General features: G+C 44.6%; 2 protein-coding genes, 1 non-coding gene and 1 pseudogene across 3 annotated transcripts; 3 read left to right on the plus strand and 1 right to left on the minus strand.

Moving 5' to 3' along the window:
* Positions 1–9,656: 9,656 nt before the first annotated feature.
* On the plus strand, positions 9,657–14,184 carry LOC123053493 (sugar transport protein MST1). Its single transcript, XM_044476966.1, has 4 exons — positions 9,657–9,869; positions 9,966–10,285; positions 12,788–13,420; positions 13,501–14,184. The coding sequence occupies exons 1-4, from the start codon at positions 9,734–9,736 to the stop codon at positions 13,951–13,953; spliced, it is 1,542 nt and encodes a 513-aa protein (XP_044332901.1). The 5' UTR covers positions 9,657–9,733; the 3' UTR covers positions 13,954–14,184.
* A 197-nt stretch (positions 14,185–14,381) lies between these two features.
* On the plus strand, positions 14,382–18,721 carry LOC123055810 (protein FAR1-RELATED SEQUENCE 11-like; annotated as a pseudogene).
* An 11,944-nt stretch (positions 18,722–30,665) lies between these two features.
* On the plus strand, positions 30,666–30,738 carry TRNAR-ACG (transfer RNA arginine (anticodon ACG)). The gene has a single exon. It is a non-coding gene; the product is annotated as a tRNA-Arg (tRNA).
* Positions 30,739–31,376: 638 nt separating this feature from the next.
* On the minus strand, positions 31,377–35,970 carry LOC123053494 (uncharacterized). Its single transcript, XM_044476967.1, has 5 exons — positions 35,685–35,970; positions 35,488–35,561; positions 33,914–34,043; positions 32,598–32,909; positions 31,377–31,952 (listed from the first exon to the last, which is right to left on the minus strand). Exons 1-5 carry the CDS (start codon positions 35,937–35,939, stop codon positions 31,680–31,682), a joined length of 1,044 nt encoding a protein of 347 aa, XP_044332902.1. The 5' UTR covers positions 35,940–35,970; the 3' UTR covers positions 31,377–31,679.
* Between the last annotated feature and the right edge of the window lie 36,119 nt (positions 35,971–72,089).

Here is a 72,089-nt window from a genome sequence, read left to right on the forward strand (position 1 = left end):
TGGATGCTCATATTGGTTCCCACATATTCTACAAAGATCTTTATCGGTCATACCGTAATGACGACATACGTTATTCCCTTTGTCATCGGTATGTTACTTGCCCGAGATTCGATCATGGTATCTTCATACCTAGTTCAATCTCGTTACCGGCAAGTCTCTTTACTCGTTTTGTAATGCATCATCCCGCAACTAACTCATTAGTCACATTGCTTGCAAGGCTTATTATGATGTGCATTACCGAGAGGGCCCAGAGATACCTCTCCGATACTCGGAGTGACAAATCCTAATCTCGATCTATGCCAACCCAGCAAACACCTTCGGAGATACCTGTAGAGCATCTTTATAATCACCCAGTTACGTTGTGATGTTTGATAGCACACAAGGTATTCCTCCGGTATCCGGGAGTTGCATAATCTCATAGTCGAATGAATATGTATATGACATGAAGAAAGCAATAGCAATAAAACTTAACGATCATTATGCTAAGTTAACGGATGGGTCATTTCCATCACATCATTCTCCTAATGGTGTGATCCCGTTCATCAAATGACAACACATGTCTATGGTTAGGAAACTTAACCATCTTTGATTAACGAGCTAGTCTAGTAGAGGCTTACTAGGGACACTGTGTTTTGTCTGTGTATCCACACATGTATCAAGTTTCCGGTTAATACAATTCTAGCATGAATAATAAACATTTATCATGATATAAGGAAATATAAATAACAACTTTATTATTGCCTCTAGGGCATATTTCCTTCATGCTTTTCCCTGGTCAAAAAGATCCTATGATATGAAGCTAAAATTTAGTATGAAGGGGCGTCCATAAGTTTGAAATCTCAAGTAGAAGCTCAAATATTATGTATGGTTTTTACCTTGTTCCGAAATTTGGTCAAATTGCTATATTTATGTTGTTGAGCACTTTTCTGCACAATACCAATGCAAAATTCTTCGCAAATTCATTCCTTAAGTCAATATCGAGTTGTCCCTGAAGAAACCATGTGTCCGTGAATGTTACGACATATGCGGTGCACAGTTTAATGAATGTGTTATGGTGGATTGCATTATAGAGATGCATTTTAAATCAGTAAAGAAAATTTACCGTGTAAATAGTTGGGGTCATCCTATTATTTTTTGCAAATAAATATGAAGGCACATATTCATCCATCTCAATACCGTAGACATCAGATGTCTCTCTGAATCCTTATGTAACTCGTCATCTATTGCGCACCACACTGCAAAAAAGAATGTGCTATACAGGTGAAATTTGATGGACAAATGTTACCAGCACAATGTTTCTTCATGTGTGCAAATATTCGAGTAGCATTGTCCTTCATGATTTCTGCCAGTACCTGCTCGTATACTTGTGTTGATTTCACTACTAGCGAAACCCTACTAGTAGCGACCCACGCTACTGCTAGGGCACTACAGCTAACTTTTAGCAGTAGCGCTTGTCTGTCCCCACGCTACTGCTAATTCAATTAGCAGTAGCGTGGGTCTAGATAGGCACTTCTGCTAAGTACTGGTAGCGTGTGTTGTGTTGTAACCCCACGCTACTAGTATTCATTTGTATTTCATTTCTTTTGCTTTATACTATATTTGTACACCCGTTATACAAATTTTGATACAGTAGCAATTAAGAGATTGTTATATCATTATGATCATGATGAGTTATTATATTAGTGGGTGAAATAATTCTACTAGTCCAACTTGGTCACTTTGTATCCATCCACTTGAATCTAATCCATTTTCTTCCACCCAATGATATAATAATAATAATAATAATAATAATAATAATAACTCATCATCGTCATCATGATAGTCATATAAGAACTCATCATCATAATAACAACTCATCATCATCTATGAGTCATGCATACAACAACTCATCATTCTAACACATTCTAGCACATAAGTCGTCATCATCACAATAACAACTCCTCATCATCATCATAGTCATAACCAACACTAGCTAATTGTTCTTAGCACATGATGAGTAGGACCTACTCCTCTCTCTTAGGTAAAATAGCATAAAACAGGTAAACCGGTCTATCTCCAAAATGGAGAATGGAGATCCACGCGTCTCCAACTTGTGGCTTGTGCACACATTCATGTTGTCTTCAATTGGTTTCCTGCGCGCATTCATTACTTTGCTCCATTATTTGATATTGAGCCTTTCATCTTTTAAAGAAAAGAGTACGCACTGTTGTAAGCCATCGGCGGAGTTGGTTGTAAGCTAACCATATGCATATGACCTTCGGGAGCTTCTGTTGAACAACATAATAGTAACATATATAGTTAGCAATGTAGTTTACTTAAGAAGAATGTATGCAACCACAGTTAACAAAATCATACCACGTTTTTTGCAATGAAGTTACCATCATGCAACTAGTGGACTAGTGGCACGTATCCACTAAAATTTGGGCCGATTTGATAATTGGTCTTAAAAGTCTCAACATCATTTATAAATGAGACAAGAGATCCTTTCTCCTCACAAGTTAGCTCAGAGCCATAAGTGTAGTACGTCTTGTCTATAGCCTTCCGCGTATTGTTTGGAGAAAAGAAATAAGCCGTCAATCATAAATAAACAAGTTTAGTAGGGATGAACACCAACTATTTTTGAATAAAAAATATAAATTACTTAAGAAATTTGTTTGACAAACTCACATAGAGGTAGAACTAGAAGCATATCCACATCCACCCAAATGTCGATATGATCTTCACTATCATCTTCAGGACGAATATCGAAGGTTCTTTGCATATCCTCCTGAAATCCATAGGCCTTGCATGGAGCTCCCCAATTTGAGCAACCAAAATGTGAGTGATTAATTGCATTGTAGAGCTTAACCCGAAAAGCGTAACCATGTTTAGTCCTAAGGTGAGCTCTCCTCATCTCCATATTCTCACTCCCTTGGAAACCGAGCTTCTCCAAGACATGCGGTCTTGCATGGCAGGGGATGCACTAGTCAAATTGAAAAAAACGAAAATTACACATTGAAGCAAAGAAGCACAAGTCATGATTAATTACAAAAAAATACGTGTCGTCGTTGCGTGCGGTAAAAACATCGAAGGTCTCGTCTAGCTTGACGGTGAAGAACCTACCATTTTGTAGGTGAGGCCTGTCGCACATACCCTGGTCGTCACCGCAGTAATCGCACTCGGGGTCCTATCATCGTCTGATATTTCATGTGTTCAAAATTCAAAGATTATAAATCGATGACAATTACCACGAACTCAACACACAGATCACTATTCAGCACGGGTTGACTTTCGGTGTATATGGTGGGCACTCCCTCTCTGATACATTCAACCATCAGTGATGGTCACTCCTCCCTTCGTTCCCGGGTGCATTACACCAAAATGTCTAGCACGCGGGAACGAAGGAGAAGGGACCCCCACGATAATAGTCGGGATTCTTCCTCTCTGATATTTGCGACCGTCGGTGATTGCCGCTCCTCCTTTCATTCGAAAGTGCATTACACCAAAATGTCTAGCACCTGCAAATGAAGAAGAATCGACCCCCATGACAACAGTCGGGATTCTACCTCTCTGATATTTCGACCATATATGGTGGACACTCCCTCACTGATTTTTCGACCGTCGGTGATGGTCGCTCCTCTCTTCCTTCCCGTGCATTACCAAAAAGGTCTATCACGAGAAAGAAGAGGAAAAGCGACCCCCATGACAACAGTCGGCATTCTTATTCTCTCATATATGGTGGACACTCTCACTCGCTGATGTTTTTACCGTCATGTATATGGAGTCCCGACAGACTTAAAGTCAACCTAAAATGTCGTTTAATTATATTTCCGGCAAATCCAGGGCACTCGATATTTCCTTTATATTCTAGCACAAGTCATGTTAAAATTCACGAAAAATTCCGGCATGATCTTTTCTAAAATAGGACATATCAAGCGCCTGAAATTTGTTGGAACGGAAGTGAATCAACACTCCGGCAAAACATAGCCCACTCGGAGGTGTTCCTACAAACATAGGCCACTAGGGTAAGCACATATCCTTCATTTTCGTATTTAAGCAACCACATAGACCATGTTTACTCACTATAGACGCTGGTTGTCAACAATGCGGGTGTCATCAGTGATCTTTTGGGCATCGTCGACCAGCTCGTAGGTGATGTACCCTGCGCTATGCATGAGCATTCACACATGAGCATTTATATAGAAAATTTCAAACTTGGTGCTCATTGCATTTCAATGATTCAATATTGACAAAAACATTTCAATATATCTTATAACTCTAACATTTCATTTGGACAAGCATAACTAAATACCCTAGTTCTTCAAGAAAGTAGGTCTCTCTCTCTCTCTAAATTTGGCAATCTGAGTATGACATAAAAATAATTCGCGATACAATTGGCAACAACATTTTTATATTTTATTTGATGCCTAAAATACTTCAACATGTTTGGTTCAAAAGACCTACATTTAGTGAAAATTTTCTATTCCATTCAAATAATCTACATTCTATTGTATTCAAAAAACATTGCTAAACCTACATCTAGAAGAACGGAGGGAGGAGGTCAGGATGGAGGGACGGAGGAGGGCATCTAGAGGAGGACGACGGACGACGAGAGGAGGGACGAGAGAGGAGGGAGGCGAGAGAGGAGGAGGGAGGAGGGCGGCGAGATGAGGAGGAAGGGAGGTATCTCAGGAGCGACAACGGACGACAGCTCTCTCCGACGTCGTGGTAGTCGATGGTGGTGTGCTCTGCCATCGGTGTTGGTCCTTATGGCGACCACGCCGGCCTGCGGCGACGTACTCATTATTGATTGCGGTGGCCATCGAAAGGTTTTCATGGGGGACCTGGTAGTTGACTACGGTGGGGAGATGCAAACTATATGGTCATTGATATAGTTTGTCGATCGCAGATCTGGTCGCTTTGGATTTTTCTTTTACCTCACCTACGCATGTGTTTGGTCTTATATGACTTTGTTATTTGCCGGCGTGTTTTTTATGTGTGTGCGTTGGTGTTGGTTGTGTGCACTCTAACTATGCAGAGGCCGGGTGTGTGGTCTTTGTGTTTGTATCCTCTAGATGCTTAATTTTGAGCCAATAAAATCCACCCTCTATCGAAAAAATCTTTGTGCCACCCCTTTCCTCCATATCTTTGTCCATGAAATATAATTCAAATGTAACATTCAGGAAACTATGTGACGTCCGGTCGGGGCTATACATACTATTTGGACTCGCATGTTTACATAGTGCATCCCATGATGACCCGTTTGTTTAGTGCATGTTTACATACGGATATGTTTGGTCTTATATGACTTTTTGTTATTTGCCGGCGTGTTGGTGTTGGTTGTGTGCACTCTAACTATGTAGAGGCCGTATATGACTTTGTTATTTGTCGTATCCTCCAGATGCTTAATTTTGAGTCAATAGAATCCTCCCTCTATCGAAAAAATCTTTGTGCCACCCCTTTCCTCCATATCTTTGTCCATGAAATATAATTCAAATGTAACATTCAGCAAACTATGTGACGTCCGATCGGGGCTATACATACTATTTCGACCCGCATGTTTACATACTGCATCTATGATGCTCCGTTTGTTTACATAGTGCATGTTTACATACGCGTACGTTTGGTCTTATATGACTTTGTTATTTGCCAGCGTGTTTTTTATATGTGTTGGTTATGTGCACTCTAATTATGCAGAGGCCGGGTGTGTGATCTTTGTGTTTGTATCTTGTAGATGCTTAATTTTGAGCCAATAAAATCCACCCTCTATCGGAAAAAAATCTTTGCGCCACCCCTTTCCTCCGTATCTTTGTCGGTGAAATATAATTCAAATGTAACATTCAGGAAACTATGTGACGTCCAGTCGGGGCTATACATACTACTTCGACCCGCATGTTTACATACTGCATCTATGATGCTCCGTTTGTTTACATAGTGCATGTTTACATACGCGTACGTTTGGTCTTATATAACTTTATTATTTGCCGGCGTGTTTTCTATATGTGTTGGTGTTGGTTGTGTGCACTCTAACCATGCAGAGGCCGGGTGTGTGGTCTTTGTGTTTGTATCCTCTAGATGCTTAATTTTGAGCCACTAAAATCCACCCTCTATCGAAAAAATCTTTGTGCCACCCCTTTCCTCCATACCCTTCGGCGAAATATAATTCAAATGTACATTCAGGAAACTATGTGACGTCCGGTCGGGGCTATACATCTTCGACCCGCATGTTTACATAGTGCATCATATGATGAACCAATTGTCTGCAAGCCTACGAGCACGAATCTACCTAAGCAAGTGCTCTGAGGGACGAGTTAATTGCACAGAAGTACCACAATTGGGGCATCACATGCAGATTGATATCACGATTCTTAGCTTTTACTCCCTCTGTTCCTAAATACTTGTCTTTCTAGGCATTTCAACAAGTGACTACATACGGAGTAAAATGAGTGAATCTACACTCTAAAATATGTCTACATACATCCGTATGTGATAGTCATTTAAAATGCCTAGAAAGACAAGTATTTAGGAATGGAGGGAGTACGTGTCAGTACCAACATTGTTTCAGACTTTTGCAAATAAGGCTAAAACTCTGTTTTATACGTATTGACGGTGTATCTGACCAACGGGGCCCGCCCGTCAGGTGCCGACATGGCATGTTTTTTATAGAAAACCCCCTTAAGTTGTATGTAATCACAAAAATGCCCAAATATTTTGCGGGAAAAAGGCTTTTTTTGTTCGCAATTTCCACCACCGAATTTGGACTGGTTTGAAATTTTCCGCCACTTGAACAAATAAGTAAAGTGACTACATACTTAGCTTTTACTCCCTCTGTTCCTAAATACTTGTCTTTCTAGGCATTTCAACAAGTGACTACATACGGAGTAAAATGAGTGAATCTACACTCTAAAATATGTCTACATACATCCGTATGTGATAGTCATTTAAAATGCCTAGAAAGACAAGTATTTAGGAATGGAGGGAGTACGTGTCAGTACCAACATTGTTTCAGACTTTTGCAAATAAGGCTAAAACTCTGTTTTATACGTATTGACGGTGTATCTGACCAACGGGGCCCGCCCGTCAGGTGCCGACATGGCATGTTTTTTACAGAAAACCCCCTTAAGTTGTATGTAATCACAAAAATGCCCAAATATTTTGCGGGAAAAAGGCTTTTTTTGTTCGCAATTTCCACCACCGAATTTGGACTGGTTTGAAATTTTCCGCCACTTGAACAAATAAGTAAAGTGACTACATACTTAGCTTTTACTCCCTCTGTTCCTAAATACTTGTCTTTCTAGGCATTTCAACAAGTGACTACATACGGAGTAAAATGAGTGAATCTACACTCTAAAATATGTCTACATACATCCGTATGTGATAGTCATTTAAAATGCCTAGAAAGACAAGTATTTAGGAATGGAGGGAGTACGTGTCAGTACCAACATTGTTTCAGACTTTTGCAAATAAGGCTAAAACTCTGTTTTATACGTATTGACGGTGTATCTGACCAACGGGGCCCGCCCGTCAGGTGCCGACATGGCATGTTTTTTACAGAAAACCCCCTTAAGTTGTATGTAATCACAAAAATGCCCAAATATTTTGCGGGAAAAAGGCTTTTTTTTGTTCGCAATTTCCACCACCGAATTTGGACTGGTTTGAAATTTTCCGCCACTTGAACAAATAAGTAAAGTGAAAGAAAAATCAGGCAAATAAGTAAGGTGAAAGAAGAATCAGGCGCCGGCAGGGATCGATCTTGCGACGTGCAGTCCACAGGCGCCACGCGCTAACCAAAACGCCACAACGAAGCACACGTTGCAATACAGGCGTTCCTTTTCTTATACTATGTCTGAAGCGCTGGGCCGGCCCACCGAGGCCTGCATTTTTTTTTCGTTTCGCACTTAACTGGCGCGCGTGTTGGCCTCGTTCGTTGCCCCAGTTACTATTCGTTTCATTTCTCTTATGCTTTCAGAATGCGCGGTGAACATTTTTTTAATATACGCTGAACACTTTTTCTGCTTATAGTGAACATTTTTCAATGCACGATGAACTTTTCTTTACAAACGGTGAACATTTTCTTAATATAATAAACTTTGGTAATATCCGTTGAACATAGTTGAAATGCAAATTGAACATTTTTGTACTATAGGTTGTTCAATTTTCTTATGGCAAGGAACATTTTACTTAATTCGTGGTAATTTTTTTAATTTATGGTGACATTTTATTAATACACGGTGAGTTTCAAGATTATTATGGTGAATATTTTCTTAATACATGGTGAAATTTTTGTATTTCACAAAATGTTCAGTATACATTAAAACTTATTGTGTAAAATCAATTTGCATTTCCAAAAACACTTGATTATTTTAATAAAAGTTGAAAAGTTTTAATGCATTTCTAAAATTTATTATGATTACACAATTACTTTTAATACATGTTCTACGCCATGTTTCTAAAATTTAATGCATTTAAAATTATATGTTCAACTTTTAACGCATTGATTGCAAGAATGATTAAGAAACCGGGGCAAAAAGTTCTTGAAACTCATCGTGTATCAAGAAAATGTTCACCTTAAATTACAAAAAGTTCACCGCGCATTATGTAAAATGTTCATCATATCTTAAGAAAAAGTTCAAGATATATTAGAAAAATGTTCGATTTGCATTTAAAATATGTTCAACATTTATTATAATGGGGAAAATGTTAATCTTTTGTAAAGAAAAAGTTGACAACCTGTATTAAAAATAATTGTGTAATCTTAATAAATTTTAGAAATGCATTAAAACTGTTCAACTTTTATAAGAAAAATCAACGTGTTTCTGGAAACGCAAGAATGATTTTTACACAATAAAGTTTTTAATACATGCTGAACATTTTTTGAAATGCAAAAATTTCACCATGTATTAAGAAAATATTCACTATAAAAAAAATTGTGTAATCATAATATTCTTGAAACTCATCATGTATTAAGAAAATGTTCACCATAAATTACAAAAAGTTCACCGCGTATTCTAGAAGCATAAGAGAAATGAAACGAATAGTTACCGGGGCAACGAACGAGCCCAACAACGCGCGCCAGTTAAGTGCGAACCAAAAAAAAATGCAGGCCTCGGTGGGCCGGCCCAGCGCTTCAGACATAGTATAAGAAAAGGAACGCCTGTATTTGACCGCTAGCTGCGCTGTGGCGTGGTCGTCAGCGCGTGGCGCCTCTGGACTACAGGTCGCAGGTTCGATTTCCACTGCCGTCTGAATTTTGTTTCCTTTCATTTATTTGTTTAAGTGGCGGAAAATTTCAAACCACTCCAGATTCGGTGGTGGAAATTGCGATAAAAAAAGGCCTCTCACGGAGCCTTTTTTCGTAAAATTTTTGGGCATTTTTGTGATTACATACAATGTAAGGGGGTTTTCTGCAAAAAATATGTCATGTCGGCACCTGACAGGCGGGCCCGTTGGTCAAATACACCGTCAATACGTATAAAACAAAGTTTTAACCTTATTTGCAAAAGTCTGGAACAATGTTGGTACTGACACCAAAAATTAAGAATCGTGGTACCAATCTGCATGTGATGCCCCAATTGTGGTACTTCTGTGCAATTAACTCCTGTGGGACACATCCCTGCCACTCACCGGTCACCACCCCTATACAATACCACACCGATCGGGATTAGCTACCACGCGGTGCCCTGTGTAGTTGTTATAGCTAGTGATCAAGTCCGCGCGTGCGTGCAAGTGAGACTAACCCGGTGGCAGGCTTGCGATGGCTGGTGGAGGGTTCGCCGTGGCCGATGCCCCGTCGGGCGACTACGGCGGCGGCATAACCTTCTCCGTCGTGGTCACCTGCCTCATGGCAGCCTCCGGTGGCCTCATCTTCGGCTATGACATCGGCATCTCAGGTACCGGCCTCACGCGTGTATGCAATTCTGCCGAGATGTGTGTTTCTCTAATCTCTATGCATGTACGTACATCGGTGATAATGTTTGGTCGACCAGGCGGCGTGACGGCGATGGAGTCATTCCTGGAGGAATTCTTCCCGGGCGTGCTCAGACGGATGGCGGCGGCGCGGCGGGACCAGTACTGCGTCTACGACAGCCACGTGCTCACGGCGTTCACGTCGTCGCTGTACCTGGCGGGGCTGGTCGCGTCGCTCGCGGCTGGCCGGGTCACCAGGGCGGTCGGGAGACAGGCAGTCATGCTAGCTGGCGGCGCGTTCTTCTTCGCCGGCGCCGCCGTGAACGCCGCAGCAGTGAACATTGCCATGCTCATCGTCGGCCGTATGCTGCTCGGCTTCGGCATCGGCTTCACCAACCAGGTATGTTTGGTATTCATGACAGCTGATCTGTATCTGGAACCACCGCTGAATTTTTGAAACTGTACAAGTAGAAACAAGGAGCTGGTTACTGAGTTTCAAGAATTTCACAATCTGTTCGGCCCTTTAAACTGTATAAATTCGACCAAATTGTTTACTCTATTGAAGATTTGGTCTAATTTAAATGTTTTTTTGAACAAGCAACAGTTTATTAGGTGGCTAACTCGGTGCCTAAGTATAGTGTTTCTACTCCATTCGATCCAAATTAATTGTCGCATCTTTAGTAAACTTAACAGTTTGTCTAATTCACATCTAGATGTTTTTTAAGGATGTCACATCTAACCTCCCACAAATAAGGCAGCAACAAAGAACAAAAAAGAAGTTGGGACAAAAAAAATAGACCACAAACATAGTGAAGATCAGGTTAGATGTGACATAACTATCTCACATCTAGATGTGTCCTAGACAAACCCTAAACTTATTTTGATGTGTGGCGAGTGAGACACCCAATAAACTGAAAGAAAACATGGACCTGAAAAACCTGAATGTGACAACAATCTACGCAACGGAAGTGATACATCTCTATATATCGCCGTGGCTCCTGATTTTGATGTGTGGCGAATGATCTACATAGAGTGATAAATAAAGCTTACTCACCCACCTATCAGATAATAAAGCTCCCAATGAGACAATAATAGTTCTCCGTGTATTAATTGCCCTCACTTTCAATGTAATTTCACTGAAGTTTCAGTAATTTCAACAATATTTCAGTCCAAATATTTCAACAGTTTCAGCAGTACACATAATTTCTGAAACTGAAATTCAGAACATACTACGTCCCTAAACAAGCATCCACAATTGCATAGAAAAAAAGGTTTCATAAAGGGGGTGACTATGGTCCCTCAAAAAGAGAAGGGTGGGTTGGCTATGGCTTGGTGGGAATTATCTTGGTAGGAGGCATGATTCCACACGTCGTCTATATCTATATCTATACTTTTATATCTATATCTCTATCTATCTATACTCCCGGTGTATCTCATTAGGTACATCATAAGATGTATTTTTATATTATACACATACTTGGTATGGTAGGTATAAATAGTTTTTCCTCTAAACTTTATCAATGTTTGTAAAGTTTGACTTAAAAAAAATAGATGCACCACATTATGGAACGAAAGGAGTACTTGCAATTTACTTCTACCACCCTTACATAGAATCGCTGCCTAACAATCCCGGATGGAGGGAGTAATACTGTAATAGTCCGTCATTTCATCTATATAAACTCGAAGCAAATACAAAAGGTTGACTGAAATTCACTCGGATCCTCTAGCAACTACCGCCGGATTGTATTCTTTTTGTGTTGAACTCAGACCTTGCCGAGATGAATGAATAAAACACAGCCCATTCTAAGACAAAACGAAAAAGATTGAAATTCAAGGAATTTTCTGGATGATTGTGCTGTAGCTATGCAGGCATTTAAAGTTGTAAACCCCTTAAATTAAGAGGTCAACATTTTGGATGGTCCAAGGAGAAACCACGTACCATCAAGTCCTACAGCCGTTCACATGTCATGCAGATTAGAAAGGTGGTAGCTGGCTTGGGCCCTTGCTTCGTTTGTCCGCTGCCTCCCCTGGTTAGCTAGGGCGAGTGGCTAGTTTTGACTCAACCCATCGCTCTCGTGTTACTCAAATTGAATAGTGGATAGGGTGCCGCGTTTCATCTTTTGTTCAGTGGTTAGCTGCAACATGCTGCTCGTGCGGGCACGCATGAGTGAGTCAAGCATCTCACTTTCCTTCGTTGGGCGGGCGTTGTGGTAGGTTGGTGATAGCTCCTCCTATGTTCTTGTCGTCCGTGCAGCGCTACCTATGACCTATCCATCGCACGAATGGTCGATCCAATCGTCAACTAGTCGATTACCATCAGGACGCATTGATTAATCATCACGTACCGATCGCCTCTTGTTTAGGTCATGATTAATACTTCCTCCGTACGAAAATACTTGTCATCAAAATGGATAAAAGGGGATGTATCTAAATGTATTTTAGTTATAGATACATCTCTTTTTATCCATTTTAATGACAAGTATTTTTAGACGGAGGGAGTAACTACGTGTACTACCTCCGTCTTTGTTTATTAGTTTTTTTTAATCTATGCCAAATTTTAACCAAAAGATTTAGCTAACAAAATATTAATGCATGTCAACAAAGATTATATTGTTAGATTCGTATTTGAATATAATTTTTAATGATATAATTTTTTGTGACATACGTGAACATTTTGTTAGTTAAATTTATGATTAAAATTTGACACGAAATACAATACTAAAGACCAATAAACCAGGACGGAGCTAGTATGAAGTACTCTTTCCGTTCTGAAATAGATGACTAACTTTAAGTTTAAGTTAGTATAAAGTTGAGTTATCTAATTTTGGACGGAGGGAGTACGTAAGAAATGCACCATGTGATGGCTCTGAGTCTTGTGACCCACCGTGCCGACTGATGACAGGCGGCGCCGGTGTACCTGGCGGAGACGGCGCCGGCCAAGTGGAGGGGCGCCTTCACGACGGGGTTCCAGCTCTTCCTTGGCATCGGCAACCTCGCGGCCAACCTGACGAACTACGGCGCCGCGCGCATACCGCGGTGGGGCTGGCGGCTCTCCCTCGGCCTGGCGGCGGTGCCGGCGGCCGTCATCTTCGTGGGCGCCCTGCTCATCCCGGACACTCCCAGCAGCCTCATCGTGCGCGGGCGGGTGGAGCAGGCGCGCGCCGCGCTCCGGCGTGTCCGCGGCCCCAAGGCCGACGTGGACGCCGAGCTGGAGGACGTGGCCCGCGCGGTCGGGGTGGCGCGGTCCAACGAGCAGGGCGCGTTCCGGAGGATCCTCGGGAGGGAGTACCGCCCGCACCTGGTGATGGCCGTGGCGGTGCCGCTCTTCCAGCAGCTCACCGGGGTCATCGTCATCGCCTTCTTCTCGCCGGTGCTGTTCCAGACGGCCGGGTTCGGGAGCAACGCCGCGCTGATGGGCGCCGTCATTCTCGGCGCCGTCAACCTGGGCTCCGCCCTCGTGTCCGTCGCCACCGTGGACCGCTACGGTCGCAGGCCGCTGTTCTTGGCTGGTGGGCTCGTCATGATCATGTGCCAGGTACAACAAACACGGAAAGGGAACGCATGCTTTCGGTTTCCACGTCGTGATTCTGACAGCTCGTTCGCTGCTTTCATTAGGTTGCGGTTGCGTGGATCATGGGGTCGCAGATCGGCCGTGACGGCGAGTTCGCGATGGCGAGAAAGTACTCCGTCGCGGTGCTGGCTCTGACGTGCGTGTTCTCGGCGTCGTTCGGGTGGTCGTGGGGTCCCCTGACGTGGGTGATCCCCGGCGAGATATTCCCGGTGGAGGTCCGGTCGGCCGGGCAGGGCATCAGCGTGGCCGTCAACCTCGGCGCCACCTTCGTGCTCACGCAGACCTTCCTCTCCATGCTGTGCAGCTTCAAGTACGCCACGTTCATCTACTACGCGGCCTGGGTCGCCGTCATGACGGCCTTCGTGGTGGCATTCCTGCCGGAGACCAAGGGGGTGCCCCTCGAGGCCATGGGCGCGGTCTGGGCGCGGCACTGGTACTGGGGACGCTTCGTCAAGGTGCAGCAGCCAGCCAAGAACACCGACGCGCTCATAAACTGACGACGTTTAGCGCCTTTGTCATCGTGGCAAAGATGGGTATGGGTGTGGCTTTGATCTCCGTACCCGTACGTGTTTGTGTCTGTGTGTTCGTGTGTGGGTATATGGAGCCGCAGTGCTGCTTGTGGAAAGATTCGTGTTTCTTTTTTCTTTTCGTTTTCTTTTCTTTTGTGGAAAAATGATTGTTGTTTCGTGCTGTTGTAGTACGTCCATTCGTCATTCCGGATTGAATCACATTCGTTGTCTGCGCTAGCAAGAAGAAAATGACACATAAGAATTCGCAAGAAAATGGACTCATCAAGACTTGTTTTACAAGAGGAGTGGTTCCGTACAACACCACCCCCTAAAACGTATAATGGATAGTATGGTCATTTCACATTAGGTATAGGAATACCCACCCGACGCCGTACGTTCGCGCGGGCGGCCCGCGTATGCCGCACCCGTCGCTGTACGTACGCCCGCCCGCGTACCCGCACCCGTCGCCGTACGTTGCTGCCGTACGCCCGCACGTCTTCACGTTGGCGTCGACAGTTATTGGAGAGAAAAAAAAGACACGGTAGCCGCCGACGCCCGCCGTCGAAACCCTGAACCCTAACGCATCCACGCCGTCTCCACGCCGGCCCCCGTCTACACGAAGTCGCCGTCGCCCAGGTCGCCGCCCAAACAGGCCGCCGTGCGTGCCCTGGCGCCGTTGCCGCCGCGTTCCATTCCCGTCGCCCAGATGGCCGCCCACCCGTGATCTACGTCGCCGCCTCCCTCCGCGCACTACGCCTGCTACGACCAGCCATCATCCTCACGCCGTCGACACCTGCCTCCGCCGGCCAGCAACGTCACGCCGTCATCACATTCGTCATCGGAGAAAATGGATCCGGCTGAAATCCTCGCCGCCGTGCAAGAGGTTGGTTTGAGACATCGTTGTGCTTGATGAAATAATTGTTTTAGGGATGATGTTACACGGTGTTTGATTGATCTTAGAATTTTTTTTAAACATGTATAGTTAGAGGAGGAGGGCGATTATGATGGCGATGATTACGGCGAGGACAACGAAACCTCGTCACTGAATATGGATGAACCTGCTGAGGAGAACTACATGAGTTTGGATGAATCTTATAGTGGCAATGTAAGTGTGATCAATGTTGATAAGAACAATAAATATGGTAAACCGCACGGACAATTACATGTTTTTTTGCATCATGCAGCGACATGGCGATGATGATGATGATATGGATATAGATGATTCATTTGCTGAAAGTGCACTCCGGGTATGTTTTTAAAAAAATCAGAGAAGAAATGACATAATAACCATATGAGCGCTTACATGTACTTTTTTGCAATGTGCGCAGATGGACGAGGACGGGGACTTTGTGAGGAATATTGTGGACGATGAAAGTGACAAATCACACGTTGATGCATCTCATGATGACAGCTCCAGCAAAGTAAGTTTTGAAACTTACATACATTACATATTAAAATAATAACTGACTGACGTAAATGGTTTAATGCATTAATTTACAGGGAGATGTAGATGGTACAAGCGGGAAGGATGAGCATGTTGGTGATGATCTGTTTAATTTCGACATCGGATTTGATGAATATCAGCAAGAATCATTGGACATGCATTGGAAGGTCATGAGGAAGACGTTCAAGTCACTAGGAGAGGCTTACAATTTCTATAACCAGTATGCTTACGAGTGCGGTTTCAGCGTAAGAAAGGACTCACTGAAATATTCGAAAGGTCCTGAGGGAACTAAGCGCTTGAGAAAGTATATGTGTGCGAGAGCTGGGAAACGACAGGCAAAACTTTGTACAATGGAAGGCAGGACCCGCAGGCTGAGAGGGGAGACTCGTTGCTTCTGCAATGCGCATATAACTTTGAAACTTGATAAAGAGCGTGACGTTTGGTATGTCAGCAGTTTCAGTGATGATCACAGTCACGTTCTAGCTAGACCGGATGAAGTCACGTTTCTTCGGTCTCATAATCAGATAAAAGAATATCAGAAAGCTGAGATCTTAACTATGGCAGGTGCTGGAATCAGGAAACATATGATTTATGATCAACTCGTTAGTAGGTACGGGTCATATGCAAAGGCTGGTTTTGGGAGGAAGAAGCTTTATAACATGTGTTATAGAGAAAAAATGAAGTTGCTTGCACAAGGTGATGCAGACACTGCCATTGGGATCATGATGACCAGAAGAGAGAGGGATCCAGATTTCTTCTTTGAGCACACCGTCGATGATGAAGGAAGGCTGAAAAACCTATTCTGGTGTGATTCTCAATCACGTCGAGACTATGTTGACTACGGTGATGTGACCGTCTTCGACAGCACATACAGAATGAATAGGTATGGCATGACATTTATACCTTTTGTCGGTCTGAACAACCACCGTTGCACCACGGTATTCGGTTGTGCTCTTGTGTCTGACGAGACGGAAGATTCATATGTCTGGCTGCTTGAGACGTTTTTGAGGGCTCACTATCAGAAGAGGCCCAGGTCAGTAATTACTGATGGAGATGCAGCTATGATTAAGGCCATCAGAAAGGTACTTTCAGAGGTTTGGCATCGTCTTTGCTCGTGGCATATTGAGAAGAACATGCAGAAACACCTTCATCATAAGTCTCTAAAGGAGTTCAGGTCTCTACTTTATTATGCCACTTCAAAAAAGTATTTGAGGAGAGATGGGCAGCGTTTACCGCCAAATGACAGTCGGAGAAAACAAAGACATGGTTACGTGGGATGTACAAGAAGAAAAGGCTTTGGGCTGCATCATATCTGTCTGGTGGGTTTTTCCTAGGTATGCGAAGTAACCAGCGAAGTGAGAGTCTGAATTCATGTCTTCACTTGCATCTAGACTCCGGTATGACTATTGTTGATATGATTGTGCACTATGAGAACTGCATAGTTCGTCTCCGTGAGAACGAGGCGCATGACGATTACACAAACTCACAGACAGACCCAGTACCAGTATTGGACGAGTGTAAAGATATTGAGAAATCAGCTGCCCGTGAGTTCACTGTGGCAAACTTTTATATCTTACAGGAAGATATGAAGAAGGCACGGGAGCTTGAGGTCCTTGAGAGACTGAGAGGAGCAGACACTCACAGATTCATACTGACATGGAAGGAAAATAGGGATATCAGATTCACTATAGACTACACCCCAGGTAACTCCGAAGAAACCGTGAAGTGCAGTTGCAGAAGCATGTATCGCAAAGGACTTCCTTGCAAACATATTCTTCACGTTCTGATTCAGCTACGCTTACGTGAGATACCTAAGTGTTTAGTACTGCGGAGGTTGAGCCAAGTTGCAAGGGGTGGACTTCCCGTGAAGCGCACTAGCGATCTGTTTGCGTGGGGATGGGCAGGTGCAGGGGACAGAGCTAGGTACAGCGAGTTGACTATCTTATCTGCCGAAGCAACTCATAAACCATGCCATAAACCATTTTTATTCGACAAGTTGAAGGCGGCTCTGAGGGACATAATAGATAATGATTACACTGAGGAGGATGAGCCTGGTGCGGAGGTAAAGTTTGTGTATGCATTTGAGCCTAATCAAGATCATGGTCTTGTTCGTGATCCCGCAAAAGTTAACACCAAGACGCACCAAAACAGAATGTTAAAGGCCGCGGTAAGGATGGTCCTGATGTCACTAAAAATGGGTGACCTAAAGCTTTTGATGAGAAAAGCAAACGTCAATGTGGACAGTGCGGTCTTACGGATCATTATAAGTCCACGTGCCCTCAAAATCCTAAGTATGATTTTCGTATGTTATTGTAAATCTTATTGTTCAAACCAAATTTATTTGTTTATTGTGAATTAACACATATCTTACTGTTTTGGTATGTAGGAACTTTGCTTGAATTCTGGAGTATTAAAGATTGCTTCGCCCTTTGATTCAAGACAGTTTTTTGATGGATTGCTATGGAAGATTGCTTCACCCTTTGATTGAAGACAGTTTTTTGATGGATTGCTTCTATCTATGTGATCTTTTATAATTGTTACATTATGTTATATGGGACTTATCGTACTTTGCTGATGTCAGACTATTTGCTACGATACCGACATAAGTATTTGTTTGATGACAGACTATGTAAAGCAAGAAGTATTTTTACTATGTTTATTTTGATTGCTCATTATGCACTGTAGTGCCGTCGCTGTTTACTGTTGATTTTCTGCACTGTACGGTCGCCGTCGCTTACAACCCCGTCGTTTTTATTTTTATTTTAAAAAAAGCCTGACAAGTGCGCCGGCGGCACTGTCCCACAGGGCAGCGTCGGACAACGGCAGCAGAGCGAGTTAATCAGAGGAGTTCGACTGCCTATGTGCCGCCGTGTATATAAGCCGGTCGTCGCGCGCTCCGTCGGGCGAGGTGGGACTAAACATTTCCCGTCGCCCCGCGTAGTACTTGGGCCGTCGTCGCGCCGCGTGGTACTTGGGCCGTCGTCGCTCCGCGGGCTGTGCAGTGTTATTGGGCCGGCCCACGCGGTCACGCGCTTCGCTGCAGGCACGGCGGCTGCCATAGGAAAGGTTTAGTCCCACCTTGCCCGACGAAGCGTGCGACGACCTGCTTATATACCCGGCGGCGCATATGCAGTCGAACGCCTCCGATTAAATCGCTACGCTACCCGTCGTTCGACGCTGCCCTGTTTGACAGTGCCGTTGGTCAAGTCTGACGTCAGACTGGCCGGCGCACTTGTCGGGCTATTTTTTTTAAAAAGAAAAACTAAGAACGTCGGTGTTACAAGCGACGGCGGCAGTGCAGAAAAACAATAGTAAACAACGACAGCACTACAGTGCGTAATGAATACATGGGCATTTTTTTTAACATTTACCAGTACAGGAAAACATGGACTGTTATATCCAAACAATTTGACGACGGCAGAACTATGAATATGAATAATTCAAATTTAAAGACAACAGGATGAAGACAAAATAATAATCCAAATGTCATTCTCGACTTAAATATTCAAAATAGTAGTGTCTTCTTCGTCACAAGATATCAAAGTCGAAATAAATGTAAACATTATTTGAGCCTACAAAATTTTCTAGTACATAATTTTCGCCACATTTATTTCTTCTTTGCAAGCCGGGTAACTTTGTCCTTCACATAGTTGAGCGTATTTCTCTCCGAAAAAATAAGCTGCGCAATCATTAAGTCCCTCGATTTATCAACTGACCCCTGTTAGAATTTCATATTAGTACAATCCAAATAGTATTACATAATGAATTCAATTGAATATAAGCATTTGAAATAAAACCAGACTTGGGAAAAATGGCTTGTCCATTTTTCACCGTTCCAATATTGAAAGCATCGAAGAAGAAATATTCCACATGAATTGCTGGTCCATACAAACAATGTTTCATAAGTTCGCATTTCAGGTAAGATATTAAAATAATATGAAAGTATTTACTCATACGTCTTCTTGTTGTGGCATCGTATACGTGTTGATAGGCCAGGTAGACACATCCGGATAATTCACAGCACCGCTCGCATTCGCATCACGTATGTCATATCCAAGTTGTTTTCTCTGTTCATATATATAATAGCACAGAAAGAATTTAACATAGTTCAGTACTAAATGATAGTTTCAATATGCTCATGAAAATGTATGCTTTACCAGCTCCTCAACTTTGTCTCTAATTTCACTGTCAAGTTCGGGTCCCATCAAAGAATCAAGAACCTAGAACTCTTCCTTCGGGCGATGCATGACGACCGAAACCCAGTGGGTATTTCCCTTATTAAGAGGAATATAAATCTGCATCACAACGAAAATATGATGTAATCAACACATACTCTCTTATTATTTATATCCCATATATGCATACATTAAGGCAGTTGAACTTACCTTATCTTTTTTTAAATACTCATCGGTGCATCTATTCACGGGTCCATTCTTCTTCGCCACAACTTCGTTGTCATTTTTTCCTGGCTCGGTGTCCAGTCAAAATTCAAGTAACCAATTGACCAGCCAGGTCGGCATTATATGACGATCGTCACCAACAACTCCCAACAGATACGACGAATAAGCATTGATAACCTGGAAATAATTTAAATGATGTATAACAATTCCAATTTGCATTGAATGCTAATAGAAAACACAACAATAACTTACATCATCGGTTAGCCATTGATGGTCAAGAATCTTACAAGCCCTCTCTGCACTGAGACCTTTGCGCATGCCATCATTGAATATTTACTTCTTTCTATGTTTTGCTGACCGCTCATAAGCACGAACAAACTTAACACTAGCTTTAATCACATCGTATTCATCTTGAAAGACTTCTTTCTCGAATAGTTCTGCAATACATGACGGTAATATGTTAATAAGTCAATGATAAGTAGTAAGTTCAGCTCGAAAACAATATGATAAAATTCACTTGCTTTTGCTGAACGTTTTGCACGCTTTGTCGGTATAACTGGCACATAAGGAGACTTTATAAGGTTTGATACCTTCCGCTTCCGTTTCCCTACAACCTCCTCCTGTACCTCATCTTCTCCAATAGAATCTACGGATCCACGTGATGCAATTTCATCTGTTCCTAAAGATGTAACGGATTTCTCATCAGATACCTCAGGAACTTCGATAGGATCTTCTTTATCACCCTTGAAACTATCAAAATATTCAGGTGTGCAATAATAAGGTCTCTTCTCTTCAGAATCATTAATACCATCTTCATCATCCTCTTGCACATTCTTTTTTCCTGGTGTTTTGAAATTGTCCATGTCAGGATTATATACAAATTCTTTACGAGGTTTTCCACCATAGTTTCTAGTCTCACTATTTTCACCATACTCATTCTCTTCTTCTTTTTCAATATCACCAGTGAAAGAACATGCGGTGCCCCCATGTTTGGTTTTGGTAATTGATGACAATCTCTATGGACTAATGGTTGCCTTGAGTTATATTTGAAGGATTTGTCCATAGGCATTTCTTGAAGTTCATGTGTTGGTTTCAAGGAGTTTATGTGGTGACCAAGGTGTTATTAAGGAATTATCCAAAGATTGGTCATGTGAGAGTTGAGCTTATTGCAAGCATGTCTTGGAGAAGAAGATTGTGTGATCATTCATGTATATCTTCAAGACATCATCCAAATGAAGAGAGTTGAAAAGATTTATGGTTGATCAAGACTAAGTCAAGAGTGAATCAACTTGATCAACTCACAAAGCGTAGAAGATGTACCGAGAGGGATCAAGCGATCCCATGGTGTGGTGAGCATTGTCAATTACGCTTTGTGTACTAACCCATGATCTTCATGAGAGTTCTTTGTGGGGTTAGGTTGCGGTGTGCAAGTTCAAGTGAAGCATCATGAAGAGATCAAATGCTTGAAGCTTGCCGTCCATTGTGGTGACAATGGACCTGTGAAGATGTGCGGAAGAGTGGCTCACCCATAGTGGAGCATGGGGAAGCAATCAACTAGTCTTCATCGAGCCAACGCAACCAAGAAAGGTGGTCCAACTTGAGGGAGTCAAGATCGTCATCATCTAGCTCAAGTGGACCATGTGCAAGGCAAAGGTTTGTTCTTGATAGGTTTTCTATTTTACCGGTCTCATAATGGTAGGTGGGAGACCGGGTTATAGGATCGATTGCCGTACTATCAAGGGGGGCTCTCAATGAGTAGCTTGATCGTATCGTTCATAGAGAGCTCAAACCATTGCATCCTTGCATCATCTTTATTGGTTCTTGTTTGGTTCTTCTCTTTGTGAGTTTTGGAGCTTATGGTCATCTTGATGACAAGCTCGAGTTCATCGAAAACGGAGTTCACTCGCATCTTCTATGATGTTTTCGATGTTGGAGGTTATGCCTGTTTTGATGCTACTCGTCTTCCTCAATCCAACAAGCTTGAGTTTGCTCAATTCGGAGCTCATATGCAGAAGTTATGGCAGTTTTGGTTTCCTAGCGGTAGTACCGCGGGCCAGAGCGGTAGTACCGCTTGGGTGCTACAAGCGGTAGTACCGCTCTAGAGCGGTAGTACCGCTCCTGAGCGGTAGTGCCGCTGGTAGCCCCCAGTCGTAGTACCGCTGCGGTCTCGTGCTAGTACCGCCTCGATTCGAGGGGTCTTTTTTCGTGTCGGGTTTTACGGTACTGGCCACGGCAGTGGGGGCCGTTGTACCGCTCGTATGCGGTAGTACCGCCCTGCCACCGCGGTAGTACCGCTCTGGGCCCAGCGGCAGTACCGCGAGGGGGAGCGGTAGTACCGCTTATAGGGGCAAGCGGTAGTACCGCTGGCCAAGCAGTAGTACCGCTCTCTGCGGGGCTGAAGTGGGGGTAACGGTTGGATTGTTCCCCCCACTATATAAGGGGGTCTTCTTCCCCAATGAACTTTATCTCTTGAGCTCGTGTTCTTCCCCCATTGTTGACCTTCTTCGAGCTTGCTAACTCTCAATCCCTCCATGGATTCTTGCTAGTTTTTGAGGGAAAAGAGAGAGGAGATCTAGATCACATTTCCACCAATCACTTTCTCCTCTATGTGAGGGGAACCCATTGGATCTAGATCTTGGAGTTCTTGGTGTTCTCCTTCTTGTTCTTCCTCTCATTTTCCTCCCTAGCATTAGTTGCTTCGGTGGGATTTGAGAGAGAAGGACTTGGGCACTCCGTGTGCCCTTGCCATTGCATTTGGTGCATCGATTTGAGTTCTCCACGGTGATACGTGGAAGTTACAAGTTGAGAAGCTTATTACTCTTGGGTGCTTGGTGCCCTTGAGCTTGTTCCTCTTGAGTGCTTGGGCGCCCTAGACGGTTGGTGGTGTTCGGAGCTCAATCATTGTGGTGTAAAGCTCCGGGCAAGCGTCGGGGTCTCCAATTAGGTTGTGGAGATCGCCCCGAGCAATTTGACGGGTACCGGTGACCGCCCCCAAGGGTTGCCAAAGTGTACAGGTTTGGTGACCTCCCCCAAGGGTTGCCATTTGTACGGGTTCGGTGACCGCCCTCAAGGGTCCCTTAGTGGAATCACGGCATCTTGCATTGCGCGAGGGCGTGAGGAGATTACGGTGGCCCTAGTGGCTTCTTGGGGAGCATTGTGCCTCCACACCGCTCCAAACGGAGATTAGCATCCGCAAGGGTGTGAACTTCGGGATACATCGTCATCTCCGCGTGACTCGGTTATCTCTTAACCGAACCCTTTACTTACGCACTTTACTTTGTGATAGCCATATTGTTTCTTGTCATATATCTTGCTATCACTTAGTTGTTTATCTTGCTTAGCATAAGTTGTTGGTGCACATAGGTGAGCCTAGTTGTTGTAGGTTTTGTGCTTGTCAAATTAACCGCTAGGTTTATTCCGCATTTGTTCAAGCCTAAACTGTAATTATTTTAAAGCGCCTATTCACCCCCCCTCTAGGCGACATCCACGATCTTTCAACCGGCTTTGTAGAATACAGCGCTTTTGTTCAATTTCTCTATGACCCTCTGTGATTAAAAATTAGTTGTAATTAGTTATGTGACACATCAAAAAACAAAGTGAACGGCAAAATAAGAAAACTTGTACCTGTGCGCATAGCTCCGGCATACGAAGCATGTCCTTACGAATGTGCTTCAGCTCAGTCAAAATCCGATCCATAATAGGGTTCTGGGTAGCTGAAGCCTCAGATGTACTCACACATGTTCTCCTTCCAGTAATGTTAGACTTTCTCGTACTGGATTTCTTGTTATTTTCAGCCTGTTCCATTCTAATTTTGTTTAATCGGTACTCTTCAGTAATGGTGTCATCGATCTACAACATAAATAAGAATCATACAATCATATTTAATTAATAATTAATTGCAGACTTTAAATGAAAAAATATATTTAACGTATTACCATTCCAACACCAAGACCATATTGAAAGTCGTACTTGTCTCTTTTCTCTGCTGCCGCTTCTGTCCAATTCCTCATCAAGGGGCTCAACAGCGCTAAAGGATCATACCGCAGACCAGTGCTTGGCTGCACCTTCTCCCAATATAGATACTGCAAAACAAAAAACTACCATTTAGCATCTGTTACACTATTATTACATAATACAAATATTCAATTTAAAAAATAAATCATACCTGCAGAAGTGCTAGGTTGCCACGTGGCCATTCCCTAACACGGCCGGGCTGCAAGACCATACCAATCTCCGACAAACAAAACCGCAAAGTGAATGCGTTCCAGTTGAACTTTTTTATCTGCCTGACATCTTGCACTAGTGCATAATAATTCTTCGGAATGTATTCATCAGACACTGGTGCAATTATAGTCCCTAACAGGACGAGAAACGCCATCCGAACAAATTCATCGTCCGCGTTTTTATTTCTCTCAATCTTCTCAATAAGATCATCAATCAATATTTTACCATTTTTCTTGTTAACAAAACTAGATGGAATTTTTTTATTGCTTTGCCTTGGTCCATACTCAAAAAACTAGAAACATCCACTCCTTCATTCTTCAAATCAAATATAGCGAACACATCATCAGGCCTCAGTGAAATCAACCCTTTTTTCCGGCTGCCTCTTGGACCATGAATTTTTTACTACTAGGATTGTAACCATGAATCATAAGCGCAAGAAAATTATCACGCATCTTGACCGAAGGTATTCGTAACATGCCCTCCATCTCCGTTTCGTAAAATGTAAATCGCTGACTTCGTGTTAACTTATTAACAAGACTAACCCACTTTTCTACGGAACGTGCAATCACACCATCGATGTCCATACTGCATATAATAATATCTATGTGACGTTGCATGCAGCTAATGTGTTATATTATGATGAAAATAATAAAAGAAATACCTACCCGACAGCGACTAGTGCGGGCGACGGCGACCACAACGGCTGACGGCGGCGTCTGACGGCGACAGCTGCGGATGACGGCGGGCGCTGACGGCCGGCGCTGACGGCGGGTGGTGACGTCGACTAGTGCGGGGTGACGACGGGCGTTGACGGCGGGGCGACGCTGTCGGGCGGGGAACGACAGTGTGGGCGGCGGCGGCCGACGCGGATCAGATCGGGTGCGTCGTCGGCACGTACGAGGCAAAAGTGCATGCGCGACGTGATTGGGCGACGTGCGCGATTGTCGGGAATATTCCCTCACCTAGCGACGGCTCGTGCAGATATTTGCGGCGTCGGGCCCGCGGCGATTATTAAGTGGGCGACGGCCCGTTGCTTTTAATAAGCATATGTCTACAGTATCAGTGTGGGCGACTGCTAGTTTAGTCTCACCTCGGCCGCTGAACGACGCCCCGACCAGCTTAAATAGCCGCGTTAGTTAACCCATACATGGTCATATTTAATATTGTGATATGGCTCTACATAACTGCCCGGCAGTACAACTGTCCGGGCTGTACTGCCCGGGCAGTTAGGTAAAGTCACATCGCACTATTAAATATGTATTTATTCATTTCTAGAATTTTGTCATTTTGTGTATTTTTTTAAATTTTACACGAAAAACAAACATGTTTGTAACATTTTTTTACTCCGTCAAACGTCACGAAACTTTTTTCACACGTTGGCATCACCATCCATAGCACCTACGCCAATTTACATATTTTTCCGACGCTCTACGGATTTTCTATGATTTTCCGGGCCGAAAACCCCGAAACACTGCCCCGGACGTGACGCAACGTGCGTTCGTAGTCGGATTTCGTTCATCTTTGGCGTGCGGTACCCGGGCGGGTCCCCACACGCGCTGGCAAAAGTTGGGTGCATTCCGGCAAACCGCACAGGCACTTGCTGTGGAAGCCGGTGGTTTCGGTATGGGTGGAGGGGACCCTCGGTCGTACGTCTCTCCGTCGCATCCGCCAAACTCGCTCATTTTTTCCACGGGCCACAGTGACCATGCAGGGCACGCATGCCAAAATTTGTCGCGTTTCGACGCTCTACGGATTTTCTATGATTTTCCGGGCCGAAAACCCCGAAACACTGCCCGGACGTGACGCAACGTGCGTTCGTAGTCGGATTTCGTTCATCTCTGGCGTGCGGTACCCGGGCGGGTCCCCACACGCGCTGGCAAAAGTTGGGTGCATTCCGGCAAACCGCAGGGGCACTTGCTGTGGAAGCCGGTGGTTTCAGTATTGGTGGAGGGGACCCTCGGTCGTACGTCTCTCCGTCGCATCCGCCAAACTCGCTCATTTTTTTCCACGGGCCACATTGACCATGCAGGGCACGCACGCCAAAATTTGTCGCGTTTCGACGCTCTACGGATTTTCTATGATTTTCCGGGCCGAAAACCCCGAAAACACTGCCCGAACGTGACGCAACGTGCGTTCGTAGTCGGATTTCGTTCATCTCTGGCTTGCGGTACCCGGGCGGGTCCCCACACGCGCTGGCAAAAGTTGGGTGCATTCCGGCAAACCGCACAGGCACTTGCTGTGGAAGCCGGTGGTTTCGGTATGGGTGGAGGGGACCCTCGGTCGTACGTCTCTCCGTCGCATCTGCCAAACTCGCTCATTTTTTCCACAGGCCACAGCGACCATACAGGGCACGCACGCCAAAATTTGTCGCGTTTCGACGCTCTACGATTTTCTATGATTTTCCGGGCCGAAAACCCCGAAAACACTGCCCGGACGTGACGCAACGTGCGTTCGTAGTCGGATTTCGTTCATCTCTGGCGTGCGGTACCCGGGCGGGTCCCCACACGCGCTGGCAAAAGTTGGGTGCATTCCGGCAAACCGCCCAGGCACTTGTTGTGGAATCCGGTGGTTTCGGTGTGAAAAGATGTGTACGGAACACCTTTTTTCTGTTACCTTCAAATATGCCCAAATTTTTGTATCGCATTGTATCTACATGAGATTCATGCATGCCAATTTTCTGTGCATTTTGGGTCTGTTTGCATTTTGCATTTTCTACGGTTTTTGGCGTCGACAGTCCAAAAACACTGTTATTAATCAAAATTATTTCATACTAATTTTTTTTAAATTACAAATTCCTTCTTCTAATTTCGGTTTTTTCCTTTTCCTTTCTTCCTCTCTTCATCTTTTCTTTTATATAATTTTTATTATTCGTTTAATTTACCGATAAACTATTTAATTTTAATTTCTTTCGGGCCACTTTTATTTTATAAAATGATTCACTTTTTATAATAATTTTCATTCCAACATAACGATAGTTCATTCAACATTACGACAGTTCATTTTACGTTAAAACATAAAAAACTTAATTAAATAGGACTTAACCAAAATTAATTAAACATAACGACCTAATCTACTCGTCGTCGTCGGAGGCGGCGAGGTCGACGATCTCCCCCGCACCAACGGCACCGTCGCCGTCGTCGCTGCTCTTGCCGCCGTCGTCCCAGTAGCCGCCTCCGCCGTCGCCCTCCTCCAGAGCCACCTGTGGCTGCACCGCTTCGATGGCCGCCGCCGCCGCATCCAGTGCGGCCTGCAGCTCGGCGGCCTCTGCTGCCACCGCCATAGCCGCCGCGGCGTCGAGTGCGGCCTGCAGCTCGGCGGCCTCTCTCGCCTCCGCGGCCGCCGCTTCTGCCTGCGACGCCCGCAGTGCGATGAGGTAGCCGGGGAAGTCATCGGGGTCGCCGTCCTCGCGCGGTGCAAACTCCTCCGGCGGGATCTCGACGACGGGAGGGGAGGCGGGCCGGGCGAGGGCGGGAACCGGACGGCGGGACGAGCTTGGAGACGGCGCGGCCGCCGGAGGGGGACGGCGCGGGGCGGAAGACGAGCCGCGCGGGGCAGACGACGAGCCGCCCAGGCTAGACGACGAGCCGCCGGTCCGCGACTCCCGACGAGCCTACGCGACGACGGCCCAGTAGTCTTTGCCCTCCCAAAACCTAGCGCGGCCGACGATGTTCCACCGGCCGCCCTCGTGCCGGCGGAGCTCATCCGGCGACGCGCCGGGCCCCCTCGTCGGGTACCCGTCGGCGGTGATGCAGAAGACGTGCGGCAGACGGCAGCCCGGCGGCACCATCATCCCGAGACGGATGAGCACGTCGGTCTCCGGCGTGCTCAGGCTCGTTGGCCACGAGCCGCCTCTGCCGCCGGACGCCATGGGGGCCGCCGGGAAGGGAGCTCGTCGGCGGTGGAGCGCGTCGGTGGGTGGGGTGAGCGGGGCGAGGCACGCCGAGTGGAGTGGGGGGGAGGCAGACGGGAAAGGAGCGGCGTTTTAAAGACGGGCGTCGGTGGGTGGGGGAGGCAGTCCGATAGGTGACCGACGCCCGGCGTAACGCCGGCATTAATGGCGCATCGGGCCGGCGGCCGCCTCGGGAACCGCCCTTGACCGACGCCTAGACGGCACGCAACTGCCCGTCCCACACGTCGCGTCGTGTTTTTTTTTGTTTTTTCTTTTTTTTTCATCTAGCCGACGCCACGTCGCCACGAGTACGTCGCTCGACAGGTCGCGTCGTGTTTTTTTTTTCTTTGGTCGTCGTCGTACGTACGCGGACGGCAGCGTGTACGGGGAGTCGACGTACAGCCCCGTCACGCGGGCGGCGGCTTTTTAAGTGCTGGGACGATCCTACCCTTTTTAATGAAGGGATACGGAGCGATCTCAGCCGTTGTTGTATTTAGGGGTTGTACCGAAGAAGAAGTGGTTTTACAAATGACTGTAAAACCAAGGTTTATTTCCCATAACAATTGTTTGAGTGTCAAGTTCATGTGACTAGTTTGCTATCCATTGTGCTTGGCTGACTAATGCTCCAAGTTCATGTGACTAGTTTGCTATCCATTCGATTCCTAGCGCAGGGAAGGAGAGTTTGAGGAGGCGGAGCTCCTAGACATAATGGCGAGGCGTGTGCGATAACTGGCCGCGGCGAAGGCGAAGGAGACTAGGGATATAGCCATGGCAGAGGAAGCTTTGAGCGACGATGGTGGTGGCTACTACAGTGGGCCAGTGGGAGAATGACAGGTATGGGAGCGTGTGGGTCGGTCAGGAGTAATCCGTCTAAGTGTAGGGTGGAGTAGGGTGGTATTGGGAGTTTATCTCCGCATGTACATATTGTAAATCAGTGGATCACTTGGGATTCTTCCTCCCCTTCCTCTATAATAAATGGTACGCATACTCATGCATATTCGAGAGAAAAAAAAAGACAGGTATGGGAGCAGTAGAGGGGCGAGGAGACGCCGAGGAAAGAGGAGACATTCGGGGTGCCAGGTCAGTTATTCTTTTTCTTCTTTTTTTCTTCCTATGACATACAGACCCCACACATCAGCAATAACGGCCATCTAGGTTGGTCGTTACCCAGTGCCACATGACCCTAGCGGATGGGTCTTGCTGTCAGTTTTTGTGTCAAAACACGGTCAATCCATGATTTAGTGTTTTCGGCAACGCGCTTACTGAAAAGGTGTTCTCTACAAATTGTTGTCAAATATTGGCCTTCCTTGTTGGAGTTGCACTCCCTGCAAGGCCGCAAGGGACCAATAGAACACCTCGAGAGTTGATGTATGGTTGTGGAGCAGGGTTTTTGTAAGTGTGGTCTTCTGGATGGGAGGAAACATCCCTAAGCTGAAGCACCTGCAGCAACAAAACACGAGAAGAGGAAACTCAGCCTCTAGCCTTGGGCCCACCTGTTCCAACGGTATGAAATGTTCTTTAGTCAGCCACAAAGTGTAGCTAAAGGTGATCTCAAAACCATCACCAAGTGTGAGCATAACTTCTCCAAACAACCCTTCAATCTCTCCAGGCATAGAATTGGAAAAAATTGATAGTTTCAGGATCTTCCATAAAACTTGCTTGATGTCAATCCAATGAACATTATCAAAAATCATGATGTTTCTATATTTCTAGATACACCAAAATTCAGCTGAGCTAACTAAATTAGTTAAAAGACGCTTCTTATTGGCTATCTATAATTTTGCTACGGATTCATAAGAACTACCAACATAAAAAAAAACTAGCTATGACATGCCAGAGCTCTTTAGCAACCACACAATCAAGAACAGGTGTTGGATAGTTTCATGTTCCATACATAATAGACAATATTTAAACTTTTAAAGTTTCCTTTTCTTCAGATTATCCATGTCATGAGCTTATTATTTGCAAGCAATCACAAGAAAATACGAATCCTAGGGATGACACAAACAATAGGGATATATACTGGTTAGACCTTCTAAAATTGATTATATCATACACAGAGCTAGTAGAGTACTGGCCCTTGTTGTCATACTGCCAAATCAAAGAGTCAGTCTCATCAGACAGAGTAATGCTACTAGCAACCTGCTCTAATTCATTTGGGGGGTGGGGGTGGGTCCTCTTGAAAGTCATTTTCAAAATGGACCATCCCAAACTTTAGAAGTAAGATGGGTTTTTTCATTACAAAGATTGTAGATGTCCCAAAATTGGACAAGTAGAGGGGAAGGCCCAAACCATGTGTTCTCCCAAAACCTAATTTTGTTACCATCTTCACTACCCACCTATAGCCAAATTCAATAGCTTTGGCAACATGCAGCATCCCTTTCCAAAAGAGAGCAGTGTTAGCATAGGAACAAGTGATGAAGTGAACAAATTAGGAGAGGAGGTCTTATATTTAGCATCAATCACTTGTTTCTAGAGTTTACCATCATCATTGATGTATCTCTCGAACCCAAGAGCCTAAGAGACACATATTAATATCTTTGCGTCTAGCAGAGTTTTGTTTATGCATTGTGCGCAACTGTGATGGTTTTTGGCAATTTACACCTCTCGTTCAAACAGGGAATCCCTCTGTAAACTTGAGCTAACAACACGTGTGGAGGTATGACCAACTCCTCTTGCATGATGTTGGCCAGCCCATTCATTGAGCATCCATATATGATTTTGTTGGAAAGAAAACAGCAATGACTCCGTGGCCCAATGGATAAGGCGCTGGTCTACGAAACCAGAGATTCTGGGTTCGATCCCCAGCGGAGTCGATTTTTATTGATAGTTTTATCTTCTCTTTTTTAGTACTCTAGTTTATAGGAGTATATAAATTCCAGCTGCTTTTCCAGTGAGGTATGCACGTTTGTTTCTCCGCATGCCTTTCATCTTAAAACCGGACTCTCCACTTTGATTATTGGCTTTCGAAGTTTCGAACCTATTTTTGGTGCTTCCTACACTTGAATCTACGTTCTATTCCACAAAGCCGGGCCGAACTACCACACGACCCCCATTTCCAATACGGAAATGGAGTCAATCATACTGCGTACATACCAAGTCATACACATTTTTTGAAAAAACACCTACATCCTGAGATACTAAAACTGCACCTAGAGCAGAAGAAGAGAGAAACAGCACAAATACTGCATGCCAGGCCGAACTTGCAATCAGGATCTATGTGCCGATCACCAAAGGTCTATTCTTATTTCTTCACCCTTTTTCTTAACATTTCTTCACCTTTTTTCTTAACATTTCTTCACCCTTTTTCTTAACATATTTCTTCACCCTTTATTTGTTGTAATATTTGCAACTCTTTTAACACAAGTACTGATTCACCACAAGAAATGTTAATACAGCGAGAAGGTTTTGTCACAGGTGTTACCACAAGAATTCCGCTGAACATTTCCTGGCATAGCTGATAAAAGAGTTGCAAATTGCCTTGTCAATGATACCGAATGAGTCCATAAAAAGCTTATTGCGCAGGTTCTCAGTACAGAGAGACTAATACATAAGTACCACAAAACAAGGATGAGATCACGCAGAAGCGTACATGATATGAGCCGAGTCAGATCCTGCTGACTCTACACTATATTAGGGCTAAGATATCCAACATAATTCAGATCTCAAAGCATCGTCTAGACCCGGGAACGCCAAGGAGAGCACCTGAAATGAGGAGGATGTACTAGCCAGTCCCGACTAGAGCAGTCTACCATAATTAGATGAGTGCAATGCTGCTCTCGCCACCAGGGGGCTTCCGGACACCGCCGAGGTAGTCTCGCGAAGACGCCTTTCCATCAGAGAAGATGTCATTGCCGCTCATCTCCTTAAGCTTTGCTGAGCTCAGAGACTTGTCAGCTGAGCCAGGGGGAGCATCCTCGTTAAAGATGTTATTGCCTGTCAGCTCTTGGAACTTCTGGTTGTGGATTTTCTTTGCTGTCTTCGCTACAGGATCCTCACTGAACGTGATGTTGCTTGGACCTCCAGCAGGCTACAAAAGGAATTTCAAGTCATGCAAATGCAGAGGTAGGATATTTACGCTAACAAGGTTAAGAGCAAATCATCAAATAAAATTGACATGCTTTTCTCTCTATGCAGACATCAGTCACTTATTACGAGTAGAGCAGTAGCTGCCTAGCTGGTGAAATGTACATGAAAAAATTATGCAACCGAATTTGAACATGCTTATAAGGTCAAAGCTAGAAGTGGCTTCCAACGGTTTGTTTGAATTGAAGGCACCAGACAACGGTCGGTGCAACGGTTTCACACTAATCACAGAGGGGGCAGCCTCAAGAGATTAAAAATTAAACACAGAAAACAGTTCATAATTCATGAATTATGCTGTGACGTCTTTGTGTTAGTAAAGCATTGGAGGGTCCATGTCCCCCTTTGGACTACACTAAGCTCCGTCACTGGTTACAGTGTAGCATCTAACATGCAAGAAACAGAAGCATGTCATTAACATAATACCAAAGAATGCAAACCAGCACCATGCAAGCACGTCAAATGGGCAGCAAATAGGCTCTATAAAAGGTCTTACCTTTTGTTGGTTACCTGGCTACTAACTCCAAAAGGAGACATAGTAAAATATATAATCAAAATGTCAACAGGAAGGCAATAGTATCAGGTAACTAACATTGGATACTTTCACTGATGTGTGCACGCTTCTTCGTTGTGGAAGTGCAAAATCTACATTTCCTTGTAGCTCCATATTACGAGCAGCCAGTGGCCTTGCAGGGGTCTCAGGAGGTGGACCAAAGATATTGCTTCCGCTGAGCTCCTTGTTCTTGGCTTCAGAAAGCTGCTTATTAATTTTAGCTTCAGCATCAGTCTCGAATGTGCCACTAAGCTCTCGCTGCTTAGCCACTTCAGGAATTGAGGATGGCTTCTTTGGAGAAACACTTCCATCAGCGCTAAATGAGATCTGACTTACTCCAGTTACAGTTTGCTGTAATGAAAAGGTGCATCAGCGACTGATATTGTCAGAAGAAATCAGAGTTTAAGATTTAGTTCATCTCCACAAAAAAGAAAGAAAAAACAATCAACAGATGTTGAAGGTTCCAAATATGAAGATACAGAGAGAAAAACTTTTTTTTGAGGGGTTACAGAAACTAAAACTTGACATAACAGGATATCTGTGGAGGCCCATTAAGTGCATTTTTCAAGTCTCAGATACCAAATAGCATTTTGTGTTAACAGAAAATGTACAAAGTATGCCTTAACTTGGTACTCTACTACTCTATCAAGGAAAGAGTGTGTTATGACCGGCATATTAGGGGCTTAGCCCAGTTAGTTGTGGCCCAGTTTATCTTATCGTTATTAGGGGCTTAGCCCAATTATCTTATTAGGAGGATTATATAAACTCGTGTAAAGACCCGTTTTGGGATTAAGCAAGAAGCAATCATATTTGCTCGGCTTCCTTAGGGAGCCGGGAGACCTAACCCTAGCCGCCGCCCCTGCTCTCTCTCTCTCGCGCGCGCGCGCCCACGCAACGACGGCGCCCACACCTTCCTCCACGCCATCCCTCCTTCCACCCCTACAACCTGAGAGCACGCCCTGGTAGGGATCCGGTTCCTACCAGAGTGACTGCCGATCAACACATATAAATATTAATAGCGCAAGGAACCATCAAAATAATACCAAGCGGAGAAACACATACTCCCTACATATCACAAATACATGTCATAGGTCAAGGTTTTAAAACTTTGGCTATAAATATTGCCTCAAATATTTCGATTGAGGATCTGTAAATCATATGTTTAGGTTTGCCTTGAAAAGTATATTTATAAAAAAAATTGTATTATACATATAATAGTATAGTAAAAATTAGTGGTCAACGGTAAATCATGAAGACCGTTTCAGTAACCAAAACGACGTGTGTTTGTGATATTGAGTGAGTATTCTCCAACCAAGTTGGGGAGATAACGAGATGTTTGTAAGCATGTTACGTACCTGATACATCCTCACAGAAGTTCTGTTTGCAGGATTTGAAGACTCCGAATCACTATTCTCGTTCTTTTCAGCAAATATCCCACTCCCAGTCATTTCCTTCATCTTTGAACCGGACATCAATCTCCTTTCACTATAACAGATCAACAAGGTTAGACACTTGGCAAGAGTTCAGTATCTTACCTTTGAGCAACTATAACATATATCTTTTCGGAAAAAAAAAACTATAACATATATAAATAAGAGTTGCCTGGCTAATTATTTTACCACTGCAAGCAAAGCAGTTGCTTATGAGACTTCATTCTATGGCTTATAAACCAATGAAGCCAAAAAAAGACACACATCAGATACTGCTAACCACAAGAATATTGGTACTTTCAAGTTATCACCCGGACGATGGCAATCAGCCAATCACCACATTAGGAAAATTCATTTCGTCTTCGAAAATTTCAACTAGTATAATATATGTAGGAAACAAAAAAATAACTCTTGTCATGCAATGCAAGTCTAGGTAATTTTGCGCAGAACCTTCAACACATGCAAGTGATAAATTTCGAAAGCAATGCTCACAGGAGTAGGCAAACTTAGAATATCCACTATGGTTTTAATTTGGCTGCCATGGCAAGCACTCCACAGATTCTCGCAAAACTGACAAAATGATAATCGTACGGATTTGCTAATTCTCATCTAGATGAGAATTAACAAAGTCACATCTAACTCCTAAATCATTTGGTTAATTAAAAAAATCCCCACGAATCTCCGCTTAAAATCAAATGGTGTGGGAGTCAGTGGCGGCGCTATGTGCTGTATATGATGTCAGGCGACATCACAAAAGTTGGATTAGCAGCAATAATACACCTGCATTTTACTGTAGTTTGTCTACATATATAGCTTCGACATCACTTGCTCTTACTCCTAGCACCGCCACTGGTGGGAGTTAGATGTGACTTTGTTGAGTCTCATCTACATGAGAGCTAGCCACACCCATAGAGAACCCACACTCCAGAGAATTGACGGCATTGAACTTTTCAAAAATTACCAGTACCAATAACAGAGAAAATAGACGGTGACCTAGCCACGACCACATGTAGCAAGCCAGTACGCACAGTCGAGCGCGGCATGACTCCGCAAATTCAGCAAATTTCTAGGTTTTTACTTTTCTTCCTCGTGGTGCGCCAGAATTTCAAATTTTGAATCACATATTTGTCATTTGCATCACTCAAATAACTTTAAGGCATCATTGCGAGCATGGGTGCGATTTGGACCCTCGCACAATCGCAAATCCAGTGTACTAAACGGTAAAGCTACAAATTTGGAAAGAATCAGCATCGCATGTTTACAGAGTGCGTCCACTAATGAACCAATCGTCTGCGAGCGACTGCTCTGGCCGTTGCTAAACCCAGAGCAGTCCAGCAAATCGTTGTAAGCTCGCGACATCGATGGGTCAAACAGCACATACAAGCAGAGCATACATTACAACTAGATCAGATCAGGGCAATCAAATAAAATACGCAGCAGGGAACCACAGATCGAGCAGATCAGGGCGGAATGCGGCATGGGGAGGCCCCAGATCTCACCTGTTGCTCAGATCCTCGGCCTCGTGCTCGCTCACCGGCGCGCCGAACATGGCCGGCGTGATCCCCCCAGCCGGCTGCACAAACAAGCACAGCAGCAGTGAAGCCCCAGGTCAGCCGCATCGCACAGGGGACAGCAGAAGGAGTCTGTGCATACGCAGTAGCACGGCGAGGCGGAGCCCCGGGCGCACGCTGCTTACCTTGAGGCTGGGGCGGGACGGGGCGGCCGGCGAGGCGGCGGAGGCGTCGGCGCCCGTGGCCGACCAGGTGAGCAGGTCGGCCGTCGAGGTGTGCGGGCTCCGCACCGGCGTCGCCCTCTCCATTGCTCCCGAGCGGTGCTGCCTCCCGGGCTCTATCGTCACAGCTCGCTCGCTCGGGTAAGCCGGGTTTGGGTCCTCGCGGTGCTGCTGCGTGGCGTGGGGTACGACGGTACTAGTAGTAGGGGTAACACCCATCCATTTCCCGTCCGCGTCACGGAACAGTCACATCACGGCCACCGACATGTGGGCCACGAAATCTATGGAGCCACTTGTCGGTGGGCTGTGGGTCAGAGTTGAACGGGAGGCTAGGGGAGCAGGAGATCCGGGGATCTGTGTGCCGCACGGCTGTGAGCCTGGTTGGGTACGTGCTGGACGGTGGGTTGTTGGGCGCTGGGAGGTGACCGGTGTGCCGGTGTAGGGGATCCTCTGCCTTGGCGAGGGCCGGTGGGCACGTGCCTTGCCATTCCGTCCAAAGTCACCGTCCCACCGTGCAAAGTTACGCTCATCCACCGAGAGCAGAGTGACCAGGTGAAAACGAGAGGTGATTTTATTTTATTTTTTGCGGGGGGAAAGCGAGAGGTGATTGACGCTCGCTCAAGCAAAGCCACCACGCTGATGCTAACCAGGGCCCCACAAACTGTACAAAACTTCTACGAGACATGTATGACTAAGAATAAAGGCTTATTCAAAATCAAAAAAATAAATGAATAAAGGCTTATTCGGCGCGGGATACAACATATAGAAATAGAAGGGAAAACATACAAGAACATGAAAAGAACGCATCGGCATGAGTAAAACAGAAGATTGGAAGGCATAATTTTTGACCCGCAAACCGTAGAACAATTATTTTAAGGCAATTTTCATATAATTATAAACAGTATGTTACAAAGTGGGATGAATAAAAAGAAGAGAATAAAAGAATGGAAACCAAAATAAAGGTTAACCAATGCCTGGAAAGGAAAACATGCTTATAATCATAGGTATTGACTATCCATCGGTGAAAAGAGTCTGCATGCTTCTCTTTTATTTTGATTTGAAGCAGCTTGAGGTCTACTTTGAGGAAATATCTCCAAGCCTGAACGGTTGGTTGTATGGCTCTAAAAACTTTCACATTCCTTTGAATCCAAATATTCCAGCATCCTAGTATCACAATTTTCATGTTGAAAGATTTTGGCAAATGATCAGCAGCTAGCATGGTATCTTCAGACGTGCCTCTCTTTTTATAGGGATCAATAATGCCAATATTCTTGCGCAAAATCACAGTCCCATAACAGATGCATGGTAGTTTCTTCAGTATTTTTATTGCAGTTTGGGCAGAAGGGATTGTCCATATGCATACCTTTTCTTTGCAGTAAAGTAAAGATCTAATGTTAATTATGCACTGAGCAACCAACTAAGAGATCTTATGTCTAAGTCTGCTAGAGTTGCTCCACATGAGTTTGAATGTCTGATCTCTCTCTCTCACACACACACATATCAGTCCGGCCCAACAGATAATAAGCCGGACGCCCGACGACCCCTTAGTCCAGGACTCCCTCAGTAACCCCTGAACCAGGCTTCAATGACGAGGTGTCCGGCGCGCAGATTGTCTTCGGCATTGCAAGGCGGGTTCCCCTTTCCGAATACTCGAAGATAGTCTTCGGACGCAACGAACGTGTCCGGATCTGCAACACAAGTACCACACACACAGCCGTAGAGAGTACAGTATTTCACGAGTCCCATCCACTGACAACTTTTTGCAAGATGACACACGTCTACCCGGTCATCATTTCAAACCGTTTTCGTCAGCCGTTCCGCGTTTCGAGATACAGTTTCTATTGGCACGTCTTGTCAAAGCAGAGATCGTGTCCCCTTATTGCGGGATTCTCATCAATACGGGTGTGGGTAATCCAACCGTGCCGTTTACACAGCCCTTGGGAATAGGCGAGTTTTAAGGCGAGTGGGGAGGCGTTCGATATTCACTGCCTTTATAAGGGGATAAGGATTCCCTTTCTTCACCCACGCCTTCTCTCTGCCCTTCCATTCTCGAGCTCCAGCATCCAAGTTCTCATCTTCTCCACCTCAAGCAAGCACTCCACCATGTCCGAGACTAGAGGGCAAGGCAAGTGGATGGCCTCCTCTATTAAGGAGAAGGACATCGTCGAGCTCCGGGAGGCCGGGTATCTGGCGAAGAAAATCGCCCACCGGCTTCCGGCCAAGGGGCAAGTCGTCCCTACACCGAAGCCCAACGAGAGGGTGGTGTTCATCCCTCACTTCGTCCGTGGGTTAGGGTTTCCGCTCCACCATTTCGTCCGCGGACTGATGTTTTATTACGGGTTAGATTCCCATGATCTAGCCCCGAACTCTTTCCTCAACATCTCGGCATTCATTGTCGTGTGTGAGGCTTTCCTCCGCATCCAGCCTCACTTCGGACTGTGGCTCAAGATCTTCAACGTGAAGCCGAAGGTGGTGGATGGCCAACACGCGGAGTGCGGAGGAGCCATGGTGAGCAAGATGCCCAACGTCACATGGCCCAAGGGCACGTTTGTGGAGACTGTCAAGGAGTGGCAGAAGTTATGGTTCTACATCACAGAACCCCGCGACTCCACCTGGGCCGCGGCCTCCGAATTCAAGTCCGGAGCTCCTATGCGACTTACCTCCTGGATGGAGAAGGGCCCAAATTGGTCTTCGTCGGACAAGCTGATAGCGCTGCAGACGCGCATCCAAAGCATGGTGGACAAAAACATCAAGCTCGTCGACGTGATCCAGGTGATGCTAGTTCGCCAGATCCTCCCCTACCAAAGCCGAACTTCCCCTTATGGGAATTCGATCCGGAGAAGCACCAATCGTTGGTGAGGCTCTTCGAAACTACTCACGAAGATGCCTGGAAGTTACTCTTCAAGGGCAACGAGAAGCCGCCGGCCATAGACTCGGACCGCGGGCACGATCTTGCCCATCCCGCCAATGCGGTAAGTTCTTCACGTCTCAAGGCGTACCCTCTACTTGCTTGTTCAAGGAGGATAACTAAACTTTACTAATTTATTCTTTCAGGTATGGGCGGAGAAAGCGGAGCGGATTCACTGTCTGGCTCTGCTTCCTGAGGAACCAGTCATCCCCGCTCTTGGCGAAGATGCTGGTTCCGGCGCCCTACAAGGCGCCGAATAAGAAGGCCAAGAAGAAGGCCAAGGGGGACAAAGGTGGCCCTCGCCGCAAGGGCGCTTCAGACGTGATGTCCAAAGACAAGACTCACTCCTCTGCCGTCGAAGATGACGACGAGGAGGAGGAGGAAAGCAACTCTCCCCCTGATGGGGGGAGGAAGAAGAGGGCGGCCTCCAGAAATCTGGAGGCGGAGGCGCCCAAGAGGGGGAAGGGCCCCCTCGTGGATCACTCCGTGTGGGACGTCGACAGCAGCCTAGAGCGACCCCCCCCCCCGAAGCAAGCCCCTGGATGCATCGTAAGTACTAAAAAAGCCCAGATGCATCCATGTATCCGGCCTCTCCTTTTTATGGTATTAATATGGTTAATCATGTTTATTGCAGTCCGGCACATGACAGCTCCCAGCGATCCTCATCAAGAGGTTCGTTGAATTCAAAGGCGATGGCCAGTGAGTCACCGCCGTCCGCTTACTCTCCCACGGCCCAGGGCGACACCGAGGTGCTGTCGCGAAGGACCTTCCCAGGCCAGGAAGAGTCTCAGGAGGCCGTCAGGGTGGCGCCAGAGGGCGAAACCTCGGCCGCCGGACACACGGGGGGCAGATCCCCATGGAGACTGGCGATGGGAGCCATGTTCAGTTCGGCCCCCATCCAGATACGGTTTCAGAGACCTGTACAGCTCCGGAATCCGGCGTGCAGCCTCCTTCAAAAGAAGGAGGTGTGCCTATCCCGCCGGTGACCTCTGTCCAACCAGAGGCACCGGATTATCTGAAGGAAGCACTACGAGGCGCTTCCATTGTGGATGAACACCGTATCCTTATGGGTACAGTGATTGAGAAGGTTCAGTCCGTCAAGAGCGGATTGACTGAAGCCTGCCGCAGCCTGCTGACAGGTTTTGAGGTAAGCGACACAAAAGATAAAAGTCCTAATATAGACAGTAACCCCTGAGACTCTGTCCGGTGTTCGGAAAGAAAGGCCGGACAGAGGATCAATTAATTTTCGCAGGAAGCTAACTAAATGTGTCTTATATGAATAAGCAGGCGTCGTTGCTGGCCGTGACCTCACATACTGCCGAAGTCTCCGGACTAAAGCAGAGACTGGAGCGGGCCGAGGGCGAGCTCGGCCAAGCGAGGAGGCAACTAGAAGACCAGCAGGGTATGCAATGACTAACTATATATTCGAAAAGAATAAATGATGTGTATTGACTGTAGTGTCATGATATGTGTAGGAGCGACGACCGAGGTCGAGGCCCTTAAAAAGGCCCTGGCCGAAGCCGAGGAGAAGGCTGCCAAGGAGCAAGCCACCCGCAAGAAGCTCAAGGCCAGGCTTAATGAGGTCCAGCAAGAGCTCCAGGACGCTGTGAAAAAGTGCGATGCCTTGGAGTGCGATGTTTCGACTCGAGAGACCGAACTCGCCAAGGCTCGCCAAAGCGCGGAAGAGGCCCAGGTTGAAGCCCAGGGCGCCCTCCAGGAGATCCAGGAGGCCAAGAAGATCGTGGCGGGTAAGGCGTTTAGTATGCAAAGCAAGTATGTGAAGAAGAAGTATTTCTTACTAACCAGGATTCGGAGTTCTCCAGGGGCGTTTGCGGACCTGCCGCGCAGTGTGTCTGACGCTGCGGAGTTCTTCTAAGCGGAAGAAGGGAGCTCGACAGAGAAGTTGTTCTGGTCGCAATATCTTGCGCCAGAACATCCAGTGCCCTTTAGCGATCATCTAAAACAGCTGGTCGAGCTGCATAGGGTGGCCGAGCTAGCCATGAAGGATTTGATAATCCGGCTGTGGCCTACCGAAGCTATACCCAACAGCTACTTCGGGCTCGTGAAGCGGCTGGTCAGCGCCTGTCCTCGGCTGGCAGTCGTCAAGCGGTCAGCCTGCATCGAGGGCGCGCGCATGGCCTTCGCCCGCGTCAAGGTGTGGTGGGCGAAGATGGATGCCGTCAAGCTTGTGACCGAGGGGCTGCCCGAAGGCAAGGAGCACCGCACGCCCGAGCGGTATTTTGGAGACGTCCTAGAGGGGTCTCGCATTGTGGCGACGCAATGTGCGCAGGACATTATCTTTGAATGAATACATTCATATTGTCCTTGTCTTGTATGATGAAACAAAGTTGTTATGTAATATAATGTTTGTTTTTGAAAAAAAAATCACCTCCTGTGCGACCGTGTTGTATGAAATCTGAGAGTTGGCCAGTCGTCGGCTTCTGCCCCCACGTAGGTAGTACGGGGGTGTTCGGGATGTAATCTAAACACTCTTGATCCAATTATTTGATCCTTGAGGGAGGTGTTTAGCGCAACGAACCAGGCAATCAGACTATTCGGCTTGAACACCCTCACTTAGCCATAGGAGTTTGACGATAAAAATTTAGGCGCAACCCCTGGTATCCGAACCAGGAGGCTGTAAACACCTGAGCAGGCAAGTACCGATCCCTCGCGTAATGCGGAAAAAATCTCTAAGGATTTGAGACCTCCGAAGAGCTGACCGGCTCTCGCCGCATCATGACAGTCAGTTTTCGGCTTTCTCTACTGAGGTGCTCCATCGGATAAACTAGGGTACAATCGCAGTAGTTCTCCCTTTACTACCTTAGCCGATATAGCGGAACGTAAGGTAGCAAGCACACGAGCCGGGCAACCCAACTATTGACCAAAGACCTGATTCGGAGCCAATGCATGTACTGCTAAATTCGGGGTGTCGAACTATACTGTAAGAAGTGTTCGGACTTTGTTGCCATAGTGCGGGGCGCTATGAAGCCCCTGGAAAATATAAAACGTACCAAAGTGTACGGGTGCTATCTGATAAGGTTATCAATAGAAAAAGGAAAACAGGAAGGGAGCAAAGGTAATGAGCTGGGGCCCTAAAATTTGGGCCGCGAACTGTTTCCATTATAATTTGATTAATACGTCAAAGCGCATTGATACAAGTAGTGCGATAACCAGCAGGCTATTTGACATGCCACAACCAAGGGAGAGCTGCGTGTGGGTCCTGAAAACAGGTAGAGTGATCGTTAAAGAAACCACCTAGAAATTCCCCTGTACGTCTGTGCTTCTTGCCATCTTGGTGTATTTATCCTTTGAAAGGACCGCGGGTCAGGTCGTCAGAGGAGGCCTGGGGAAAGAAACCTGAAAAGGAAAAAAGGAAATAGTGAAAGTATATATGTCCGGGAGCGGTCGAGCCGTATTGTGGATCACAAGATAGGTATGCCTCCGTCTATGCCCATGGTATTTTGAGTGCGTAGTTATGTACGCGCGGTGCGAATGCCGCCACTTGATCGGGACTGGGACGGAGGCCAAATTGCTAATCGATCTCTCGATGAGCCGAGCTATCCTGCTGCAGAATAGTCCGGACTCTCTTGACAGTGTCCGGGAGTTCGGCCGCTGAATTGAGGTTCTGCTTGAGAAGGCCGCTCTGTACTTCTGCTGCTAAGGCAGCGGTGTGCTCCTCGGTACGGAGGGAGCGTTCTGTGTTTCCATTAACTGTTATGACGCCGCGTGGTCCGGGCATCTTGAGCTTGAGATAAGCATAATGTGGCACCGCGTTAAATCAAGCGAATGACGTTCGTCCCAGCAGTGCGTGATAGCCGCTGCAAAAGGGGATGATATCAAAGATTAACTCTTCGCTTCGGAAGTTATCCGGAGATCCGAATACCACTTCGAGTGTGATTGAGCCCGTACAGCGGGCCTCTACACCTGGTATGACTCCTTTGAAGGTAGTCTTTGTGGGCTTGATCCGTGATGGGTTAATGCCCATTTTGCGCACTGTATCCTGATAGAGCAGATTGAGGCTGCTGCCACCATCCATGAGTACTCGCGTCAGGTGGAATCCATCAATGATTGGGTCGAGGACCAGTGCGGCTGAACCGCCATGACGGATACTGGTCGGATGATCCCGTCGATCAAAAGTGATCGGGCATGAAGACCATGGATTGAATTTTGGGGCGACTGGCTCCATCGCATAGACGTCCCTGAGCGCGCGCTTGCGCTCCATCTTGGGGATGTGTGTAGCATATATCATGTTCACCGTTTTGACCTGAGGGGGAAACTTCTTCTGTCCCCCTGTGTTCGGTTGCCGGGGCTCCTCGTCATCGTCCTCGCTTTGCGATCCCTTTTCCTTGCTCTCGGCGTTTAACTTGTCGGCCTGTTTAAAAACCCAACAATCTCTGTTGGTATGATTGGCTGGTATGTCTGGGGTGCCATGGATCTGGCACGGACGATCGAGTATGCGGTCCAAGCTAGATTGCCCCGAGTTGTTTCTTTTATATGGCTTCTTCCACTGACCGGACTTGGAGTCACGGAATCCGCGGTGACTGTCGTGTCATCGGTGTTGTCACCATTGTTTCGGCGTTTGTGTCTGTTGCGTCGGAGCTTGCCGTTGCTATTTTTGACCTCGGAGGTGCCCGTTTCACTTGCTGTTTTTACTACGGGCCAGCCAACTATCCTCACCCACGCAAAAGCGGGTCATGAGTGCCGCGAGGGCTGCCATGGACTTCGACTTTTCCTGACTAAGGTGGCGGGCGAGCCATTCGTCGCGGATGCTATGTTTAAAGGCCGCTAGGGCTTCGGCATCCGGGCAGTCGACGATCTGGTTCTTTTTAGTTAGGAACCTAGTCCAGAATTTCCTGGTTGACTCTCCAGGCTGTTGAACTTGTGTGACTTAAGTCATCGGCATCTGGTGGCCAGACATATGTACCTTGGACGTTGTCAAGGAAGGCTTCTTCCGAGTCCTCCCAGCTACCAATAGAATTTTCTGGCAAACTGTTTAACTAGTGCCGAGCTGGCCCTTTGAGTTTGAGTGGGAGGTATTTGATGGCGTAAAGGTCATCTCCGCGGGCCATATGGATGTGGAGAATAAAATCCTCGATCCAAACCGCGGGGTCAGTTGTTCCATCGTATGATTCGATATTTACGGGTTTGAACCCTTCTGGGAATTCATGATCCATTACTTCGTCAGTGAAGCAAAGAGGGTGTGCAACACCTCTATATCGGGCCACATCGCGACGTAGCTCCGATGGAGTCCGTCTGCGGTTTTCAGCCCGGGCGTGACTAGGCTTGTTACGTCCGAATAGATAGTCGTCGTCACATGTCAGGGCACGTCCTCGCGATCTGTAGATCGATCTGGTGTTTCCTGCTCTACTATCCAGGTCCTGCCGAAGGTCATATGTATAACCCCGAGCTACTTTATCTTTGCCTTTACGGCGAGGTGGGACGGGCTGGTGTTCGGCTTGAGTTGCCGCTTTATCCCGACCGCGTGGTGGTCGGTCAGCCGCATTGTCCGATGATGGTACGGGCTCTGGTGCCTCATCATTGAACTGAGGTAGCAATTTGCGCTTCGGGTAACTTTTGGCTGGGCGCTTAAGGCCGTATTCTTTGGCTGCTAGGACATCAGTCCATCTGTCGTTGAGCAGATCTTGATCAGCTTGAAGCTGTTGCTGCTTCTTTTTCAGGCTCCTTTCGGTGGCTATTAGCTAGCGCTTGAAGTGCTCCTGCTCGAGAGGTTCCTCAGGAACGATAAAATCCTCGTTGTTGAGGCTCACCTCCTCCTCGGAGAGCGGATGATAACTACCGTCCTCCGAGTCTTCGTCTATGGCCTGTTCATCGGGGCTAACTTGCCCATCTTCCCGATTGTCCTGTTTGGCAATTTGTTCGTCGGGGTCTTCTATGTCTTCGGCGCCGTCCGGAGTGTTATTGTCTCGTGTGCCGGTGTTGTTGTCTTTGCTGCAGCGCGATTTAGAGCGATGCCGCTGACGTCGGCGCTTTGGTTGTGTCTTGGGAGGGTCATCCTCAACTAGTTTTTCCTTGTCATCGCCGCTATTATCTTTTGGTGCAGCCACCATGTATACGTCATATGAGGAAGTGGCCGTCCATCGTCCGGTGAACGGCGGGTTTTGGACCTCCTCTTCTCCGGCATCGTCGTCCATACCGTCGATGTCTTCAGAGTCATAATCAAGCGTGTTGGTTAGCTCTTCGACAGTGGCTATGAAGTGGGCGGTGGGTGGGAAACGAAATTCTCCATCATCAGCCTCCAGCTCAAACCGGATATATTTCGGCCGAGAGTCCCCCGCTAGGGATAGATTCTTTAACGAGTTCAGCACATCGCCTAAAGGTGAGTGCCGGAAGATGACCGCGGTGCTGAATTCAGCGATCGATGACCGATCCTACTCGACAAACGCGGACGCACATGGTCCAAAACTTATAGCCGGAAACGAGTCCGAGGTTCCGGTGGCACAGACATCACCCAGCATTAGGTCTCTGTGTGGCTCCAACGTCGCGGAATCTGCGGCTTCCGTGGCAGGGTTGAGCTTCCCGTCCTCAGATGGCGCGATCTGCTCTGGATCTAAGGCCAGAGCGGTTGCAGGTGCAATTTCCTGGGCATGGCCCGATGATAGATTTAAGTCATGTTCATCGTGGCGACGGGGAGCGACTGCCGTGGTCTCAAATCCGTCGAAGATCAAGTCTCCGCGGATATCCGCGATGTAGTTCAAGCTCCCGAATCTGACCAAATGGCCAGGGGCGTAACTATCGATCTGCTCCAGATGGCCAAGCGAGTTGGCCCGCAGTGCGAAGCCGCCGAACACGATGATCTGTCCGGGGAGGAAAGTTTCCCCATGGACACCATCGTTGTTGACGATGGAAGGAGCCATCAAACCCTTTGAGGATGACACAGTGGAACTCTCAATGAAAGCACCAACGTCGATGTCAAAACCGGCGGATCTTGGGTAGGGGGTCCCGAACTGTGCATATAAGGTCGATGGTAACAGGAGACAGGGGACACAATGTTGACCCAGGTTCGGGCCCTCTCTATGGAGGTAATACCCTACTTCCTGCTTGATTGATCTTGATGAATATGAGTATTACAAGAGTTGATCTACCACGATATCATAATGGCTAGAACCCTAGAAGTCTAGCCTGTATGACTATATATCTTTCCGGACTAAACCCTCCGGTTTATATAGACACCGGAGGGGGCTAAGGTTGCACAAAGTCGGTTACAGAGAAGGGAATCTTCATATTTGATCGCCAAGCTTGCCTTCCACGCCAAGGAGAGTCCCATCCGGACACGGGTAAAGTCTTCGGTCTTTGTATCTTCACAGCCCATTAGTCCGGCCCATGTCCAATAGGCCGGACGCCCGAGGACCCCTTAGTCCAAGACTCCCTCAGTAGCCCCTTTCTATAAGTATGAGTGTCGAACCCAACGAGTAGCAAGAGAATTTTGTTATGGAAACTGGTAAGGAATCACTATAAAAGTTGCAAAGATTTTTGATAGTTTGTTCGATCGTAGAAATAAATGCAAGAACGTAAATTCGAACAAAAGTGCAATGGTGTAGCAAGTGGCCAAATCCCTAATTGTGTTAAGGACAAGCCACTTACTTATAGGAATCAAATCGCTCTCAAGGAAACATGAGAATTTCAACAAGTTACTTTCATTTAGTTAGAGAAAAGGCATCGGTCGAGCCCGAGAGAGGGCTCGAGCCTAGCTCGACTTTGAATTAACAAAGCCATCAACCGACAAGGATTAAAGAGAACCACATTATAGAGAAAAGCAAACAAGGCGGGGCAGAGATACATAGTGCTAAGAGGAACGGCTCAAAGGCAACAATAGACATTGTTGCCAACGAACCACCGCACTGCCAAACTAGCTAACCTAACTAAGGCTTCAGGGGGAGGGCAACACCGGGCTTGTATTGTGCCGCTGACTGTAACCACGTGGCCAGACAAGAGCAACACAAGGTCAGTCTCTGCCGCCGCAAATGGCCACAACCCTTTCACCCGGGCTCGACGGTTGTCGCTGCTACTTGTGAGCTGCGTTGGGATTTCCCCGAAGAGGAGAGGATGATGCAGTACAATAGAGATAAACATTTCCCTCAGTTGAGAACCAAGGTTATCAATCTAGTAGGAGAACCAAGCAACAAATCATTAGCAGCACCTGCACACAAACAACAAATACTTGCAACCAAACGCGAACAAGGGGTTGTCAATCCCTTGATGGTTACGAGCAAGATTAAATAGTTTTTGGTAGATAGATCATACAAAAAATACAAAATAAATAAATAAAATAAAAATGCAGCAAGGTATTTTTGGTTTTACTATGTAATAAAATATAGACCCAGGGGCCATAGTTTTCACTAGAGGCTTCTCTCTTGAAACTAGCATACGGTGGGTAAACAAATTACTGTTAGGCAATTGATACAAAAGCAAACAATTATGACGATATCCAAGGCAATGATCATGTATATAGGCATCACGTTTGAGACAAGGAGACCGAAATGATTCTGCTATTACTCCATACATCGCGCTATCCAGCATGCATCTAGTGTATTAAGTTCATGAAAAAATGGAGTAACGCCTTAAGCAAGATGACATGTAGACAAGATAAACTCACGTATGAAATAAAACCCATATTTTTACCCTTAATAGCAATGATATATACATGTCATGTCCCCTTCTGTCACTGGATGGGATTGAGCGCCATAAGATCGAAACCATTACAAAGCACCTCTTCCCATGGCAAGATAAATCAATCTAGATGGCCAAACCTAATCAATAGATCGGAGAAGAAATATGAGGCTATAACAATCATGCATAAAAGAGTTCAGAGAAAACTCAAATAATATTCATGGATAGATCTGATCATAAACTCATAATTCATCAGATCCCAACAAACACATCGCAAAAACTCATTACGTCAAATAAATCTCCAAGAACATCGAGGAGAATATTGTATTGAAGATCAAATGGAGAGAAGAAGCCATCTAGCTACTAACTATGGACCCGTAGGTCCGTGGTAAACTACTCAAGCATCATCGAAGGGGCAGCAAGGATGATGTAGAGCCCTTCCGTCATCGAATCCCCCTCCGGCAGAGTGACGAAAAAGGCCTCCAGATGGGAGCTCGTGGTTATGGAACTTGCGGCGACGGAAAAAGTATTTCGTGGACTACTTTTTTGGTTTCATGATTTTAGAGAATTTATAGAGGTGGAGTAAGGTCAAACGGAGCCACGTCGGCCCCACAAGCCACCGGGGCGCACCTACCCCCCTGGGCGCGCCCTGGTGCCTCGTGAGCCCATGCTTCATCATCTGGTCTTCTCCCGAAGCTTCTAGTGTCTCTTTTTTCTAGAAGAAAATCTCCAAAACATTTCGTGGCATTTGGACTTCGTTTCGTACCGATATTCTATGAAACCAAAAACAAGCAAAAAAACAGCAACTGGCACCGGGCACTAAGTTAATATGTTAGTCCCAAAAAATGATATATAATTGCCTGAAAGTGTATATAGAACATCCAAGATTGATAATAAAACAACATGGAACAATAGAAAATTAGAGATACGTTGGACACGTATCAAGTATCCCCAAGCTTAATTCCTGCTCGTCCTTGAGTAGGTAAATGATAAAAAAATTGATATGGAATGCTACCTAACATATTCATAATAAATTTTATTCTTTTGTACCCTGGATATTTGGACTTGAATGATTCAAAGCAATAGTCTATAATTTGACATAAAAACATCAATACTCAAGCATACTAACAAACAACCATGTCTTTCAAAATATCAACGCTAAATAAAGTTATCCCTAGCCATTATGCTCAATCATTGATCTATTCATGGAACACACTCAACATTAGCTACATCCAATGCAAAAGTATGACAATAGTGCTCTCTAGTTGGTGCTTTATAAGAGAAGATAGAGACTCAAATTAAAAATAAAAATTGCATAAAAGTAAATAGATAGGGCCTTCATAGAGGGAAGCAGAGATTTGCAGAGGTGCAAGAGCTCAAGGCTTGAATTAGAGATAAAATTATTTTGAGAGGCATGCTTTTTCCTGTCAATGAAAATGACCGAGAATTCTCATTATCTTCCATGCTAGACAAATTATAGGCGGTTCCCAAACAGAAAACAAAGTTTATTTCCTTTCCACCATTCTTTCACAATCCATGGCTAGCCGTATCCACGGGTGCCTTCCATACCAACACTTACCAAGGAATTTAGTATTATCATCATATTTTTTTTTCATTTCGGGACTGGGCATCCCTATTACCTGCCACACTCGTGCAATGACAAGTGAATAAACACTCACTAGTACAGCGAGCTCCTAAACAAACGGGTTTTAACCCCTTTCTGCGACGGCATTTGGAACCGTCGCCAAGTGAGTGTGGGCGATAGGGGGGTCCTTCCCACACGACCCAGAAACCGTCAGGGTTATGCCCTACTGGCACACATGTTCGGCAAAATGAGGTCGTGTGCGACCAGCGAGCGCTCAAATACGGAAATACGTACAGTAGAGCTAAAAAATACAATTATACGGCGAAATTGTTTCCGGTCGCAAGTACATCCCACACAGTCAGTCCCCGCTAAACGTTTTCGTTCGTATGCATCCCACATAATCGCTCGAAGGAAAACGTTTCCGTTCACAGGTACATCACACACAATTTTTCCCGTTAAATCGCTTGCGTTATTCAATATATCACACACGGTCCGTGAAAGAAACTGTGTGGCAAAGGCTGTCCATCACACACAGTTTTCATGTGGTAAACGTTTGCGCAAGGTGGCCTAACGCAAACAGTTTTCAAGAGAAAGTCGCGTGTGATTGTTCATTGATCCAACACGGTTTATTCCTAGAAACTGTGTGCGTTGCCTGAGGTCATCGCCCACGGTATTTTTTCAACAACCGTTTGCAATAGCAAAACCCAATTAGCAGGCTAATTCGTCAGTAGCAGGCTAATTATCCGATTATTCATAATCCATTTATTAATCTAATTGACAGTTCATATTAAGCACACAATATATTTCATTTTCATAATTGAAATACATCAGAGTACAACATCATATAGCTTCAGCACTCAGCTACCCCATTACACAACTACACCAGGACCAAGTTTCACATGCAACATCTATAACCTTTCGAAATTAGCATCATAGACGGTACATAGACAGATGTATCTCATCTGGAAAACTGCTGAAGCAGAAGGCGAATATTGAGCCTTCATTGATGTTGAAGGTCTTTGTAACTTTAGGCCAGTGCCTGTGGATGATTGACCGTCCATCCTTCGTCCTCTTCAGGAACACTTCAATATTGAACCGTGGGTGTTGTATGAATACCTTCCTCGCCTCCTGACCATACAGGTGGTTTGAGAGGTAATCATCAGTGAACTGCTTTGGAAAGGCCTGAAAACAAGGATGTGCATAAATATCTTCTCTATATTGGAAATGGGGAAAAGGAATTAAAACGGCAAGGTATAATAGTTAGTACCATCCTGTAGTGAACTGATGTCTTCTTCATTGTGCAGACAAAGATCTTGTTGTTTTTTGTCGCTAATTTCTTTATCCTAACAATCTTTCTGAGTTTCTTGACTTGACTGATATTCATGGACAACTCATTTCCCCATATGCAAAAATGGTCGAACAGTGGGTCAAAACCTCTGACAGCGGGACCTACATGTGCAAGACCAAATTGTTAAAAACCTAAATATTAGAATGGTTCCTGTAACTGCACAATAATGTGCTATTAGACGACGGACCATGCACGTGCTAACCTTGATTGTAAACCTCAGTTCTTCCCATTGTTTCCCTTCAACACATATAAGGTAGTTAGTCATCAGGTTAAGTAAGGGTTTCACATGCTATCAGTAAAATATGTTGATGAAAAATAATCACATTGCAAATTCATCAGATTAATTAAGCCACAGGGAAAACCCATTTATCCAAACCAAGCATAATTAATAACTAGGAAATATAGCACTTGTATATGTTTCTCATGTATTAAGTGCAGCCAAATTCAATTTATTCCTCACATGCACAACAATACAAAATTCTACCCACGACAATTGGACATCGCATTGCAGAATTGAACCAAGCAGTTAACTAAACACCACAACAAATGAACCAAACATTAACTGAGCACCACATTGCACAATATAACATTGAACCAAGCAGTTAACTAAACACCACAACAAATGAACCAAACATTAACTGAGCACCACATTGCACAATATAACATACTCCTAATAGAAGATCAGATAGTTAACCAAACAGTTAACTACAACCAATTGTAGCAATTGTATTTGTTTCTCATGTATTTACTACAGCCAAATTCAATTTATTCCTCACATGGTATACAATAACAGAATGCACCCACAATTTTGTAAAGATAAATTCGATTTATTTCTCACATGAAAGACAATACAAAATTGCAGCCTGAAGAATTGAACATCACAATTGCATAATTGAACCAAACAGTTAACTGAAGACGACAACTAATTAACAAAACAGTGAGCATCACACTACACGACATATAGAACATATACACTAGAGCAACAAATTGCATGGTAAAATTAGATAGCACAATTCACTAGAATTTGTGAAGGAAAGGCAGGAGCAGCACACGCAATGGGTAAACTGAGCATGCTTAACCGGCGTAGCTAGCAAATGGCAAGGTGCTCCTTCAAGATCTGGGGGTCGGCACGAATGGCAGCCATCGCGACCTCATCCGCGCGTGCGGCCGCGATTTGCTTCTCCGCTGCCAAATGCTCCTTGAGGCCCTGGCTATACTGCGTGCACCATGGCTTAGGCCAGCGCTTATTTGGTGGAGGGGTCGGTGATTTGGGTGGAAGGTGTCATGCTCACGCCGGCGGTAGGGGCATGTGGGATGTGGAAGGAGGAGGAGGATGGGGGTCGGGTGTGGATTACCTGCCTGGATAGGCGAGGCTGAGGAGCGTGAAGGAGGGTCGCCGGCGAGGAGGCGGCGGCGCTGCAAGCATGGAGTGAAGGTTTCAACTTGGAAAGGAACGCAGAAAGAGGGGAAATGTGGCTTTCGGTAAGGGGGAGGAGGAGGGGAGGTAGATATTTCCGCGGAAGCCGAAAATTTGGAATCGCTTCAGCCAAAAAACTGGCGCGCAAAGTGTCAACAGACACGGTCCCTTATTCAGAACTGTGTACGATATGTGAACATCACAAACGATTCAGATAGCTTAACCCGTGTGTGTTGAGTTTGAACGTCAAAAATTTTGGTTCGAATTTCCCTGGTTACAGTGGTCATCCACGTCATTGCATAATTTGGGTACACAAAGGAGACTTAACTTCTTAATCGAGCAAGTTCAGTAATTAAACAGAGCTAGCTGACCTAAACATTACTCTAACAAATTAAAGACCGGCGCTCTTAATTAAACAAAACAAAGAGTACTACTATGGCTAGTGCTCGTTGATCTCCGCCGCTGCCTCCATGTCTAGCTCGCGCCCGACGGTCTCCTGGGGAAGGGGCTCCATGGCATCAATTGCACCATATTCGGCAAGCATCTCACCATCCGCGTCCGCCATATCTTTGGAATAGGCTGCCACGAGCTGGGCGTGGGCGGACGCCATCTGGGCTCTGGCGGGCTCCGTCGTGGCAAGGTATGCCGCGCAGGAACGGATGGCTGATCGAACTCTCCCGGCGATTGCCAGCTCTTCGGCCGTGGGTTGCCGACCGTTGTCGGAGAAGCTTCGTTCGATTTGTGCGGTGACCGCCATGAGCTGGGCGTGGACGGTCTCGACATGGTAGTGGGCGGCCTCCAGTAGGGCTAAGGCCGTCGCTGCGGAATGGACAGCTGCTGTGCTGCTCTCGCTAGTTGCTATCCCCGAGGCAGATGCTGCTGCTGCCGCCTGAGAAGCAACAATGGCCGTTTGGGCTGCCTTGGCCGCCCGGACGCAGACTGCGGTCGCCCTCATGAAGCTTATTAGCACGCGCCTGGCGGCTGTAGCCGCGCTCTCGCCGGAGTGGGCCGCCGAAGTTGCCCTCATGACGTGGGTCCACGTCCCCATCTTTCACCGGCGACGAATGAACAGTGGAATGATATTTGGGGAGTGAGCTAGTGTGCTTGACACGCCGGCTGTGGACTGTAGCCGACGCACCTTCTCTTGTAAGGCATGGGACTACTATACACCGACGGTGCTCCAGGATATTTTGTGCTGCATCTCACACGGTTGGTGATAATAAACTGTGTGCGATCTACTTGATTTATCGTCTTGATCATTTGAATTACATAATGGGGTCCCAGCTACAAAGGATGGTGTTTGAATTGTTAGAACTTTTATCTGCAGTGAACATGCAACTATAGGTGTGTCGTCAAAAAATTGGAATTATTCAGGGTTCGTTTGTACATTTTTATACATTAACTGGGTTTTCCAGGCATTTTATGCTCATAATTCAAATTTGAACTACATGCACATGCTCAAGTGCATATAAACTTATTGAAAAATCAAATATGTTTCCTTCGTTGCATGCTTAGGTCCCATGCAAGAAATGGGAATGAATTTCAAACACCCTGCCACCGTCACTCGGCCGCAAACATTGAGATACCTGGTTTTTAAATTCTAGTAAATCCAAAACTTGTCTGAAATTCATCAACATGCCGTGGTAAAATTGTTGTCCCATTTGGGGCAGGTTTGGGTATAAGCTTCTCACAAACCAGAGCTTCTCACAACAAGCGTGATGGTTTCGGTAGGGAACGTGCCACCTTTGGGGACGAAACGATACCCGTTGCCTCTTATTGCTTTCAAAAAATTTCGAGTGTCAACATAGAACAACAAGAGTGTTGTGTTCAATTTTGGAATTTTTCGGGGTTCGTTTGGACATTTTTATGCATTAGCTGAGTTTTCAATGCATTTATGTGCATAATTCAAATTTCAACTACATGCACATGCTCCCGTGCATGTAAATTGGTTGAAAAATCAAATCTGTGTCCTTGGGTGCATGCTTAGGTCCCATGCAAGAAATGGGAATATTTCGAACAACAGGGCACCATTGATTGCTTTTTAAATTCTAGTAAATCCAAAACTCATTTGAAATTCATGAAACTTGGCATGCTATCATGGAGCGGCATCAACATTCCGTGGTACAAATTTTGTCCCATTTGGGGCAGGTTTGGGTATATGCTTCTCACAAACCGGAGCTTCTCACAACAAGCATGATGGTTTTTGGTAGGGAACATCCCACCTTTGGGGATGAAACGATATCCATTGCCTCTTATTGCTTTCAATTTTTTCCCGTGTCAACATAGAACAACAGGAGTGTTGTGTGAAATTTTGTGAATTTTTGGGTTCGTTTGGACATTTTTATGCATTAACTGAGTTTTCAATGCATTTATGTGCATAATTCAAATTTGAACTACATGCACATGCTCCGGTGCATATAAATTGGTTAAAAAAAATCAAATCTGTGTCCTTGGGTGCATGCTTAGGTCCCATGCAAGAAATGGGAATGAATTTCAAACACCAGGGCACCGTTGATTGCCGGGAAAACATTGAGATGCCTGGTTTTTAAATTCTAGTAAATCCAAAATTTCGTTAACCATTCACGTGACGCCACGTGTCTTGGTTTTAATGGTTGTAGGAGGTGCCGTATGCAAACCAACAGCTTCCCCAGGAAGCCAAGAGAAAATGTGCCGAGCAGGATTTCTGCAGCTCTTGATTGCAAACGATTTAGATAGAACACACGTATGCAAAGTGAGAGCAGCGCAGGATTTGTGCATCCCTTCAACGCAAATAGTTGTTCGGGATGACCCGTGTGCAACCATGTACAAACAATTTGGTAAGATTTGCATCTGTCATATTGGCTATGTTGCCATTTGTCAAACTGGAAAGATTTACATTTGTTGATCTAGTAACGTTGCCATTTGTCAACCCTTGTAACACTGCGATTTGTCAAAATATGCAGCTAGAAATCATTAGCACTATGTAATTTTTGCAACTAAAATTCAGTAATTAAGCATAGATTTCATTCATAGATTAAGCAGTCGTTCTTAATTTATACAAAAAGTTCAGCTCGACAGCTGAACCGACCAAACTTCTCCCCAATTGTTGCCAACTGATACGTCTCCAACGTATCTATAATTTTTGATTGTTCCATGCTATATTATATTCTGTTTTGGATGTTTAATGGGCTTTATTATACACTTTTATATTATTTTTGGGACTAACCTATTAACCGGAGGCCCAGCCCAAATTGCTGTTTTTGCCTATTTCAATGTTTCGCAGAAAAAGAATATCAAACGGAGTCCAAACGGAATGAAACCTTCGGGAACATGATTTTGGGAACAAACGTGATCCAGAGGACTTGGAGTCTACGTCAAGAAATCAACCAGGAGAGCACGAGGCAGGGGGGCGCGCCCTCCACCCTCGTGGGGCCCACGTTGCTCCAACGACGTACTTCTTCCTCCTATATATACCTACGTACCCCCAAACTATCAGATACGGAGCCAAAAACCTATTTCCACCGCCGCAACCTTCTGTACCCGTGAGATCCCATCTTGGGGCCTTTTTCGGCACTCCGTCGGAGGGGGCATTGATCACGGAGGGCTTCTACATCAACACCATAGCCTCTCCGATGATGTGTGAGGAGTTTACCTCGGACCTTCGGGTCCATAGTTATTAGCTAGATGGCTTCTTCTCTCTCTTTGGATCTCAATACAAAGTTCTCCACGATTCTCGTGGAGATCTATTCGATGTAATCTTCTTTTGCCGTGTGTTTGTTGAGACCGATGAATTGTGGGTTTATGATCAAGATTATCTATGAACAATATTTGAATCTCCTTTGAATTCTTTTATGTATGATTGGTTATCTTATGCACGATAGCTCCTTGAATAAAAAGCATGGTTGCAATGATTTTACTATAAATTCTAAGCTTGGGGATGCTAGTTTTGCTATGTCTACTACTTGTTGCAATGATCATGATTGGGGTGATTCTTCTTTTGATCTTGAAAATTTATTGAAGTCCCATGATGAATATGAGATTGATAATAATTTTTGCAATAATATTGAAAGTGGGTTTGGAAGAGTGTCAACTTTAGATCCCACATATTTGGAGAATGTTCAATCTTATGGTATTTTTGATAAAAGTGGGTTTGGAGAGGTCATGACTTTAGTTAATGTTAATCCCACTATTTTGGACGAGTGTCAATTTCGCATGCATGTGGATCGTGTTGAGAATATGTTAGATGATAGCTATTTTGTTGAATTTGAATATGATCCCACATGTAATTATTATGAGAGAGGAAAATATGGTTGGAGAAATTTTCATGTTACTAAATTACCTCTCGTTATGTTGAGATTGCTATTGTTTCTCACTTCTTCCTTGCGTATGCTAGTATTTGCTTGCCTTGATAATTTGTTTGCCTATAATATGCCTATGAATAGGAAGTATGTTAGACTTAAATATGTTTGTCACATGTTTTATGATGCTCTCTTTGTGCTTCAATTCTTGTCTTTCATGTGAGCATCATTAAATTTATCAATGCCTAGCTAAAAGGCTTTAAAGAATAGCGCTTGTTGGGAGGCAACCCAATTTTATTTTAGTTTTTTGCTTTTTTCTTATGTTTAGGAATAAATATTTTATCTAGCCTCTGGTTAGATATGTTTTTATGTTTTAATTAGTGTTTGTGCCAAGGTAAACCTATAGGATCTTCTTTGATGATAGTTATTTGATCTTGTTGAAAATTCCAGAAACTTTCTGTTCACGAAAACAATTGTTAAAAATCACCAGAACGTGATAAAATACTGATTCAAATTGCATCAGATCAATAAACAAATTTTCTAGGTCGTCCTTTTTTGGTAGATGTTTTGGAGTTCCAGAAGTTTGCGTTAGTTACAGATTACTACAGACTGTTCTGTTTTTGACAGATTCTGTTTTTCGTGTGTTGTTTGCATATTTTGATGAATCTATGGCTAGTAAAAGAGTTTATAAACCATAGAGAAGTTGGAATACAGTAGGTTTAACACCCATATAAATAAATAATGAGTTCATTACAGTACCTTGAAGTGGTGTTTTGTTTTCTTTCGCTAACGGAGCTCACGAGATTTTCTGCTAAGTTTTGTGTTGTGAAGTTTTCAAGTTTTGGGTAAAAGATTTGATGGATTATGGAACAAGGAGTGGCAAGAGCCTAAGCTTGGGGATGCCCATGGCACCCCAAGATAATCTAAGGAACCAAAAAGCCAAAGCTTGGGGATGCCCCGGAAGGCATCCCCTCTTTCGTCTACTTCCATCGGTAACTTTACTTGGAGCTATATTTTTATTCACCACATGATATGTGTTTTGCTTGGAGCGTCTTATATGATTTGAGTCTTTTCTTTTTAGTTTACCACAATCATCCTTGCTGTACACACCTTTTGAGAGAGACACACATGATTCGTAATTTATTAGAATACTCTATGTGCTTCACTTATATCTTTTGAGCTATATAGTTTTTTGCTCTAGTGCTTCACTTATATTTTTTAGAGCACGGTGGTGGATTTGTTTTATAGAAACTATTGTTCTCTCATGCTTCACTTATATTATTTTGAAAGTCCTACAAAACAGCATGGTAATTTGCTTAAATTGAGAAATTAGTCCTAAAGTAATAGGCATCCAAGATTAGTAAAAATTATCTTATGAGTGTGTTGAATACTATGAGAAGTTTGATGCATAATTGTTTTGAGATATGAAGATGGTGATATTAGAGTCATGCTAGTTGAGTGGTTGTGGATTTCAGGAATACTTGTGTTAAAGTTTGTGATTCCCGTAGCATGCACGTATGGTGAACCGTTATGTGATGAAGTCGGAGCATGATTTATTTATTGATTATCTTCCTTATGAGTGGCGGTCGGGGACGAGCGATGGTCTTTTCCTACCAATCTATACCCCTAGGAGCATGCGCGTAATACTTTTCTTTGATAACTTGTAGACTTTTGCAATAAATATATGAGTTCTTTATGACTAATGTTGAGTCCATGGATTATACGCACTCTCTTCCTTCCAGCATTGCTAGCCTCTCTAATACCACGCACTTTTCGCCGGTATCATACACCCACCATATACCTTCCTCAAAACAGCCACCATACCTACCTATTATGGCATTTCCATAGCCATTCTGAGATATATTGCCATGCAACTTACCACCGTTCCGTTTACTATGACACGCTCCATCATTGTCATATTGCTTTGCATGATCATGTAGTTCACATCGTATTTGTGGCAAAGCCACCGCTCATAATTCTTCCATACATGTCACTCTTGATTCATTGCATATCCCGGTACACCGCCGGAGGCATTCACATAGAGTCATATTTTGTTCTAAGTATTGAGTTGTAATTGTTGAGTTGTAATTAAATAAAAGTGTGATGATCATTATTTTTAGAGCATTGTCCCAAGTGAGGAAAGGATGATGGAGACTATGATTCCCCCACAAGTCGGGATGAGACTCCGGACGAAAAAAGAGGCCATAAAAAAAGAGAAGGCCCAAATAAAAAAAATGAGAGAAAAAGAGAGAAGGGACAATGTTACTATCCTTTTACAACACTTGTGCTTCAAAATAGCACCATGATCTTCATGATAGAGGGTCTCCTATGATATCACTTTCATATACTAGTGGGAATTTTTCATTATAGAACTTGGCATGTATATTCCAATGATGGGCTTCCTCAAAATGCCCTAGGTCTTCGTGAGCAAGCGAGTTGGATGCACACCCACTTAGTTTCTTTTGTTGAGCTTTCATATACTTATAGCCATAGTGCATCCGTTGCATGGCAATCCCTACACACTCACATTGATATCTATTAATGGGCATCTCCATAGCCCGTTGATACGCCTAGTTGATGTGAGACTATCTTCTCCTTTTTTGTCTTCTCCACTACCACCATTATATTCCACATATAGTGCTATGTCCATGGCTCACGCTCATGTATTGCGTGAAGATTGAAAAAGTTTGAGAACACCAAAAGTATGAAACAATTGCTTGGCTTGTCATCGGGGTTGTGCATGATTTAAATACTTTGTGTGGTGAAGATAGAGCATAGCTAGACTATATGATTTTGTAGGGATAACTTTCTTTGGCCATGTTATTTTATGAAGACATAATTGCTTAGTTAGTATGCTTGAAGTATTGTTATTTTTATGTCAATATTAAAATTTTGTCTTGAATCTTTCGGATCTGAATATTCGTACCACAATTAAGAGAATTACATTGAAAATTATGATAAGTAGCATTCCACATCAAAAATTCTGTTTTTATCATTTACCTACTCGAGGACGAGCAGGAATTGAGCTTGGGATACTTGATACGTCTCCAACGTATCTATAATTTTTGATTGTTCCATGCTATATTATATTCTATTTTAGATGTTTAATGGGCTTTATTATACACTTTTATATTATTTTTGGGACTAACCTATTAACCGGAGGCCCAACCCAAATTGCTGTTTTTTTGCCTATTTCAGTGTTTCGCAGAAAAAGAATATCAAACGGAGTCCAAACGGAATGAAACCTTCGGAAATGTGATTTTCGGAACAAACGTGATCCAGAGGACTTGGAGTCTACGTCAAGAAATCAACCAGGAGAGAACGAGGCACGGGGGCGCGCCTACCCCCCTGGGCGCGCCCTCCACCCTCGTGGGGCCCATGTTGCTCCACCGACGTACTTCTTCCTCCTATATATACCTACGTACCCCCAAACTATCAGATACGGATCCAAAAACCTATTTCCACCGCCGCAACCTTCTGTACCCGTGAGATCCCATGTTGGGGCCTTTTCCGGCGCTCCGCCGGAGGGGGCATTGATTACGGAGGGCTTCTACATCAACACCATAGCCTCTCCAATGATGTGTGAGTAGTTTACCTCAGACCTTCGGGTCCATAGTTATTAGCTAGATGGCTTCTTCTCTCTCTTTGGATCTCAATACAAAGTTCTCCATGATTCTCGTGGAGATCTATTCGATGTAATCTTCTTTTGCGGTGTGTTTGTTGAGACCGATGAATTGTGGGTTTATGATCAAGATTATCTATGAACAATATTTTAATCTCCTTTGAATTCTTTTATGTATGATTGGTTATCTTTGCAAGTCTCTTCGAATTATCAGTTTGGTTTGGCCTACTAGATTGATCTTTCTTGCAATGGGAGAAGTGCTTAGCTTTGGGTTCAATCTTGCGGTGTCCTTTCCCAGTGACAACAGGGGCATCAAGGCACGTATTGTATTGTTGCCATCGAGGATAAAAAGATGGGGTTTATATCATATTGCATGAGTTTATCCCTCTACATCATGTCATCTTACTTAAAGCATTACTCTGTTCTTATGAACTTAATACTCTAGATGCATGCTGGATAGCGGTCAATGTGTGGAGTAATAGTAGTAGATGCAGGTTGGAGTCGGTCTACTTGTCACGGACGTGATGCCTATATACATGATCATACCTAGATATTTTCATAACTATGCTCAATTTTATCAATTGATCGACATTAATTTGTTCACCCACCGTAATACTTATGCTCTTGAGAGAAGACACTAGTGAAACCTATGGCCCCCGGGTCTATTTTCCATCATATTAATCTTCCAACACTTAGTTATTTCTTTTGCCTTTTATTTTACTTTGCATATTTATTTCTCTTTATCATAAAAATACCAAAAATATTATCTTATCATATCTATAAGATCTCACTCTCGTAAGTGACAGTTGAGGGATTGACAACCCCTTTATGGCGTTGGTTGCAAGGTTCTTATTTGTTTGTGTAGGTGCAAGGGACTCGTGCGTGATCTCCTACTGGGTTGATACCCTGGTTCTCAAAAACTGAGGGAAATACTTACGCTACTTTACTGCATCACCCTTTGCTCTTCAAGGGAAAACCAACGCAGTGCTCAAGAGGTAGCACCAACCACGTACTGAAATAGCTAGTTCAACTATATATACTAGCTAATTTTAAGTACGTTGTACAGTTCGACCACACATCTATAGTCATATGAACTGAACAAAATATCCCCTAAATACTACTACTACTACTACTACCACAGAGGGGCTTTGTGCTACTTTCGGCAGCCTCTCCTCTGCCGAGCGCGCTCAGTAAGAGGCAGAGGAGGAGCCTACCGACGAGCTGGACAAATGCAATACGGTGCCTGCCGCTGCTGCACGTTCAGCGACGCTCCCCAGCTCGAACGCCCACTGCCGCTCCAGACGATCCCTCTCAAAGTGGCCGGACTGCTCGTAGATCTCCTGATTCCTCACCTCTGCGTAGGCGTGTGCTGCGGCCATGGCTGCGGTAAGGCTCTTTGCGTGCTCGAGGAGGCACTCCTCCTCCTCCCGTAGAACTTGATGTAGCGTGCAAGGTCCCTGACACACATGCGGGCCTCCACCTCCGCCTCCCTCCTTCGGGCGGCGGTGGTGGAGCGGGTGATGATCCCGGCGGTCGACGGTGGGCTGGCGGCCACGACCACCACCTGCCGCCTTCGGGCCGTGGTGGCGGAGCGCGTGATGGCCACGATGGCCGGCAGTGGGGTGGCGGCCACGACGGCCACCTCCTGCCTTCGGGGCGCGGCGGCGGAGCGAGAGATGGCCCTGGCTTTCGACGGTGGTGTGGTGGCAACGGCGGCCGGCAACAGCTGCCGATGGGCAGCGGCGGCGGAGCGTGTAGTGGGTGTTCCGCGCACACCCAACAAGGACACCACGCGCTCTACACTACGCCGGGGACTGCATCGCCGCCGCGGTGTAGCCTCCCAGCTAGAGCTGTCCTCTGATGACGGCGGAGTGGCTGAGCGACGACGACGGACCGGCGCCATTGGCGATTGTGGGAGAAGCAGACGAGATAAGCTACAGGGAGGGAGGGGAAAATGCGATGCAGGACTCGCCGGCCGTGAGGGTTTTTTATAGCAGGCCGGTAAGCATTGGGATTTTGGGGGATTTCACTGACTCGGGCGGGAAGCTTGTGCGGGAACCTGCGAGGTTGCGTGGGAACGGGATCACCGACGATTCATTGGCGCCACCGTTTGGCCAAAAGAACGCCCCCGCGCGCTGCGCAAGCTTGCGCTGTAAGCCGTCTGCGGCAGCGGGGTGACAAGACGTGCGAGAGGAGGACGAGAGGACACGTACACATACAGTTAATAAAAAAAACGTTTGCGATTTAATTACCTACTATACCCCCGTCCTGGTTTATAAGTAGGATTTAACTAATAAAATAGGAATGCATGTCGCCATAGATTATATCGTTGGAGTCGTATTTGAACATAGTTTCGAGCTATACAATTTTTGTAACATGCATTAACATTTTTTGGGTTAAATTTAAGGTTATTCACCAGCTAGCGTTTGCCCGCAACACACACGGCTTATTCCATCACAAATAGCTCTGATGGATCGACTATCTGCCACGTATCGCACACGCAACTCTAATCTGATTCGTGCTTGATGTCTCCTACATGGCTCGCACAGTTTGTCTTATTTGCCACGTATCACTATGCCGTCCTCTGCTCACGTCCCTCGGCAAGCTCTGCTCGCCGTTAGGCGCCACAGCGCGCTCTGTCGCGTCCGTTGGCGCGCTCTGCTCGCGTCCGTCGGCGCGCTCGGCTTGTGGACAACTTTTCCTTGAGGCGACCGCGGAGCCCTCTGCTCGCGTCCCTCCGTGCGCGCTCTGCTAGCGGTTGGGCGTGCGCACGATCACGTCGGGGGCCCCATATGCATGTGGTTGCGCCGCGCGCGTTGCCACACGATGCAGTTACGTGCGGCACGATGGAGTTACGCGCTGCAAATTAGAACTGCCATCAGGGCCTGCCGATATTCCTGGCCGTCCGGCTTCCCCTTTAATTCCCGTGGCCATTATAACCTTAGTCTCTTCAACCTTTCGATTGCGCCCCACAACACAACAAGCACACCCACGATGACACATAGAGAGGGGATGTCCAGCGGCGCTCCAATGGAGTTCGGCGAGCATAGAGTGGAGACCCACGCGAGGGAGACGGATCTCTCGGTGGTGTACACCATCGACCCGACCGTGGTGGACGACTACATCAACAGCGTTGAGCAGTTGCTTGCTCGAGACAAGTACAAGGTGGTCGGCATCGACCTCCAATACACCGCCGATCGTCCCGGCATAGATCAGAAGGTTGCCGTCGTCCTCATCTACCACTACTGCATGGCCATAGAGCCTTGCGACCATTTCAACAGGTTTGTCAACACCACTGACTACAAGTTCGCCACGGTGGAAACCAAAGACGATGTAAAAGTGCTCAGTGTTACGGGCTTGGCCTGCAAGAACCTTGTCGAAATCCGTGACCACTACAGGGCTAGGGCAGCACGAAGCAGGACTCCCTGGTCGAACTCGCCTCGGCCATCATCGACCCCTACTACGAAAAGATGAAGCAGGATGCCTAGAGAACAAGTCATGTATCCTGGCACGGGGCCTGGATGCGGCAACTGGATGAACCTCACCTCAGGTTTGCGGCCAAGAGCGTGTACACATGCTACGAGATGCACATGCGGATCGTTGACATGAGGAAGTGCCTCGTTACCAAATCGACGAGCCCGGATCAAGCCACAAGCAGAGCAAGCGTCACAAGAAGTAGATGATGATCAGATGATCATTTATGCTAGTTAATCATGCATGTAATATATAGTTTACTTTATTGGTGTGTGGAAATGTCAGGTGTGTCATAGCCACCTATGTAATTATGCATGTAATAGTTTACTTTGGTGTGTGCAAATGCCATGGTTGTAGTAGCCATCTATGTAAGTGGATGTTTAATTTGGTTATGCAAGCATGTCCTTATAAGTGTGTATATATGTATGTTGTTGTTATGTATGCAATCCCATCGCACAACACACACGTCTTATTAGTAGCAACCGTCTGTGTTATTATCGGTCTTCACACACATTTCTGATTACAGACCTATTTGTCGCGTATCACACACATCTTGTTAAGTTGAACCGTTTCTGTTCTCATGTCTTAACGCAAACAGTTCATCCGAGTGAACCACATGCCGTATATCGCACACACACCTTGATTTGGCTGACCGTTTCTTTTGTGTTGCCTAATCACAAACAGTTCATCCGAATGAACCGTATGCTGTGAATCGCACACGCCTTCGTGTGGCTGCCCGTTTCTTTTGTTCCTCCTCATCGCAAACAGTTAATTGAACTGAACCATATGCCCTTCATCGCACATGCAACTAAAACCTGAACTGTGTTTGATGCATCCGTCATTGCAAACGTTTTATACATTTCTGACGGTTTTCATACAGCACCGTTTGCGATTATTGCATCACACACAGTTTCTCGAAGGGTCTGTGATCATAGTGTCGTGTTAGCAGCATCCTGCAGTAGTGACTCATCGTGAGAATAAAATACCTAGGATGGAAAATATTGGCCATCCCCTGCCGCTTCATGAGCAGTACGGGCACACAAAACGGATATTCATTTTGAAAAATTAGAGTTTGGCACATGCAAATTTACTTGGAACGACATGGAAATACTGCATATACGTAGGTATGGTGGACTCATTTGGCACAACTTTGGGTTTAAGAAGTTGGATGCAAAACTAGCATTCCCGTTTAGTACAAATGAAGGCTAACAAATAGATTGAGAAGCGACCAACCAAAAAGCGAAAATGGTCATAAGCATGCATTGAAAATAACTAACACTGGGTAATGCACCATAAGTAGGATGCATAACTATTGACTTTATGTGCATGCATAATGAATCACAAACCTTAACACCAATATTCTTACTAAAGCATAATTACTCACCAACATGACTCACATATTACTATCTCCATATCGCAAAACTATTGCAAGGAATCAAGTTTATCATATCCAATGGTCTATATGAAAGTTTTTATTATATCCCTCTTGGATATCCATCACTTTGGGACCAAATTCATATCTTGTGCAAATTACCATTGCTATTAATTATCAACTCTCAAAAAGATATAAGTGAAGCATGAGAGCACAAATATTTATTCAAAAATTAACTTTCAAAATAATATAAGTGAAGCATGAGAGTGTATTTCTTTAAAATATAATCACCATCGTGCTCAAAAAGATATAAGTGAAGCACTAGAGCAACTGCCTAGCTCAAAAGATTTAAGTGAAGCACATAGAGTATTCTAACAAATCATGATAAACGTGTGGCTCTCTCAAATAAGTTTGTTCAGTAGAGATGATTGTGACAAACTAAAAAAAAGCAAAGACTGATAGAATACACGACGCTCAAAGAAAAACTCATGATATGTGATGAATAAAATATAGCTCCAAGTAAAATTACCGATAGTTGGTAGAAGAAAGAGGGGATGCCTTCTGGGCATCCCCAAGTTTAGTTGGTTGGGAGTCCTTGAATATTACCTTAGGGTGCCTCGAGCATCCCCAAGATTAGGATCTTGCCACTCCTTATTCCTTCATCCATCGTGATCTCACCCAAAACATGAAAACTTCAATCACACAAAACTCAACAAAACATCATGAGATCCGTTAGTATAATAAAGCAAATCACTACTTTAAGTACTGTTGCAAATCCATTCGTATTTTATTTTGCATTATAGCTACTGTATTCTAACTTCTCCATGGCTTATACCCCCTGATACAACATAGTTTCATCAAAACAAGCAAACCAATGCATAAAAAACAAAATATATGAAAAACATAACAGTCTGTAGCAGTCTGAACATTGACCATACTTCTGTGACTCCAAAAATTCTGAAAAATTAGGAAAACGTGGGTAATTTGTATATCAATCATGTGTAGAAAATTTAGAATTTTATCACCCTCCAGCAAATTTTAACAATTCTGCTACTGGACGCAAAAGTTTCTGTTAATGCACAGAATCAAAGCAACTATCACCCAAATTATCCCAAAGGCTTTGCTTGGCACAAATACTAATTAAAACACTAAAACACAATCATAACATTAGCATAATTGTGTTCTTATTGGAAAATAGCAAAGAAACAAAAAAAATATTAGATAACTATTGGGTTGCCTCCCAACTAGCGCTATTGTTTTACGCCCCTAGCTAGGCATAATGCATAGTTTCAAGTGTTGTCATCTTTGGTTTTAGTTCCATAGGTATACCTCATGATTGACTCATATGATGGCTTAATTCTAGTTCTAGGGAAGTGTTCCATACCTTTTTTAACGGAAACTAAAATTTAATATTCCCTTCTTTCATGTCAATAACGACACCTATAGTTTGTAAGAACGGTCTACCAAGTATTATGGGGCAAGAAGGACTGCAATCAATGTGAAGTACAATAAAATCAACGGGCACATAGTTCCTATTTGCAAGAATAAGAACATCATTAATTCTACCCAAAGCCTTTTTAATAGTAGAATTCGCCAAGTGCAAATTAAGAGAACATTCATCCATATTGGTAAAACCTAGCACATCACATAGATATTTTGGAATTGTGGAAACACTAGCACCCAAATCACATAAAGCATTGCACTCATAATTTTTAATCTTTACTTTAATGGTGGGTTCCCATTCATCATATAATTTTCTAGGAATTGAAATATCTACTTCTAGCTTTTCTTCTAAAGCTTTCATAATCGCTTCTACAATATGTTTAGTAAAAGCCTTGTTTTGTTCATAAGCATTGGGTGAATTTTGCATGGATTGTAACAAAGAAATAGACTCAATCAAAGAACAACTATCATAATTAAAGTTTTTGTGATCCAAGAGAGTGGTCACATCACTATTTAAAGTTTTTACCTCTCCAAACCCACTTTTATCAATTTTTCATCAAGATTTTCACCCTCCGGATTATGGGGACGCCTTCTAACTAAAGTTGACTCTTCTTCAGTCCCCTTTTCATCAAGTTTTATATTGCTAAAAAAGGAATCAATAGATGAAACACCAATCATTTTAATATCCTCATCGTTACTACGATAGAAATCAGGAGGAATCGCTTTTTCTAAAAATTCTTGTTTAGCTCTAAGCATACGGTTCATTTCTTACTCTCATCCATGGAGACATAAAAATATTTAATTGACTCATTAATATCAATCTTAGGTGGAAAATTTTTAGCTTTAAGATTTTCCACATCATGAATAATTCTATCATGCTCCTAGACATATCATCAAGTTTACTCAATTTTTTTCTATCATAGTGTTGAAAACTTTTTGAGCATTAATAAATTATTTAATATTACTTTCAAGATCAGAGGGCATCCTATTATGATTATTATTATAGGAATTACCATAGGAATTGCCATAATTATTAGAGGAATTTCCAGGAAACGACCTAGGATTAGAATTACCTCTATAAGCATTACTATTAAAATTGTTTCACGAGACAAAATTCACATCTACAGGATCATTATTTTTCTCAATACAAGTGGACAAAGGCACATCATTAGGATTAATAGGAGCATTTTTGCTAGCAACCAATTTCATAAGCGCATCAACTTTATCACTTAGAGTACTAATTTCTTCAACAGAATTCACCTTTTTACTAGTAGGGGCTCTTTTAGTATGGCATTGTGAATAATTTGCCATAATATTATCAAGTAATTTATTAGCTTCACCCAAAGTAATCTCCATAAAAGTATCACCCATGGTGGAATCTAAAAGATTTCTAGAAACAAAGTTCAATCCTGCATAAAAAAATTGTATGATCATCCACAAATTTAAACCTTGAGTAGGGCAATTTCTTATCATCAATTTCATCCTTTCCCAAGATTGGGCAACATGTTCATACTCAAGTTGCTTGAAATTCATAATTTGATTTCTAAGGGAAATACTTTTTGTGGGAGGAAAATATTTAGTGATAAAAGCATCTTTGCATCTATCCCAAAAATCAATACTATTTCGTGGCAAAGATGAAAACCAAATTTTTGTACAATCCCGCAATGATAACGGGAATAATTTAATTTCACAATATCGTTATCCACATCTTTTTTCTTTTGCATGTCACACAATTCTACGAAAGTGTTAAGATGGGATGTAGCATCTTCATTAGGACTACCAGAAACTTGTTCTTTCATAACAAGATTTAGCAAAGCGGCATTAATATCACAAGTCCCCGCACTAGCTGCAGGAGGAGCAACCGGATTACTAATAAAATTAGTATAATTAGTATTGGAAAAATCACATAATTTTGTATTTTCTTGAGACATCGTGACTACGCAAACAAGATAACAAGCAAGCAAAGAAGTAAACAAGAAAAAGGCAAACGGAAAATATTTTTGAATTATTGTGAAACTTTTTAGAAGTGGGGGAAATGAAAACGAGAGGAAATGGCAAATAATGTAATTGCAAGGAGATGAAAGTTTATGCGAAGGTACTTGATAGTTGCTAATGATGTCTCGCCGGCAATGGCACCATAAATTCTTCCTGCTACTTGTGAGCTGCGTTGGGATTTCCACGAAGAGGAGAGGATGATGCAGTATAGTAGAGATAGTATTTCCCTCAGTTAAGTACCAAGGTTATCTATTCAGTAGGAGAACCAAGCAACAAATCGATAGCAGCACCTGCACACAAACAACAAATACTTGCAACCCAACGCGAACAAGGGGTTGTCAATCCCATTACAGTTACGAGCAAGATTAAATTGTATAGTTTTTGATAGATAGACCAGACAAAATAAAAAATAAAAGAAAAATGCAGCAAGGTATTTTTGGTTTTAATATATAATAAAAGATAGACCCAGGGGCCATTGTTTTCACTAGTGCCTTCTCTCTTGAAAATAGCATACGGTGGGTAAACAAATTACTGTTGGGCAATTGATAGAAAAGCAAATAATTATGACGATATCCAAGGCAATGATCATGTATATAGGCATCATGTCCGAGTCAAGTAGACCGAAATGATTCTACATCTACTACTATTACTCCACACATCGACCGCTATCCAGCATGCGTCTAGTGTATTTAGATCATGAAAAAACAGAGTAACGCCTTAAGCAAGATGACATTATGTAAACAAGATAAACTCACTTATGAAATAAATCCCATCTTTTTACCCTTAATAGCAACAATACAGACGTTTCATGTCCCCTTCTATCACTAGGATTGAGCACCATAAGATCGAACCCATTACAAAGCACCTCTTCCCATGGCAAGATAAATAAATCTAGTTGGCCAAATCAAATTAATAGACCGGAGAAGAAATACGAGCTGTAACAATCATGCATAAAAGAGTCCAGAGAAAACTCAAATAATATTCATAGATAGATCTGATCATAAACTCACAATTCGTCGGATCCCAATAAACACACCGCAAAAAGTCCTTACATCAAATAGATCTCCAAGAACATCGAGGACAACATTGTTTTGAAGATCAAATAGAGAGAAGAAGCAATCTAGCTACAAACTGTGGACCCATAGGTCCGTGGTAAACTACTCACACATCATTGGAGGGGTAGCAAGCATGATGTAGAGCCCTTCCGTTATCGAATCCCCTCAGACAGAGTGCTGGAAAAGGCCTCCAAATGGGATCTCGTGGTTCTGGAACTTGCGGCGGTGGAAAACGTATTTTGTGGACTCCTCTGTTGGTTTCATGATTTTAGAGAATTTATAGAGGCGGAGTTTGGTCAAACGGAGCCACGTTGGCCCCACAAGCCACCAAAGCGTGCCTACCCCCTGGGCGCCCTGGTGCCTCGTGGGCCCACGCTTCATCATCTGGTCTTCTTTCGAAGCTTCTAGTGTCTCCTTTGTCTAGAAAAAAATCTCCAAAAAGTTTTGTGGCATTTGGACTTTGTTTGGTACTGATATTCTGCGAGACTAAAAACAAGCAAAAAACAGCAACTGCCACCGGGCACTAAGTTAATAGATTAGTCCCAAAAAATGATATATAATTGCTTGAAAGTGTATATAAAAGATCCAAGATTGATAATATAATAGCATGGAACAATCAAAAATTGTAGGTACATTGGAGATGTATCAGCTGCACCAACGGCCGATAGAGAGGTTCCACAAGAACCAGACCGAGGTGTCGAGCAACCATAGTGAAACAGCAGAGGCAGACTCACAAGCACCAGAAACCGACCTATAGAGCACCATCGCTGGTAGCCGCAGGATAGGACGTCGGCTTCGAGTCGTCGAACGAAGGAGAATATCCACAGAGAAGGCCAAAAAGGGGCAACACCATGCGGTTGTCAGGGATTGGAATCACGGGAGCCCAAGGCTCCCACTAGACAGTGTACCGTCAGTGTCGGAAAAAGGGACACCAATCCCCTCGTAGAACCGCATGATACGTCTTCATCGTATCTACTTTTCCATACTCTTTTGCCCTTGTTTTGGACTCTAATTTGCATGATTTGAATGCAACTAACGCGGACTGACATTGTTTTCAACAGAATTGCCATTGTGTTATTTTTGTGCAGAAATAAAAGTTCTCGGGTTGACCTGAAAGTTTACAGATAGTTTTTATGGAATATATAAAAAATACTAGCGCAAGAAGTTGCCAGAGGGGGTCCACCCAGAGGCCACAAGCCCTGGGGGCGTGATGTTTGCTTGAACTACGTCGATATTTCCCCGAAGAGGAAGGGATGATGCAGCACAGAAAAGGTAGGTATTTCCCTCAGTGACGAGACCAAGGTTATCGAACCAGTAGGAGAACCACGCAACACCACGTAAACAGCTCCTACACACAAAGAACAAATACTTGCAACCCAACGTAAGAGAGGGGTTGTCAATCCCTCATGGGTAAAAAGACGGATAAAATTGTAGTAGATTGGATAAATAGATCTCGCGGGAAGGCGAGATAAAATAAATAAGAATAAATTGCAGCAAGGTATTTTTGTATTTTTGGTTTAATAGATCTGAAAATAAAAGCAAGTAAAAATAGATCGCTAAGACAAATATAATAAAGAAGAGACCTGGGGGCCGTAGATTTCACTAGTGGCTTCTCTCGAGAAAAATAGCAAATGGTGGGTAAACAAATTACTGTTGGGCAATTGATAGAACTTCAAATAATCATGATGATATCCAGGCAATGATTATTATATAGGCATCACGTCTAAGATTAGTAGACCGACTCCCGCCTGCATCTACTACTGTTACTCCACACATCGACCGCTATCCAGCATGCATCTAGTGTATTAAGTTCATGGAGAAACGGAGTAATGCAATAATAACGATGACCTGATGTAGACAAGATCTATTTATGTAGAAATAGACCCCATCTTGTTGTCATTGATAGCAACGATACATACGTGTCGGTTCCCCTTCTGTCACTGGGATCAAGCACCGTAAGATCGAACCCATCACAAAGAACCTCTTCCCATTGCAAGATAAATAGATCAAGTTGGCCAAACAAAACCCAAATATCGGAGAAGAAATACGAGGCTATAAGCAATCATGCATATAAGAGATCAAAGAAGACTCAAATAACTTTCATGGATAAAAACAAAGATCTGATCATAAACTCAAAGTTCATCGGATCCCAACAAACACACCGCAAAAAGAGTTACATCATATGGATCTCCAAGAGACCATTGTATTGAGAATCAAAAGAGAGGGAGGAAGCCATCTAGCTACTAACTACGGACCCGTAGGTCTACAATGAACTACTCACGCATCATCGGGGAGGCACCAATGGGCATGATGAACCCCTTCGTTATGGTGTCTAGATTGGATCTAATGTTTCTGGAACTTGGGCGGCTGGAATTGATTTTCGTTGAATCCCCTAGGGTTTCTAGAATATTGGGGTATTTATAGAGCAAGGAGGCGGTGCGGGAGGCCACCGAGGTGGGCACAACCCACCTGGGCGCGCCTGGGCTGGGCCCAGGCGCGCCCTGGTGGGTTGTGCCCCCCTCAGGGCACCCCCCAGGTGCTTCTTCGGCCCATTTGGTGTCTTCTGGTCCATAAAAATTCCACAAAAAGTTTCGTTGCATTTGGACTCCGTTTGGTATTGATTTCCTGCGGTGTAAAAAACAAGTAGAAAACAGCAACTGGCACTTGGCACTATGTCAATAGGTTAGTACCAAAAAATGATATAAAATGATTGTAAAACATCCAAGAATGATAATATAACAACATGGAACAATAAAAAGTTATAGATACATTGGATACGTATCAGGGCGCGCCCCCTCCCCTGGGGCGCGCCTAGAGGGCTTGCGGGCCCCCTGGACCTCCTCCGACCCTAACTCCAGCTCTATAAGTACCTATTCGGGTAGAAAAAAATTCAGAGAGAAGGATTCATCGCGTTTTACGATACGGAGCCGCCGCTGCCTCCTATTCTTCATCGGGAGGGTTGATCCGGAGTCCGTTCGGGGCTCCGGAGAGGGGGGTTCATCTCCATCATCATCACCAACCTTCCTCCATCACCAATTTCATGATGCTCACCGCCGTTCTTAAGTATTTCCATCGTAGGCTTGCTGGACGGTGATGGGTTGGATAAGATTTACCATGTAATCGCGTTAGTTTTGTTAGGGTTTGATCCCTAGTATCCACTATTTTCTGACATTGATGTTGTTATGACTTTGCTATGCTTAATGCTTGTCACTAGGGCCCGAGTGCCATGATTTCAGATCTGAACC

The sequence above is a fragment of the Triticum aestivum genome, chromosome 2D (assembly GCF_018294505.1).
Source record: "Triticum aestivum cultivar Chinese Spring chromosome 2D, IWGSC CS RefSeq v2.1, whole genome shotgun sequence".
NCBI classification, from domain to species: Eukaryota; Viridiplantae; Streptophyta; class Magnoliopsida; order Poales; family Poaceae; genus Triticum; species Triticum aestivum.

What these genes read in the sequence shown, in the direction of transcription:
- LOC123053493 (XM_044476966.1), top strand. Translation starts at nt 9,734, where the DNA reads ATGGCTGGTGGAGGGTTCGCCGTGGCCGATGCCCCGTCGGGCGACTAC. An exon ending in CTATGACATCGGCATCTCAG is followed by an intron (nt 9,870 to 9,965) that starts GTACCGGCCTCA and finishes TTGGTCGACCAG; the next exon opens with GCGGCGTGACGGCGATGGAG. An exon ending in TCGTCATGATCATGTGCCAG is followed by an intron (nt 13,421 to 13,500) that starts GTACAACAAACA and finishes TGCTTTCATTAG; the next exon opens with GTTGCGGTTGCGTGGATCAT.
- LOC123053494 (XM_044476967.1), bottom strand. Translation starts at nt 35,939, where the DNA reads ATGGGTGTTACCCCTACTACTAGTACCGTCGTACCCCACGCCACGCAG. An exon ending in CGTCCCGCCCCAGCCTCAAG is followed by an intron (nt 35,562 to 35,684) that starts GTAAGCAGCGTG and finishes TTGTTTGTGCAG; the next exon opens with CCGGCTGGGGGGATCACGCC. An exon ending in CATCAGTGAAAGTATCCAAT is followed by an intron (nt 31,953 to 32,597) that starts GTTAGTTACCTG and finishes TTCCTTTTGTAG; the next exon opens with CCTGCTGGAGGTCCAAGCAA.